Source organism: Hakea prostrata, chromosome 11 (assembly GCF_041222555.1).
Source record: "Hakea prostrata isolate BN-2017 chromosome 11, UWA_Hpros_2, whole genome shotgun sequence".
NCBI lineage: Eukaryota > Viridiplantae > Streptophyta > Magnoliopsida > Proteales > Proteaceae > Hakea > Hakea prostrata.
The window spans coordinates 21,839,400-21,900,086 of NC_142610.1; the positions used below are offsets into that span (position 1 = coordinate 21,839,400).

Consider the following 60,687-nt stretch of genomic DNA (forward strand, 5'->3'; position numbering starts at 1 on the left):
CAAGATTTGTTTTGGTTTTTTGGTCTGTGTGAATATTAACATGCACTTGATAATGGATACACAAATGGACTACACCATCATTGTCACCTCACCATGCAAGACCAAACAAATCTTTCCTTTACTTAGGCTAGATCTACCCCTAGCTAATGCCTTTTTAAGCCATGCTTTAGGGCCTCAATTTTGAGACCTTCTTGATCAAAAAGAAGGGCTAGAATTTGGTCATGGAGCTCCACAGGTAATTTCTTTTCTTCTTTTTGTCTTTTTAGAGATTAGGGAATCAAAGAATAAAGAATGTTACCTTCTCACCTGTCCTTACGCATATGCACCTTTTGGTAATTATCTTTTCAGATATGCATGAGGGACAAAAATAATCATATACTTTTTTTTCATGAGGTCCATTTCAATATGGTCACATCTTGCATAAGCCGGGCGGAATCAAAGTCTGAATCACTTCCTATCAAGAGAGAACAATATGCTCCTTTAATACTTATTAATCACACAATAGGAAGTCTCTCTTTTATTCTTTTTTGTCTTTTTAGACATCATGGAATTAAGGAATAAAGAAGCTACCTTCTCGCTTGTGCTTATGCATTTGCACTTTTCGGTAATTATCTTTATGCAAATGCACGAGGGACAAAATGATCATAGACTTTATTTCATGGGTCCCACTTCCATATGGCCACATTATGCATAAGCCAGGTGGAATCGGAGTCCGGAACACCTCCCCGTTGGAGGAGAGAACGATATGCTCTTCTAACACTTCTTAATCATCTAATAAAAGTGGGATCCACATCTAAATACTGACAAAATATATAAAAAATGAAACTCCAGTAAGTTTCATGTTAGTCATACCTTTGTTGTGTGGTTGAGAAGAATCAGGGGAGTACATTGTTCTCCCGTAATAGGTAGGAGATCCAGACTCGTGAAGCGTGTTGGTGACATTTGGACCGGATAAACAGCCCAAATTCGAACCATTTCTGGTCGGTTGATTGCTCAGTCAGCGTAACTGGTCTAATTCAAGGGAACCGAAACCGATCCGAACTGATCCCACGTGCATCGTGCAATTTTCCCTTTTTCAAAAGAGAAGGTTATTTTGGTAATTTCATTGTACTGTTTGGACTTATGCGTGAAGTAATAAGACAACTCGTCTTTATAAACCTTACACATACGCATATTTTGTTTTTAAGATTTTATATTATTTCTATAAACTTCAATCTCGCTAGAGCATTTTTTCCTTCCTTTCTCAATTGAAATCGTTCGAATTCGGTTAAATCTTTGGTGAATTTTTGAAATTTCGTTACAATTCAATCGTATTTGATCAGCAATCTTAATGGCTACGATCGGTAACAATAATCTCAATGCTAAACTGGTAAGTAAAACGCTTTTTAGGGTTTCAATCTTGATTCATCTGTTCAAAATTCTGATTTTCCCCCTTTATTCGGTCCCAAAGTAAGCAATTCAATACGTTCTTGTTGCGATCGCAGGTTCTACTAGGAGACATGGGTGCTGGGAAGTCAAGTCTCGTGCTGCGATTCGTGAAAGGCCAATTCCTTGAATTCCAGGTGATTTTATATCCTGGCGATTTCTGATCATTTTGGATGATTTTTTATGCCGTTTTGTTTCTAGGATTTTTCTAGGGGTTTTCAATTCTTGTACTGTTTTGGTTTGTTAATTAATTTCTATTTGGTGATAGGAATCGACAATTGGAGCAGCGTTCTTCTCGCAGACGCTTGCGGTGAATGATGCGACAGTGAAGTTTGAGATTTGGGACACTGCCGGGCAAGAGAGGTATCATAGCTTGGCACCCATGTATTACAGAGGAGCTGCAGCTGCCATAATTGTCTATGATATTACTACCACGGTCTGAATCTATTTCTGTTTTCTTATTTGGTTTAGGTGTTTTAACTGGGGATCATAGATGGTAGATTGGGTTCTTGAAGGGCTATTTTTGTTAATTTTGTACCTGACTTACCCCTTTTTAAACATCAGGAATCATTCGAAAAAGCCAAAAAGTGGGTACAAGAACTTCAGAAACAAGGTCTGAATTGTTGCTTTCATTTAATTTTTGACTGTAGAATTAATTTATGCAAGGTCGATGGTATCCATTTTATTTATTTATTTATTTTTTGTGTGTGTGTGGGGGGGGGGGGGGAGGGGTTACTATCTTTAATTTGATAGCAAATATCATGCAATTCCCTGCAACCCATCATGAAAACTTAAAATTCGAGCAATACTTTTGGATTTCTGGGATCATCCGTTCAAGTTGTACTCAACTGTTTTGTTTTTGCGGTCCAGGCAATCCTAACATGGTAATGGCACTTGCTGGTAATAAAGCTGACCTGGAAGACAAAAGGAAGGTGACAACTGAGGTACGTAATCCTATAGTTACTTCTCCATTATCTTGGTATGTTTATAGTTGGATTAAGGAGTCTAGAAACACCTCTCTTTTCTTTTTAGTGGCTTAATTACTATGATTTTCTACCAAGAAAAAAGAAGTATTACGATGATGTTTGGCAATAGAGAGTTGGACCTAGAAAATGTATGTTATTACCCTGGATACAAAATTGTCATCTTTTTTTGATTATTTCCATTTTCAATGCAAATATCCAAATGCAATTCAGTAATGGAAACCAACTTTTCTTTGGAGGGGTGAGATGTATAAATACTACAGGAAATTCCAAAAGCAGTTAAATGGGAATTCCTCTCAGGAAGCCAAGCTCAAGAGAGGCCAAAGTGAGGACTTGCTACTGAAACCATTGTGGGTTGGTTTTGGAAGGCATAATTGTAAATGGAAAGTAAATGCTTCCACAAAGGTGTTTTCCCCCAGTATTAGGGTTTGTGAGGTTTTCGTTCCCCTACTAGATTGGACAACAAAGGATAGGGTACCTTCAGAAATTGGGTTTGATGCATTTGTTTTTAAAGATTATCCTTTATTTAATAGTGAAATAAGACACCTCTGATATGTAAATTAATCTTTTACTTGAGTAAACCTTTAGTTCAACAACCATTGAATGTCTGACTAATTATATTTAACATTTACTTCTTGTTTTCATGAAACTGTGTGTACAAGTCTATAACTTGGAAATTATCCCTTAATTGTCTGTAAATTATTACAGGTTATTAAATTATAAGAATATTAAACACGGGAGTACTGGCTGTAATTTGAAATTCAATTAGTGTCCTGATAATCTGTTTAGTTATATTAAATCTGGAAAAGAGTACTTTTTTGCAGGTTGTATCACACATTTATTCATTATAGATGGCTAACATTTTAAAATGTAAATGATATATCATCGTAATATTCATTATGATGATGGAGTTCGACTACTGATTTAACTTTCTGTAGTATAGTCGTTAGCCATGTTAATATTTTCTTGTCACTTGTACTTATTGCTCTCTAATGCTTGCTGTTACAGGAGGCTCGCATATATGCTGAGGAAAATGGTCTTTTCTTCATGGAGACATCTGCTAAAACTGCTATCCATGTCAATGACATATTCTATGAGATAGGTATGCTTTGTGTTGTCTTTTTTAATAAATAAATGTATTATGATCTTATAATGTTTATTTTTCATATTTACTGGCCTCTGTGAATATTTTTTAAGTGTTACCGTCGGCGTAGCACTGTATTTGCAGTCCTCTGATGGCTTAGTGCAGCTAGTTTGTTTGTCATAATCAACTTTTGCTGATAATACCTTCCATTTATATACTTCTTATTGTCACAAGTATTGATTGGAGGGCCCCATCCAATTTGAATGTAAATGCACAAGTTATGTAGTTTTTTGAGCAATTCAGAGGATATTTATGTAATAACATGAGCAGTAATGGCAACTGTGGCATTGAGGGTTTGAGACAGTAGTTGTTCTGATGTGTCATGCACGTTTGTCAGTCCAGCCTTCACAGTATACATTGTTTCTGGGTATATTTCAGATTTTTATCCAACCCGGCTTTCTTGATTTATGATACTTTAGTTACTGTGTAGATGGTTCAGACCTGCCCAGGTCATTTTGATAGGTTTATTTTTCTTCTGCTTCTGATTGAATGTTGGACGGTGATAGTTCCTGTGTCTCTTTTGACTCACTTGCTTCTCTCATCCCCAGATGGGTGGTTTATCTGTAGTGTTGAAGTTTATGTTTTCAGTCTATTATGACCGTTTATGACATGGCCTCTTGTATTGATGTGTGCAGCAAAGAGATTGCCTCGAGCTCAGCCAGCCCAGAATCCAGCCGGCATGGTTCTTGTTGACAGACCAACAGAGAGATCCCGTTCTGCAGCCTGCTGCTCTTAGGTGTTTAGGTGATTGTCTTTTCTCTCTTATTTGTAATTCTCCCTCCATATACTTTTGTCTTGCTTTAATTATCATCTTGTGATTCAGCCATAAAAATTGGATCATCTTAGTCAATTCCCATCAAACCCCCCCCCCAAAAAAAAAAAATGGAGAAAGAAAGAAAGAAAAAAAGAGGGGGGAAGGAAAAAAAACTCTTAAATTGGATCATCTGTTCGATGTTCCTGGGCCATGAGAAATGTCTCCGGACTTGACATCACCATGCGCTTCCGTATGATTAATTTGATTGTTCATGTTGTGATATCTTTAGTTATGCTGAAATTTACATTGCTAATGTATACTGCTGTAGTCTTCTTGCTTACTTCTCTCCTGTCTTAGAACTGATATTATGGTTTTCATTTCTCAGAAATTTGTGATCTGACAGGTACTGAGTTACGGTAACTTGATAAACTGTTTGAGGGTTGTGATGATAGGCCAGAGATCATTCGATTGGGAGACATTCGCCGACGCTTGATTGAAATATTTGAAGGATCTCGACCCTTGTGACCTGACTGGAGTGACACCTTCTTTGTTCTTGGCATTGTAATGCATGTTATTCTGAAACACCTGTAAATGAGTGTTGGTGTGTTTGTGCACTGAACTTCCTACAAGCAGAAAAGAAGTGGGTTGGTTCAATTGCTTATTCCTTTTGCTCTTTGTTATATCAATTGTGAGATGGTGATTAAGCATTTCTTCTCGCCGTCTGAATGGAGTTTAACGTGAGTATGCACTAGGTGTACAGACTGTAATTGACAGAAACATCGATTATACATTAAGGGCTTGTTCGTATCTAATCTTTTGTAGAAAGATTAGCAATCACGATCGAAATGACAAATATATTGATTCAAAAGCCACAGCAAACCTCTTAGAACAATGAAATGTATATATGATTTGATCGGCTGGGAACTTTGGAGTGTGAGCACTTAGGCAAAGAGGCTGGATGGACATAAGGGAAATTGTTACCAGTTGATCACTCAACTGAGTGTGGATCATCTCCCTTGACGGAAGGCAATCTGCATTCCGGCTGACGTTACAACCACAAATTTGTGGGGTTCACAAGTAAAAAATAATAAAATATTAAAAAAAAAAATTAATCACTTTAATCTTGTGGGCCCTTTATAATTTGTGGTCAACAGCTGGGGGAGATGATTTGGACTCGTTGATCATTTCTCGTTGATATTGAAATTATGTGCGAGGGTCTTAACACGCCTCTTCTTAAAGGATTCCAAGAATTACTGAGTTACAAGGTTTTTAATAATGTTAGTGTTTACAAATATTTTAATTTAAAACTATTCTGAACTATATAAGAATTTGAGTATGCATAGAATTCATCTTGAGTTTGAAGTTTGAACTCCTTCCCCAATACAAATATTTTATGTGATGCAAGGTTTAAAGTATCCCACGACATCATATGATTCTAGCCGATACGTATCCATATTTGACTAAACTGATATGTCTCTCCATTGAATTACACTAAAATAAATTAGTTAGAGTGATGCAATACTCGATACAGGACGATACGTCTCTTAAAATCACCTGACGGATATGATATTCGATACTGATATTTTAAACCTTGATGTGATGAGAATCCATTAGGGTTAGGTTTTGTTAGTTGATCTTTTTACGGTACCACAAATGAGGCAAATGCAAATTACAGTTTTCTCCCCCATAAAACAGGATTTGTTCAAATCTTGAAGTGCTCCCTTGTTGGTAACTCTATATTTTTCCCCCCATCTTGTGCGACTTGGATTCTTTATTTATAAACTGAATTGCATCTGAGGAATACAATTTGGGTACAATTACAACTCTTCTGTGCTGATCTGATAAGGTTTCTTTCTTTAATCTTAGCGTTAATGACTAAAATGGTCATTTTATATCTCCCGGTTTGAACCAGCAGTTGCACGATCCGACCAGGTTCGCTACTTAGTAAAGTTCGACCAGGCGGTACATGGTAGGACCGACCATAAGTGACAAACACATCCGCCTAGCAGGATGAGGAAACCTCACGAGGGTAGAGTCCTACAGTCCAACAACTGGAGAAGAAAGTCAGTTAGGTAAAAGAACTCTTTTAATGAGTTACTTTCCTAGAACAACTCATATTAGAGTCACATTCCGAATACAACTCATATTAGAATCATATTCCAAATATAACTCCATTATCATACACTATATAAACACCTCAAGTAAAGACTATGAGGTAAGTATTCATATTGTGTGTGACCAATTATTTGAATTCTCTATTGAGTAATTGAGATCATATCATTAGTACTGACTTGCTTGTCGGAGACGTACCTCGACCACACAATCGACCACACAAAGTCGAGCTCGTATTATGTAGGTTCGTGACAGGGAAGGACGAGCGAGATTCCGTATCAACACTTAGGAACCACTCTAGCATCTTCGCACCCCATTCTGTTTGCCTAAACAAAGATTGAAAGTTAAAGTGATCGATTAGTTATATATAAATTCTTCGCATCAATCTTTCTCCAGAAAAAGGAGGAATGACAGTAGCAGAAAACTGGTCAAATCTTCCAAGGGAATTGGTAGAGAATGTTGCAAAGTTCCTCACTTCCTATGGCGATTATATTCGAGCACGAGCAGTTTGTCTTTCATGGCAATCTCCTCTACCCAAGACACCCAAACACTTACCTACTACCCAGTTCCCGCTTTTAATGCTCCCAGGTGGAACAGATACGCACAAGGACTTGTTCAGTCTTGCAGAGAACAAGTCATATCGCTTTGAATTTCCCTCTGTTCATTATAATTCCATTCGTGGATCCAGCCATGGTTGGCTAGTAATAAAAAATGGGAATTCTTCTCTTGGTCTCTTAAATCCTTTCACCAAAGCCCACATAGATCTTCCATCCTTGGGTTTGCCTGCTGCTGTATTTGACAATGAATACAAATTTGTGCTGTCATCAAGTCCTTCTTCTTCTGATTTCATGGCAATAGCTTCATGTAGATTCTTTGAAAGACTATGGTTTTATAGATGCGGATACAAGAGATGGACTGACGTGGATGTATCACCTAGTCTGCGTTCAGTCCAGGATCTTATATTCCATAAGAATCAAATTGTTGCTGTGCGAACAGATGGAGAAGTTCTCATAATGGAAATCAATATTCGTGACGATAAAAACTCAAGTAGTGAGATTAAGGTGAAGCAGATACTAATAGCACCATTTGCAATTCCTGATTATTTTAATTTGTGGCTGGTAGAGTCTGGAGATGAGCTTTTGGTTGTAGGTAGGTTTATAAACTACAGGAGAGAATGTCATAGAGCAACTCAGTTTGCTGTTTACAGGCTAGATTGGAACAAGAGCAGCACCACGGATATTGAAGCCAAGTGGTTTCAAGTGAAGAGCTTGGATAACAGGATGATTTTTCTGGGTATGAGTTCTTCTTCATATTTCTGCAGCAGTGATTTCCATAGATGCCGAGGGAACTCTTTATATTTTTTTGATGATCTCGCAAACAGTTACTCAAAAGGCATTCTTGCTCTGTTCGACTTGGAAGATAAACAGTTCAAACAGATCAAGTCATTTCCATATAATCTTCAAACACTGAAGTACTTGCCTGCAATTTGGATTACACCCAGTCTTATATAATTTCATCTCACTTGTCCCTGTTTGATATATCTGGTTATTGTTCTTGGCCTATGTGAATTTGTGCTTTATTTTATTTTTCTTCTTTCTTGTTTTTTTGGCCAAAATAGCTTGATCGATCTATGCGAGATGGTTTATTGTTAGGTCCGTCTTTGAGGCTTTAAATTCACAAATCAATTCGGATTATTTAGACTTGTTATTGCTTTATAGGGTTGCAACTCATTTTTATTTTATTTTTTTCCAAATAAACAGGGTAAGAGAAGAACAGGAGGTTTTTTTTTTCCTTTTTTTTTTAATAAGAAAAGTAGATGATTTAGCACTTTAGGTTTTGGGTTAATTTTCCCTAATTACTATGGATAGTAATGTAATTTGATATAAAGTATAAATAAGTAGATAAAACTCACGTTATTTTTGAATTTTTGAATAAATCAAATATGTCATGTAAATCATTTAACTAAAGGAGCTTAACGGCATGAGGTACTAAGTAATTACATGCAAAGTCTATCATTGGATTAGTGATTTTAAAAAGCACAAGGTATAAAGTAATAACAATTATGCCAGATCATGTTATACATAAACTTGAGTGTTTTAGATTAATATTACTTGTAATTTCTATTGTCCACGGTTAACAGACTTCCCAGGATTCTTTTAAGTAATTCAAATTTTGAAAGTGAAATTCTGGAAATGCCCTTAAGTGAAGTATCATGACAAAATTAGTCTCTCATACCTAACGCTTAAGTCATCTTCTTTTTACGTCTCGTCAAAAACTGTCCACCATCTCAGGAAACCACCACCTCTGCTCCTCTTTGTTGGTGACCACCGCCCACCATCGTCCCCTTTTATCTAAATCCTAATAACCACCACCCATCAATGGATTGGAAGAAAGAAGTTGAAAAGAACCCACTAAGAATTATGGCCGGGCCAATTAATTTTATCTTTTTGCTTGGGTAGAACTGAAGTAGAATTACATTGAAAATACTTTCCGAAAATTTTCTTCTATTAAGGAAAAAAATGGAGACAACGACTCGAAGACTAGAGGTAATGGGATTCATTATTTGGTGTTACTTCTCTGTCCTTTCAAAGAGAACAGTGGTTTCATTGAATTCTGCTTGTGATGAACAACTATTACATCTTTGACAAATTAGAGTTTGAATTTTTATCCTATTCAAACATCTTGCAATGAGAGAGTTCATTAGGGTTAGCATTTTGTTAGTTTGGCTTTTTGAATATCAAAAAGGAGCCAAATGCAAAATGTTTTTAATTTTCTGAATTAAAAGTAATTGAGTCAAACCTGAGGTATCTAAATAATATCCTCCTCTCCCATGCTCCTGTTGGTGACTATATATTTGAATCGACTTCTTAATCTTTCTAAAATTTTGGGATTTGGATTCCTGGCCTGAGGTATGAATCCTATCACCACGGGGCGGACTCAGGATAAAATATTTGGGGGGGGGCGAAGAACGGAAATCAGATAACCTTCCTATTAGGGAAGCACTAATGTTTTTTTTTCACACATATTATGTGGGTCCTTATAAGATTCATTTGAGGTCCCACTTCTAAATTATTTTATTATATTAAAGAATAGACCCACATATATTTTGTGGGACCCACACATATTAAAAAAAAGAATAAATTATTGATAATGATATTTTTTTCCGACAAAATATAGGTAAAATTAAAGCAACAATATAGAAAAATATATACACATAACTTCAACCCTAAAAAGTTAGATGCAAGCCAATATTTTCTTTGGTAGAAGATGCAAACCAAATTTTTTTTAAGATAAGAGATGCAAACCAATGGCAATTAGTTACCTACTAACTAAAGATATTTTATTCACAATTCCAAATCAAATAACAAAAATTTCAAAAGAAATAAAGAAACATAGAATATAAAATCAAATAAAAAGAATAAAAAAAATGAAAAAATGAGAAACGATAAATAAATTGAGAAAGAGAAAGAGTACCTAATTGTGGAGTAGATTTTTTTTTCCAAATTTTCTTAACCCACGTTTGTAGAAAGCAATGAGAATAAATAGAAAGAAAGAAAAGGAAGAAAATAAATAAAAAGAAAAGAGAGAGAGAGGATATAGTTGAGAATAAATAGAAATTGAAGAGTTACTTTTTAATTATGAATGACATTTTGATTTTTGAATACCTAATAAGATGTTTTTTCAAAAATTTCCTTTAATTAGGTTTATAGAAACAGAAAAAATTAAATAGAAAGAAAAGATAAGAGAAAATAGTGGGGAAAATAAATAGGGATTGAAGAATTAGTTTTTAATTAGAAATGACATATGTGCCAATTATTTTACCTTTAAAAATTATTTTCAATATTGAGGGGGGGCCAAATAGCGATATTTCACATATAGGAAAAGCAAACATTTGGATAACAAGTAATTTAAAGGGATAATTACTTACTATTGCCTCCATATTATAACTTAATTATTAAAAGAACTCTATTCTTTATAAAATTACAAAATTACCTCCTCACTTCTAACAGTGTTAAATTATCATTACGATGGACGTAGCATCCCCAAATAAGAACAAAAGATAAGTTAAACGAAAGGAAATGTAACACCCGAAAAGTTTTGTTCTTTGAACTTCCATCATCTCTTCTCGTTTGCTGAATCTAAAAAACTAACAATTACAAACAATAATACCACTTCTAGGCTTTTATGCACATTAACAGTAAGGATTTTATGCACATTAAATTTTACACTTATTCAAGAGCAACCAACTGTCAGTAACAGGTAGAGAGATTAGTAAATGGATTTGAATGGTTTATATGGATTTTTATTTGTTGCAACGGACTAACAAGATCGCACTACATGTACAAAAACTAATTGGACGGTTTTTAATTAAAAATGTGGGGTTGTGTTGTAAATACGACTTCTTTTTTTTTTTTTACACTAAAAAGATTAAATATTTTACAAATTTGCAAACAGAAACTCCTAGCTTTACACGATCCTAAACCCCTGATTTGCAAACCCTAGTTACAGAAATCTAGATCATTTGCTTCCAACTAAAGATATTCCCAAGTTGACTTGAAAATATTACCAAAAAAAAATACTTAGACTTGAAGATGGAACCATAGTTACAACTCGGGGATTCCATCTGAACAAGAACTCGCAGGATTAAACTTGTAAAAATCTTCCATGGTTGTAGTGATAATTACGAAAGATCCTTTGAAATCAATCCTCCATTTCTGCTAACTAGAGCTAGATCCAACTGAAATATTGTATAATTTTTCATGAATTCCAAGAATAAGTTCCAATTTATGGCCTTTTCAAACCAAGGTTTTATCATGGAGGTTTTTTTTTTTTTTTTCCCTTTTTAAAAAAAAAAAAAAAAAAAAAAAAAAAAAAAAAAAACCAAGACACAAAAGACACAAAACCCACTTCAACTGTTCAACATGAGAGTATCAAAATAAAAAACCAAAATCATAGATTTATAGCATGATTTTTCCGAATTAAGAATGATAAAGACGACACCCATGTTCTGAACCCTAATAGTTTTTTTTTTCCAGTGGCCTAGTAGCTATGGCTTATTATTGGTGCAAGAATTCATTTCTCCTTGCGATTTAATTAGGTGCGAAAGACGAAACCATTTTAACAATGGTAATCTCCAACTAGGGTTTGCAAATTAGGGGTTTAGGATCTGGTATAGCTGGGGTTTCTTTTTGTAGATTCGTAAAATACTAAATCCTTTAGTGTAAAAAAAGACTGTTGTATCTACAACACAACCCTGACCTCTTAGTTAGAGAATGTCCGATTCGTTTCTCTACACGTGGTGCATTCTTGACAGTTCACTGCAAGTTGCAGGCCGCTGTTGAAAAACAAAAATCCGGTTCATATGTCTTTAGATCCGACACAACCCCTACAATTGAACAAGGAGAGCAACAAGCAGCAATGGAGACAACAATATAAGCAACGTTTAAGTGTTGCAAGCAAATACTTTGAGAACTCCACTTGGGTTCATGTCAATTAAGAGAAAGGACTTATTTTCTTTTTTCCAAATAAACAGGTTAAGAGAAGAAGAGGAGGGTCTTTTTTATTTTTATTTTTAATAAGAGAAATAGATGATTTAGCACTTTAGAATTTTCCCTAATTACTATGGATAGTAATGTAATTTAATATAAAGTATAAATAAGTATATAAAACTTATGTTATTTTTGAGTTTTTGAATAAATCAAATATGCCATGTCATCACTTAACTAAAGTAGCTTAACGGCAGGAGTCACTAGTAATTACATGCAAAGTCTATCATTGAATTAGTGATTTTAAAAAGTACAAAATTATCCCCAATTTAAAAATGAAAATTTTGACTTATGCTAATGTGCTCCCAGCTTGGACTAGAATCCCATATAGGATTTATTGAACTAGAATTTAAGGATTCTTTTGGTTGTAAATTAGAATTACACCAAGTTATGTTATATATAAACTTCATTTTTTTTACCAGTGGCCCACTTAAGTGAGAGTGAAACTCTAAGCACCTCCCTTAAGGATTAAATATTACTAGTAACTTCTACCAAAATTTTTTTATTGGTGGCCTATTGCAAAATTATTGATTGTCCACAGTAAACAGACTTTCCAAGATTCTTTTAGGGCCTATTTGGTTAAGAGAATCCAGAGATTTCAAATCTCTGGATTCACAAATGGGAGATTTTTACCTGTTTGGTTGTGTGAATCCCTAGATTCATGAAATCTAGAGATTCACATTTTTACACTAAAAATGTGAATCTGTAGATTTATGGGTATGGGGTGAAATCCAGAGATTTCACCCATACTATCAAAGCGTTAAAGATTTGAACCATAATTCAATAAATATTTTTTTAGGATAAATCTATAAATTTCATTTCAAAAATTCAAACTAACCAAACAGTTAATTTTACGAACCATGACTCTAGAGATTTGAAGTCTGTAGATTTGAAATCTCTAAATTTTTGAAATCTACAGACTCAAGTAACCAAACAGGCCCTTAGGGCATGTTTGGTTACATGAATCTAGAGATTTCAAATATTTGGATTCATGAATCTGAGAATTATACATGTTTGGTTGCAAAAATCTCTAGATTCATGAAATCTAGAGATTCACATTTTTACACTACAAACGTGAATATGTATATTTATGGGTAAGGAGTGAAATCCAGAGATTTCAAAAAAGCTATACATTTGCACATTCACAAAAATCATGTCGATCAAATAGTTTTTTAGGATGAATCCACAGATTTCATTCCACAACCAAACATTTAATTTTATAAATTATGATTCCATAGATTTGAAATCTCCAAACTCATGTAACCAAACAGACCCTTAAGTAAATCAAAATTTCAAAGTGAAATGATGGAAATGCCCTTAAGTGAATTATTATGACAAAATTATCCTCTCATATCCAACACTTTAAGTCATCTTCTTTTTACGTCTGGCCGAAAACTGTCCACCATTGCAGGAAACCACCACCCCTATTCCTCTTGTTGGTGACCACCGCCCCCACCTTCCCCCCACCCCCTACCGGAAATCTGCCCAATACCATCGTCCCCTTTTGCCTAAATCCTAATAACCACCACCCATCATTGGATTGGAAGAAAAAAGCTGAAAAGAACCCACTAAGAATTATGGCCTGACCTATTAATTTTATCTTTTTGCATTGGTAGAACTGAATTAGACTTAAATTGAAGATACTTTCCGGAAATTTTCTGTTATTAAAGAGAAAAAAATGGAGATGACGACTAGAAGACTAGAGGTAATGGGTGTTGATGCAATATTCGGTCCTCTTGGTTGAATGCTCGAATCTGCAAAAACGTGCTCGACCGGTGTGGTCGAGCTTTGTCACCGACGAACAAGTTAGTTCAAATTAACAAAGGAAGCCAGCTCAATCTCTCAATGTATTCAATAACTTAAGAGTGCATACCTAATAATGATGAATATGTGAGTATTTATAGATCTTAGGAGATGTTACCTTAACTATGCAGTAATGGAGTTCGAATAAAACTCTATCATTGTTGCTAGCTTTCTGGGGAGAGGAGTCTTGTCCACCAAGACAATATTACTCGGATTGCAGTTGTGGAGTCCGATCTAGATTCTAAGAGTAACCCGACTTGATCGGAATCATTATCTTTAAGGAGGTTGGATATGATTCAAATTGTATACCTTGCTTAGTACCTTCATTTTATTCGTGGTCCGACCAAGGTTTGATTGGTCTGGTTCTTCTTTGGTCGACCCATACAAGTCTATTATAAAATATCCATAACAATGGGATTCATTATTTGGTATTATTTCTCTGTCCTTTCAAAGAGAACAGTGGTTTCATTGAATTCAGGTTGTGATGAACAACTATTACATGTGACAAATTAGAGTTTGAATTTTTATCCTATTCAAACATCATGCAATGAGAGAGCTCATTTTTTCCCCCCCCCCCCCCCCCCCCCCCCCCCCCCCCCCCCCCCCCCCCCCCCCCCCCCCCCCCCCCCCCCCCCCCCCCCCCCCCCCCCCCCCCCCCCCCCCCCCCCCCCCCCCCCCCCCCCCCCCCCCCCCCCCCCCCCCCCCCCCCCCCCCCCCCCCCCCCCCCCCCCCCCCCCCCCTTAGGGTTAGCATTTTGTTTGTTTGGCCTTTTTGGATATCAAAAAGGAGCCAAATGCAAAATGTTTTTAATTTTCTGAATTAAAAGTAATTGAGTCAAACCTGAGGTATCTAAATAATATCCTCCTCTCCCATGCTCCTTTTGGTGACTATATATTTGAATCGACTTCTTAATCTTTCTACAATTTTGGGATTTAGATTCTCGGCCTGAGGTATGAATCCGATCACCACCCAATAAGCATACTTATATACGTTTTGAAAGAGTTTTTGAGTGCATGGAACCATGGAAGTCTATGTGCCGTTTGGGTTCTATATTTATAATCTTAATTAATAATTTGAGTACAACTCTTCTGTTTTGATCTGATCAGATAAGGTTTTTCTCTTATCTTTGGAACCATACTCTTGGCGTAAATTAAAAATCAAAAGTTGAAGTGATTGATTAGTTTCATATAAATTCTTCGCATCACAAACAAAATCAATTTTCTCTCCAGCAAAAGAGGAATGGCAGTAGCAGAAAACTGGTCAAATCTTCCAGAGGAATTGGTAGAGAAGATTGCAGAGTTCGTCACTTCCTATGGTGATTATATTCGTGCACGAGCAGTTTGTCTTTCATGGCAATCTGCTCTTCCCAAGACACCCAAACACTTACCTACCCAGTTCCCGCTTTTACTGCTCCCAGGTGGAACAAATACACACAAGGACTTGTTCAGTCTTGCTGAGAACAAGTCATATCGCCTTGAATTTCCTTCTGAGGTTCATTATAAGTCCATTTGTGGATCCTACCATGGTTGGCTAGTAATAAAAAATGGGAATTCTTCTCTTGGTCTCTTCAATCCCTTCTCCAAAACCCACATAGATCTTCCATCCTTGGGTTTGCCTCCTACTGTGTTTGACAATGAATACAGATTTGTGCTGTCATCGAGTCCTTCTTCTTCTGATTTCATGGCAATAGCCTCATGTAAATTCTTGAGAGGATTATGGTTTTATAGATGTGGAGACGAGAGATGGACTGACATGGTTTTATCACCTGCCGGGATCCTTCGTTCATTTGAGGATCTTATATTCCATAAGAATCAAATTGTTGCTGCTAGAAGAGGTGAAATTTACATAATGGAAATCAATATTCTTGATGATAAAAATTCAAGTGCTGAGATTAAGGTGAAACAGACAATAATAGCACCATATATAATCCCTCCTGTTGAATTTATTACATTCATGACACCTCCTACTGATTTGTATCTGGTAGAGTCTGAAGACGAGGTTTTGATTATTCGTCAGTTTAACTACTACATGGATAACTATGATAGAATAGCAGTTTTGTTTGATGTTTGCAAGCTAGATTGGAACAAGAGCAGCACAGGGGTTATTGAAGCCAAGTGGTCTGATGAAGTGAAGAGCTTAGATAACAAGATGTTTTTTCTGGGTATGGGTCCTTGTTCATATTTCTCCAGCAGTGGTTTGAATGGATGTAGAGGGAACTCTTTATATTTCCGAAATAGAACTGGAGGCAATGTTGCTATGTTCGACTTGAAAGATAGAAGAACTAAGCCACTTCCATGCTATCCTGAAGGACCTCTTGTGTTTCTACCATCACCTACTGCAATTTGGCTTACACCCAGTCCGGTTTAATCTTATCACATTTGCTCTGCTGATATAAATGGATTTTGTTCCTTCTAGTAAAACTTGTTTCTTATCCATGGTATATCACAGTATATTACATGCTTTTGCACCAAATATTGTTAATTCTATGTGATTTCAGAGATCATCTGATTAGGGTTTTTAAATCCACATCTGGTAGTGATGTGAGAATGCGTATATTGGTTTTGTCAAAACTCAAATAAAATTGAAATTGTTCTCCATGTTTTGGAATATAGAGAGGAGTTTCATTTATAATTGTATAATATTATAGGGTTTTGGTGTTACATGCAATCTCTTTCTCAGCCTGTGAAAGTCTTGGTGTTCTTCTAGCAGCTATAAACTAGGAGTTCGAAACAATTCGAACTCATAAAAGCTCACATAAATCTACTCAGCATTATGACTTATGGATGGCATTTTTACATCTTTAAAGTGAGACAGAAATCCTTGGTTTATTTGATCGAGTACTGATTCATATTCACCTTCAAATTCTTTACTGAAATAGTTACCATTTTGATGAATTTAATGAAAACAAAACAGAAAAATTCCAACCTTAATATGGTCTCCGTTGATTTCAGCCCAAGACCATCAAGGCAACCAAGTAATAACTAGAGGTTCAGCTCACTCTACATCCATGGAAGTCACTGGGGGCAGAAACCACTCTGCATTTATAATCCCTGGGCTGTTCTTGCTCCAATGTAGCTTATTAGCAGCAAACCCAGTTGCTATATAGTGGTTCATCGGATCTCCACAACCTCTCCAACTAAAAAACATCAAAAATTCATCTTCAGATTCTTCCATATATAAGTTGTGATCAAGAGGGATTGAATATGGTGGTCTTAATATTCATATATATGCAGATTATTGTAGATTGTGTTGACTTCTGAACCTTCCTCCATCCTATGGGGACCAACCGGCCTATATTAAATATATGGTGATTGGCTCCCACGTTCTCCTTTAGGAGTTCTTTCATTGAAGTTCTTCATCTGTGGTCTCAGACTGTACCAATCTCGCTCTCTCCCTCTCTCCCTCTCCTGCAAGAGTAATGGCAAAAGCCCAAAATTGGTCAAAGCTTCCACAGGATTTACTAGCCAAGATTGCAAGGTGCCTCACTTTCTATAGCGATTACATTCGAGTTCGAGCAGTTTGCCTTTCATGGCAATCTGCTCTACCAAAGACACCCAATCATTTACCTCCCCAGTTCCCATTTTTATTACTTCTATCTGAAACAGATGCACGCCTTGACCTATTCAGCCTCGCAGAGAACAAGTCATATTGCCTTGAAATTCCCTATGAGATCAAAAGCAAGTTCATACGTGGATCATGCCATGGTTGGCTAGTTACAGCAGATGGGAATTCTTCTCTTGCCCTCTACAATCCTTTCACCAAATCCCACATAGATCTTCCATCCTTATCTGAATTTGGTCCTGCACCACTGTTGACTCTACATAAGGTTGTGTTGTCATCAAGTCCCTGTTCTTCTGATTTCATGGCAACAGCCATCTTTACATATTGTTCAAGTTTATTATTTTACAGATGTGGAGACAAGAGATGGACTATAGTGAATGAACCACCCGCAGAAGCCAAATATTTGTTCAGAGATGCTTTATTTTATAAGAATCAAATTGTTGCTCTTAGAACAGATGGAGAAGTTGTCATAATGGATATCATTGGTAGTCGTGAAACCTCTACTCCTGAAGTTATAATTAAGCAGATATTAAGACCACCAGATTCAATCTTTGTTGATCATAAGTTGTATCTAGTTGAGTCTGAAGATGAGTTTTTGGTTGTTTGTCAGTGGCGGGGCGATGACAACTGCAGTGAAAATCATATAACGACTGGGTTTTCTACTAATAAGCTAGATTGGAGCAGGAACAGCACAGGGGTCATCAATGCTGAATGGTCAGAAGTGAAGAGCTTAGGCGACAAGATGTATTTTCTGGGTATGGGTCCTTCTTCATATTTCTCCAGCAGCGATTTCCTTGAATGTAGAGGGAACTGTTTGTATTTTACGGATGATCTCGCAAATAATCACTCAGAATGTGGTGGAGGCAATGTTGCTCTGTTCGACTTGGGAGATAAACAGATCAAGCCATTTCCATACAATCCTCAAGGCCTGAATTGCTTGTTTGTGCCTGCAATTTGGATTATTCCCAGTCCAATATAATCTCATCTCAGTTGCCCTCTTGATATTTCTAGTTGTTGTTCTTGGTAGTCAACGTGTTATCAGGTAGCACTCAGAGGCTCTCTGTTTGGGTACTGATTGAATCTTCTGTTTATGTTTAAGAGTTTTCTCCCTTCCCTTTTTTTTAATTCAAAATATTGTTTTTGGTATTTTGTTTTTGGGTAATTTTCATCTGGACCCCTGAGGTTTGGTTTATGTCATTTTTAGTCAGAAAAAACTGAATCTTTGCATCTACCTCCCCTGTACTATAGAAAAAATCAATTTAAAGACAAATTATCATTTTTATGACAAATTTGCCCTTATTCTATTTTTTTAATTAAATTTTTTTTTTTTTTTTTTACATTTGAAGGGGTTAAAATTTATTAATTTACAAAATCAGACCCTCCTTCATTACCTTACCCGATTCCCAAATCCCTGATTCTACAAATTCTAAATCCTCATTATCCAAATCGAAATGAAAATTAATGGGTGAAACATGATCTCCAACTTATTTCTCAAAATTAATGGGTGAAATTTTGGATAACTAGTGAGTTTAAGGGATGAAGATCTCACCAGCAGAGCCATGACCAACATCAGCCTGTTCGACTTCTTTCAAAAGAACAGAAAAAGATCCATGAATCCTACAGCGTGGTTGCATATTACTGTTACTTGTACTGAAACAAAATCAACAAACCTCTTCGAATTTGACATCTTCCATCTCAAGTGCCTGTAAATCCAACAAGAGGAAGAGGAAAAGGCAGAGAACAAAGATTAGATTAGTCACACAAAAAGAAGTAGAAAACGAACGCGGGGTTTGGGCCTTTGGGGAGGTGTTGAAACAAACCATGGAGAAGAACAATTGAAAAAGAGTTGTCTTAGAAACAGGGGATTTTGAAGAATAAAGAAGAGAAGGATGAGCAGGGAGTTGATAGTCTTAAAGGGAGAAAAAGAATAGATGATAAGGAAATAAAATATATGAAAGCAGGAAATTCGTTTAGACTTGATCTAATATAAGCTGAATTTTCTCTTGATACAAACTTTTTTTAGTGGATTTGAACTACGGAGCTTTTCTGAAATTCTTTGGATTGCAGACTTGCTTACGGTCTTGGCATCGACTGTAGAGCTCCGTGATCCACTGCAGGGTTTTAGTGTTTCGGAATAATAAGGTTTTACAAGATGGAGAAGATAGGAATAGAGGTGCTGAGTCTAGGGTTCTTGGGGAGAATGAAGAGTGGTGGTGACATTGAGGAAGCAACATTATAGAAAAAACGCTAAAATAAAAAACAAGTTTTCGTAGAACTGCTCAGTAACTCTCCAGTTACTCCACATTGTCTTACTTCCAAATCCTAGTTGATTACGTTTTTCACCCGTTAATTTTCATTTTCTAATCTTCAACTAGGATTTGGATAATGAGGATTTAGAATTAGTAGAATTAGGAATTTGGGAATCGGTTAATGAAGGAGGGTCTGGTTTTGTAAATTAATAAATTTTAAACCCTTCAAATGTAAGAAAAGAAAGAAAAAGAAAAAAGAATAAGGGTAAATTTGTCATAAAAGTGATAATTTGTCCTTAAATTGACTTTTTCCATAGTACAGGGGAGGCGGATGCAAAGTCTCAGTTTTTTTGAACTAAAAATGATGTAGACCAAACCTCAGGGGTCCAGATGACTAAATTGACTTTAAATTTCTCTTTTTGGATTGAGTAAAGCTTTGGCTTATGTGAAGTTTTTGTCTTATAAAGTTAAAATTAAGGATTAGGCTTGGCTGAGTGAGCCTGACAAGGCTAGACTGAGATTTTTATTTGTTGTAGTGGAGCAGATTTTTTTTAATTTTTTTTTACATTCAAAGGTTTGCTATTTTCAAAATTTACAAACAAAACCCCTATTTCCTTTTTCCTGCATCGATGACTCTACCATGGCAAAGTTGCGATCAAGAAGTTGAGGCAAATTTCCCTACTTCATCCAAGGCACTCAAATTCTCAGTTGAGCTCAATCTGCCTACAACAAATCCACTTGCATAACCCTCGCCAAGGAAGCCATCCATAAGGCTGATAAAGCTTCTATGCCCATCTCAACTCCCCATCTCAAGCTCTCTAAATTGGAAATAAAGACTGATACAACTAAGATTCATTTGTTTCTTTCATAAACTTTTCAATCTTTGATCTATCGAGTCCTCCTAAATAGGGTTTTTCCTTTTGATTGGGTAGTGGATGAACTAGGTTAGATCCCAATAGCCTTCTCGTATGCCTCCTTGGCTTCTCCCATTGTGCGGCTCAAAAGTAATATTCCATTGGAAAAAAACGGCTCTTCCTCCTATGTTTTTCTTCATGGGAGCTTGCTGGAGCAATCGGATTGCTGAGAATCCAAATCTAAGTGGCGAAGTCAAGTAGATTGTGTCAGGAGCACATTAGGGACTTAACTGTGTAAATTTCAAAAATTTATCTTTATTAAACCTTTAAGATGTTAAGATAAATTATATAATTCCCACAGTTTTTCTTACAATCATCGAATTTGTTTTGAAGACGTGCCCAAATCCCGGCCGTCGGCAGCAGGCAACAGCTGCTGCAGCCGCAAATAAAAATTCGCTAGACTGAGTTAGCTTGACATGAGAAGATACCCCATGGTGACCTTAGGCTCTGTTTATGTTTTAGGGTATTATTATTTGATATTGATCTCCTTGATTCTATGATTGGGCATTAACCATATTTTGCATGGCTAGGTCTAAAATTTTGGAACCCAGATCATGTTTTATACAGTGACCTTAACATCAATCCAAGAGCCACAGGCATGAGAGAGTATGATAACAAAACACAAAGACAACTCAGTTCAGTTTATTCTCAAGCACATAAAAACACTACAAAGGAAGACTCAGCAATCTATTGTGCAGAAGATGCTGGTGATATCATTCAGCACAAGCTTTGGTGCAGAAACATTTACGTCTAACTCCCTTGCATACACCACCATGAAAGCCTTCTGTTTTGCAAACATGAGCACAGTTCTTCTCATGGATGCATGTCCCTTTGTAGTGATGACTCTGTGACTCGCAAAGCCTTGCTTCTGCCACCTTCGTCCCCATCTCTATTATCATCAAGTAAAACAAACCATCATTAGTTATAACACTGAAATCAACAAAACATTAGAGAATGCTACTTCTAGTGATATAACTATCAGTTTTTCTGATGAACTTAAAGAGGATAAGAGACTAAGTAAGAACCAGTAGCCATGAAAAGCAAAGTGAGCACGAGAATAGCTGAAAGAAGCCTCATGTTACGCTCCATTGATAGCTTCTGATAGACAATAGAGGAAGACAGCAATCTCAGTGCTTAAATAGCCGTTTTTTCTCAAAATTTTGTCAGAGTAAAACATGCTTTCACGTGTTTTCTCATTGAAATCTGGGTAATGTGTGTAAAGGTACATCCAGCCTGCGCCAGTTCGGATTTCCTTAGGTAGAATATATGTATTTTTTTCCTTGTAAACTAGGTTGTAAAGTAGAATCAGGTTGTAAAGTAGAATTACACCAGTTCGTGTTGTCTGAGTATGATTCATGCTTCACTTTGTGTTGCTGATGGACACGAGGGTTCCACTCTGCGGACCTCGATGCCTCTTTACAGTTGGGTTTGGGTCCATGAATTTTTATGGCTTAGGGTTTCTGAGGGCATATGTTGTAGTTGTTATTTTTTAGAAGAATATAATGAAAAACTCAATGCAGGACGTAGCCTCACATTGAGGTGAACCAAGGTAAAAATCCATGTCTTCTTCTTTATTTTCTATTCGATTGTGTATGATTGATCGCTCTAATCCTATCACATGTCATATATAAATTATGAATTTCAATGATTTCCCAGATAAGATCATTCCTGGATGAGTTTCAATTACATTTTACACTCCTCGTGTTTGGAAACAGATTAGACTGGAACTTTTATGTTTTGAATTATTAACAACTATACTCTTAGTGTTAGAATAATATGCTTAGGTGATGAGTTGGTATGTCTTGTATTTTCGAACTTCTCAATATCTAAAAAAAAAAATCGAAAGTCTTTTATCTTTTATGAAAATTTTTTTAAGGAGTGTCCTAAAAGGTTTCCCAAAGAAAAATTAATTCACCCTCAAACAGTGCCTAACTTATACTAATATTAATCAATTAAAATACTAAATAGTAAAGTTTTTTTTTTTTTTCCGCTAAAAGGGTCATTTGTATTAAAAAGCGAAAAGAAAAATAACAAACATACTATCAAAGTATATCCCTCAAACCCACAACATCAGTTGCCCTCAAATACACCCAACCTCACTGGATCCAACTCACATAATCATAAATAATGAATCAAAATTTGAAACGAAAGCGATCAACAGCCTCTAAATCAAGTTCTCTCCTTATCAATACTATCCAGGGTATATTAACACCAGCTTGCTCTAACCTTCTTATTTTTCCTTGGACGACCAGACTTACGACGAAGAGAGCCACCCTCCACTTGATCAGGAAGAGAGCTTGAAGAAAGAATTACTTCCAAAAGCTGCTCCTCATCCATACTGGAGTGAACGACCAAAGAAGAGCCTTCCAAACCATCCAAATTTTGTTGGGCCCCCACAATCCCACTTGATGCTCAACCGAATTTGATGGACCAACAGATCATTAATTCCATCCGAATTTTGTTGGGTCCCACATGATGCTCAACCAACTGATCAAGATCTCCATTCAAATTTTGCTGGGCCCCACTTGTTCCAGTAGAACAGTCAACGCTACTTGAAGGAGTTGTACCCAAATTTGAATACGAATTCGTATCCAAATTCGAATTCAATTCCAAAAATTGTTTGGGCAATTGATCATTATCTTCAACTGAATTTTGTTGGACCCCACATGGTCCCACTTGATGCTCAACCAACTGATCATTAACTCTATTCAAATTTTGCTGGGCCCCACTTGTTCCAACAAAGCAGTCCACTCTACTTGAAAGACTTGTAACCAACTTCGAATTCAATTCCTTGTTCAAAATCTTTTGAATTTGAAAATGATCCGTTCCAAGAGAGAGAGAAAGATCAGGGGAGGAACTCGACTCAACTACCACCTCAAAAGGAACCACTCTCTTTGAATTCAAATTAGAAATTGAATCAACCGAATCTTCATTGGATGAATCTGCTGAATCCTCCAAACCTGCCTCCTCTAAAGCCACACGGATGGGTTGTTGAAGTGAACTGGGACTGTGCATTCGCACACCTACAATAGGAATTTCTATTGGAACGCTTGAAGGCTGCACCTGCAACTCATCCACCTTAGAAGAGAACTTACAATGAAGACCCAAATGGCCTTCCCGATTACACAAAGAACACCGCTGAATACCATCCTCAAAAATCACCTTCTGAAGAAAACTAAAAACTCGAATAGTCTTTGGTTCAAGACGCTCAATCTGAACCTCATTAGCACGAACAACATCAACCTCCAATTCGATCAAGACTCTAGCATAGTAACCAACAAATCCTTGACAAGTATGTCTATCAAGAGAAACAGGGCGACCCACAGACTTTGCAATCGAAAAAAACACTTTCTCATGCCAATACTCAAGAGGTAAATCAGGAAAACGAACCCAGAATGGATATTAAAATCCGGCGACCCACAGACTTTGCAATCGAAAAAAACACTTTCTCATGCCAATACTCAAGAGGTAAATCAGGAAAACGAACCCAGAATGGATATTAAAATCCGGCTGCCATCGCTAAATAGTAAAGTTGAATGATGATAGTAATAATAAAGGGTATTTGTAATTGATTTATTTTTAAGGATAGTAGATGTAATTGATTAAAGGAGTCTATATGTAATTTGTAGGGGTGTAAAAGAATCGGATAATATCTCATCGGTTTTCGGACGGATTCAGTCGGATTCGGATGATAATCGGATAATTCTTTTCTTAAGTAGATTCTTCTAAATGGACATATATATAGATTGAATATAAGTCTTTGACTACCTGGTGACATCTTAATTTACCATTTTATTTGTGAGGCTAGCTTTGAAATTTAAGAATTTAATAACTTTTGAGATAATTTTGTTGGACGGATAATAATCGATATACCATATCTGGATAATTCGGATACTGCTAAACGGATGTGGATTTCGGTTATCCATTTACACCCCTAGTAATTTGTCTTAATTTTTTAAAAACTTATAGTAAGATTCACTAAAGGTAAATATGTATTTCCATGTTTAAAACTTATAGTATTAAGCATAGAGGGACATTTGTAATAAAACAAACTCTTGGGGGTGCAAACATAAATATATACAAACATAACGGATATAAATATAATTTGCTCTAAAAATATAAAAAACGAAAATCAAAGGAAACCAATAGCACAAACATTTGAAATCAAATGAGATTCTCAATCCTCAAAAGTAAAAGATAATCTACTCTGGACCCGCTATCACAAAATATTTAAGAGAAATTTCTCCTTTAAATGGTAATACCGGCTCATCAATGTATGATGACGGGAAATAAAGAAAAAATTATCCTTCAACTTCGTGAATAGACAAACGAAACCAAACGAAAGCAAATTCTATGAGACAAGAGTCAAGATCTGGGGGTTTTTTTTTAAATTTTCGAGACATGTGATGTTGATGTGGACATGATGCTACAAGTTGCTATAGAAAAATTATATGTATCTACCCAAAAAAAAGAAAAATTATATGTATAAATAAAACAAGAGAGTCTACCCAAAAAAAAGAAAAATTATATGTATAAATAAAACAAAGAGATTAGACAAACAAAACTGTAAACACTGATAAAGTTATCCTCTCCTTAATGTAACATAACAAGAAATTAGGGTAGATTTATCCTCTACCTTTACTCTTGAGAGAGAAGTCAAGATCTGAGGTTCTTAAAATTTTAGAGACATGTCATGTCGATGTGGATATGATACAAAATGTATGCTACAGAAAAATCACATACCTTGAAACTATTATATTTAGGGATGGAATTGTTGTTAACTAATTGCTTTGTTCATGCAATCAATGAATGACTTGTGAAAATCTATGAGGCATTCTGTATAGAGAATTTGGCTGTCATTTCTTTATTTTAAGACATCTGAAAACCTTATAGGTCTCATTACCTCGAAAAGTGGAAATATAATTCTCCTTTTCTCTTGCCATGTAAAAGTAAACCCTAAAACATAGGCCTATTATATATTGCATGTTAAGGTCAAAGCTTTATTTTATATTTTATAAGAGGTGGTGGTCTTACCAATTGAGCATTCCGGCAATGATTATAATGGCAGATATTATAGAATTTTTATTTATGGCAGCCGCTTCTATCTGCTGCCAATGACTAGGATTTGAGATCGTCTTCAAAAACAAATCTAACAATTGTAAAGAGGAATATATAGTAAATATAATTTAAAAGTTACAAAATTAAGTCTCTAACTCTACCCAATTCAATTCCCAATTTTCCCAAATCCTATGTGCTCTTCCGACTCAACCTACCAAACTTTGCTACTCACAACTTGAAACCCCTAGCTCTCGAATTACAGGGTCACAAGTCCTCTGCTCTTAGATCGCTTGATATTGCTCTTTTTCCACCTGTTGTCAAGAGTCTCTCCGATAACAAACATGAAGATGCCCTCTTCAAGCACTGCAATTCACATTGAATTGCAGGCACAAGATTGACTTGGGTTATTGGATTTGGTCAAGGCAATGAAGCTCCTTCCTCTACTTTCTTGATTTGTTGTGCCTTTTGCAGTTCTTGGAATTTCTCTACAAACTCTTAAAGGTCTCTATGATTCTTGAAATTTCTTTAAAATTTTGAGGTTTTTCTGCACTTCTCAAAAAATTAAATTATGCAAATCGTGATTGTCTCTGTTTCACTCACCCAAGGTTCGACATGTTGACTCAGCCATGTCTTCCAGACATTTAGCCGTCGCTAGAGTTTGCTTCGAAGTTGGTATTTCAATATGAAATGTTGCGGTCCTGATATTAGGCCAGTCACATTGGGAGTGTTAATCTGACCTAAAACATCTCTCACCTAAAGTTTACAATTGCTTGGGACGTGGGGTTAAACATGTGGAATGGAAAGAAGATTTTGCAAGGTGGACATCCAAATGGTAAAGAGATGTACTAAAGGGAAGGAAAAGTTCTAGGGGCAGAGTCGTTGCCGAGCGTACGGGGCAAAGCGAACAGAAAAGGGAAAAACAAAGAAAGGTTTTATTTTGCAAATTTTAAAAATAGCAAACCTTTGAATAAAAAATATATATATTTCATATCTTTGCATTTTTCCTTCCAATCGTCGGATTTTTTATACACGTGGCAAAAATGCATTGACCATGTCTTCCAACATTTCTGCAGAAGTTTCTTTGAATTGGTTTTCAATATAAATGTTGCTCCGATATTATCTTGTCTATGAATCTCCCACTCTTACTAGTTCAATTGCTTGGGATGTGGGGTTAAACATGTGGAATGGAAAGAGATTTTGGGTGGAGGTATGAGCCGGGAAGGAAAAGTTCTAGGGGAGAGTCGTTAGCGTAGCGCGAGAAAGGAAACAAGGGTTTTATTTTGCAAATTTTAAAAATAACAAACCTTTGAATAAAAAATATATATATTTCATACCTTTGCATTTTTCCTTCCAATCGTTGTTTTTTTTATACACGTGGCAAAAATTTGACCGTCGGCTACAAGCTAAAGCATATAAAAGTCAGATATTATGATACTAAAAACTGTGCAGCCACCGGATGTGCTCCATATGGAATCTTTCCATGGCAACCTGAAAACGCATATAGCTGGGCCCACAAAAACAACAAGATAGCCTTGTGAATTGCGATACGGCACCGACTCCATCGAATATTCTCGATGATCTGATTGGGTAGCAATGGGGGGAGTTGGTGAGAAGACAAATGAAATGAACACATACATGTGATCTGGTTCCCCGATGCAACATCGATTCGAATGTAGAATCGTGCCGCAAAAGCAACGGTCGGCAAAACTATAATCCTAAATTACTTTAAAAAATTAATTAACATTAATTAATTGCTAAACATCAACAGATTCCTCGTAAAGAGTTTCGTCGTTTTGAATCTCCACCATTGGATTGTCATGGGACTTGCAAAAGTTGCGACAGGACAAACAATCACCACCCGTTTTCTGAATCCTTCTTATCTCTCTCTGAAAAAAAATTCAAAACAAAATCGGGTTCTGTAATTCTGTTTCTGAGTGGGACTCTCGTGATTTCTCCTTGCCCTGTATATATATAATCCACCATGGTTGCTCTCCTTCGTGCATCACTTCTTATCTCTTCTCTTCTCTCTCTCTCTCTCTCTACTAACACATAGAGGTTAATGGAGCTTAAGAAGATTCGTCTGTGTTCAGTCTTGCTCTTCCTCGTGCTGCTTCTCGTAGCCACTGGTTCTCATCTTGCCCTCTCTAGTTTCAATCAGACCAAAAAATGTTTAGCTTAGTATCCATGACCATCTATCTGGTTATGATCATATGGTGATTATTTCCATTCTGTTAAAGCTGATTCCACTTTCTATGGAATGAAAAGCACAGGAAATAGCCTACCACCATTTTTCATCATTAATCAGAATGTGGAGATTTTTGCATTTTTCATTTTTGTTAGAATCAAGATTTAGTGGAGATCTTTTCCACCCAGTTTACTCATCAAACCATCCTTTCATATTCACGTAAAGTAGTGAGATTTGCCTAGAAGGATGGTCTGATGGACAAGTTGGGTCGAGAGAATCTTATGTTAGAAGAAAAAGTTCTGCAAAAATTGTCACTCTCTCTCTCACCTCGGTCAGGGGAGAGGATGTATGTGCTCCTCTAATGTTTCTTCATCACACAATAAGAGAATGTCTCATATGCGTCCCATTAAGGATTTTACTTCTGATTTATTGAAAATGATCTTCATCATCCTTATTGTATGGTGAAAAAGCGTCAGGGAGCACATACCTCTTTCCTGACAGAGAGGCGATGAGACTTCTCCCTCATGCATGTTTGATCTTTGTTAGTGTGGTGTTTCTTCCATTAAAATTGTTGCTGGTTTTACATGCGTGCAGCTCTTAATGGTTTGTTCAATTTGACAGAAAACATGGGGGGACCTAAGGTGGCTGAGGCAAGAACCTGTGAATCTCGAAGTCATAAATACAAAGGATCATGCTTTCACCATAGCAACTGTGGTCATGTATGCAGGCTTGAGGGTTTTCAAGGAGGAGCTTGCAAAGGTTTTCGCCGTCGATGCTTCTGTCTTAAAAGTTGTTAAGCCATGATGAAATGGCTGGTGGCCTGAAAATGTCTTTGAGTTAATCACTAATAGTGAAGACTATTAGTTGTGCTTTCTTGCTAATTGTTCTCTCATTGTCTTCTTCTCTCCCTGTGGTGTCTCCAGTTGTTGAAGTACTCAACGTTGTTTCTTCAGTTCTAGGTTAGAATAATGAGTTCACCTTTTGTAGTGTCTCGTTCTTTTAAGTTTTACAAATGCTGTTTCTTCTGTTCGTTGTAGGGTTGTCCTAGAGTTTAGGGGTTCTTCATGTAAGTGAATGCATCTGAAGCATCCAAATAAAATCTATTAAAGACGGTCCCACATGGTTGATTTCATCTCAATGCCTCGCATCTATTCCACATGTGTGAAAATTCACCAAACCTTTATGCCCTACGTCTATGCGGGAAAAAAATTGCATTTATGTTGACGCCATATATCCTGAGTTTACATTGCTTTCATTTTAGTGTAGACACGATAAAACAATAATCTGTCAATGTAGATTACTCAATTGGTATCTTAAGACCAACATCTATTAGCGAAGAAGTCGTGAATTCAACTCTTACTGGCATATCTAATATTCTTCTCTCTTATGTATGTAAAATGCCCTTCTACTAAATAACACAAACAATTTCTTTTAAAATAGTTTGCAAAAAAAAAAAATCTTCAAATTAAATTTAATTATAACACTTTAAATATTGATATATGTGTTCCCACATTTGAGTTTTCCATTAATTACAATCATATCATAACTTTAGCTATTACAATCTAATTACATGATTTTTTGTATTAATTAAATTCTAATGTCATATGATTCTTGAATTATATTACTTAATATGTGAGTGAAGGACATTAATTAGAATCTTAGAAAGCTACAAAGCCATTTGGAGTATGATGGAATATTTATATTTATATATATATTTATCATCACTGATGAAAAGTTGTCGAGAAAAACATCAAAAATACGAAAACTAATAATCTCTTACCTAGATCATTAATTTGAAAGTTTTTTTAATTGTGAATCTTGAATAAACAAATTAATGAGAGCTTAAATACATTGGGTTATTTAATTATTTTACGTTTGTATAACAAATCTGATTTGTGCATAAGCACCTGTTCTTCTTAGAATCCTAGTGTTCAAAGCCTCCATTGACAAGAACACTTGCATGTTAGTGAGTGATAATGAGCCTACAGGTATAACTATATATATGTAACTCAAAGCTACCATTTATCAACCAAGATTAATGCAATTTTATTTGGCTTATTTATTTATTTATTTATTTTTTGGTAGATTTATTTATTTATTTATTTTTTTTGGTAGATCTCATGTCGGCTGAGTCCCCTGTGGGCCCCACTCTGACGGGGTGTTGATCCGTACTCGGTATTTATTTTGGCTACGTGTTCCAATTTACTGCCATTGAGATTTAAGTACTAAAGTGTATTGAGAATGACAAGTGCTTAAGAAAAGACCACTCATTGGCTCTCTTTTTATGCAAAGATTGCAAGTGGTCCAAAAAGAAAAAAAAAAAAAAAAAAAAAAAATGGTCCAAAGGGAATATGGACGATTTCTTTTCAGATGCTCTGCAGACAATTTTTGACTGTGCATCACTTTTATGGACATGTTATCTTATCTTGGATAAAAGTGATGCACAGTAAAAAAGAAAAATCTTATCTTTCCCAAATGTTCAAGCTTTGTCATGTAATATCACATCATATATCAAGCTTTTTCACCTCCCCATTTTGTATAAAAAGAGTGGCACTGGTAGTAGTCATTCAGTGTTGGAGAGTGAAGAGTGATCAAGTGTTTGGTTAGGTAGCATATGCAAAATATGGGTTCCATGAAGATGGCTTGTGTTCTCTTCTTCGTTTTCCTCTTCATAGCTGCAGGTTTGCAAATCTGAAACTTCTCTTATAACCATTGATATCTTTCTATCCAGTTAAAACTCACAATCAATACTCTCTCTTTTTTGCAGGAGAAATGGAGTTGGCAGAGGCAAGGACATGCGAGTCAGCAAGCACCAAGTTCAATGGAGTATGTGTAAGGAGCAGTAACTGTGCATCTGTTTGCCAAGGCGAGGGGTTCCCAGATGGCAAATGCCAGGGGGTTCGCCGCCGGTGCATGTGCCACAGGCCTTGTTGAGGGGCTTACACTGACTGATTAAAGCTCAATCTTAACCAGCCGTCTCTAGCATCTAGTTCTCTGCTTTGAGAGCTATTTTGTTTATGTTATGTGCCTCGTAGCAGCAGCAGCTGCTGCTGCTGCTGCTGTTGTTGTTGTTGTTAAGAGTTCAAGAGGGTGTCTCTATGTTGTGTGTTTCTCTGTACGTAGGGGAGGGTCTTTGTTAAAAGCTATGAATTGAAATATAGAGATCTGAGAAAGGTGGTGGTGGTGGTGGTGGTGTTAAAGTTTATTTGCTGTACTTGGGAAATAAAAGAGACGGTGGTTCTTTTTACCTATCAATCGCACTGGTGCTCTTCATCTGGAATACTTTAAATCATTTGGCATTATAAGTTTCTACTATGCTTCAATGTTCATGGACATGTAATAGAAAGGTTCCCTCATTTTTTCCCCCATTTTTTGAGGAACATCTTAAAGAAAAAGACAGATCTAAGTTTGAACTGTAGGGATATTTGATAAGCAATCTGGTTGAATAATCAGTCTATGATGAGACAAATTGCTGACATTGTCTATAAACTGATTACGATATGATAAGGACCTTACATCCTTGAGATTTGGAGAGGAACATTAGCTTCAACGACCTCATCTCCTGATGAGACTAACTGTTGTAGTTCCATATTACCAAGCTGCTTCCATAGATACCTCCTGCACTCTTCAGCAGCCATCACTCCAGCTGTGTAAGCCCCATGAACGGAACCAGCATGATCCAAACTCACAGCCTCACCACCAAAGAAAAGGCTACCAACAGGAGCTTGTAGCTTCTCATACACATCTACTGGCTTCCCAACCAAGTCATAAGAGTAAGAACCCAGAGAGTTTGGATCGGTTCCCCAGCGTGAAACAAGATACTGAACCTGCAAAGAAACCAAAAACCCTAAGTGAGGCATACAACATTTTGTTCTCAACACAACTGCTTCTAAGCTGAGTAATGTATTCATTTGATTCTCTAGCCAACTAAATTGCTAATGAACAGAATTCAGAGAGATTTAACATTTGATTCTCTATCCAACTAAAATTTGAATGAACTTAAATAAGCGATTCACAAGCATGGTATGTTAAATCAATTGGATACAACTAGATTTGAATTTAAATATCAGGACATTTTCCATCCTCTCCAGCATATCTCCTTCCCTCAGGTACATGTAACCGCTAACCTTGATTTCCCAGCGTATGTGTGCCTATACCTTAATTACTCCATAGCCCCTTTGAAACCATATATCTGCTTCTCACTTTAGAAGTTTACCAAAGCTCACTCGCTTTTGTCGTTCTATCCCAAGTCATAGTAGGTTCACTCTTCTTAAGTAAATTCACAGAAGACAATGTAAATATTTTAGAAGCACACCATTAGACTTGGAAGGTGCTATCATATATTATAATCCCAAAACATATGGTTAAGCTGTGCATTTCAATCTGAAAAGTGAAAATAGTAATGGATGCACAAACAAGGGAGACAAAGGAAAACATGGATTGCATTATTATAGACCAAACATCACGGACAATTAGAAAATAAGTAGTCATCCAACACATCAGAAAAAGACCTCTGGGTGGATGATTAAAACATACATACAATTCAATGGCTCCTCCAGAAAAACCAACTCATTGATTGACCTAAATAGTTCAGTTTCTAGGTCACATAGAATTTTCTCCTTTTTCTTCTTGAATGAATTAGATCTGCATATAGATGTTATTAAAGATAATCCAGGATAATAGAAGTTTCTCCTTGTATCACCATACCCCAATCACAATTTTCCTCTCAATTTTGGAGGACAGATTTTCCAATTTAGGCCAATAAAAGGTTCACCCAGTAAATAAATCTAGTATACTCCTCATTAACTATGCTGCATGTGGCATTAATCATGAAAAGAAAAATGAAGATAATTTCAATGACAGTATAGAACTACTGAACCAAGGGTCTTACTGGATCCTTCGCGTCAGGAAGCATTTTCTTGAGTTGCATCATCACAAGTTTAGCGGCAGCTTCATCAGATAACTTCTCTATGTCGTAAGCAAACCTTCCAGCAGCCATATAGACAAGTACAGGGTGGCCTGTTGCCTTATGAAGATTCAGAAAATAGCCGCAGGCATAAGATGTTTGTGCAACAATGCCTAATAATTCAACATTTGGCCAAAAGACAGTGTCAAAACATAAGGCGATCTTGTTCTCATTTCCAAAACCTATATCAGATATCGCATCAAGTTTCCACTGAGGTAATTTGGGCTCAAACTCAATTAGATTGGCTTTCAGAACTCCCAGAGGGACTGTTATGATAGCAGCATCTGCAACAAAGCATCTTCCATCTTCAACAGTAAGGATCACTTTGTTGAACCGATTAGCAATCCTTGTAACCCTGATTATTAGGATAGGCAGAAAACAATAAATAATGTCAGTCCCCTCCTTCCATTAAAAGCAAAAATTACAGAAACTTGTACTCAAATACTGAGTATTTGACATGTAGAAGCATGATGTTTTTGCAAGATCATGTCTTGCATAGAAAATAAATAAAAGAAAAGCAAAAAGAAGATGAATCTTCTATTCACTGTTATCAAACGAAACTTATTAACTTGAAAAACATGAATCCTCTCTCCTCTCCAACTACCCTCCCTTACCCTATTCTTCAGGTTGAATGAATTAGTTAGGACATCACTATATCAAAATAGTCAGGGGAAAAAGAAGGTATCTGAAGAATCTTGCTGGTAAATTATACACATCACCTGTGATTCAAGCGTATATCAATATTTTCTGCTAGAGCCTTAATCACTGGGTAATAACCCTGCTTCATCAGACCGTGACCCCCAGAAAGGACATGCTCCTGCAGCACCCATTTCAGTACTGTAAAACCACATAAATTTACCAAGGAAACTAAAAATGATTCCTGATTTAACTTAAAATTCATTGTTTCATTCAAACAAAGTTCAACACTTGGAAATGGGATGCATAGTATCACAGATGGTCATTGGAGGAGAAAATATGCCAAATTATCCCAAATTTTGAGAATAGAATGGCTTGAAGTTTGGATATGTCCTTAGGTTGAATTATCTGATCATTAAACTTATACATGAACCCATGTAAACCTAAAAGATCCTTTTTTCAACTACATATGGTTGATCATAGAAATTGCATTTCACCACTTATCTTTATCTAAAGCCATGTTTGTCTCGTGGACATTAATAAGTGAATCCTTAACAATAATTATGCTTATAATTGACAAGTTTGGGGATCATTAATAATGGAATCCTTAATAATAACTACATATGGTTGATCATAGCTATCACTTTTGTACTAAATTTGGGGAGCAACAAGTTGCCGAACCTGCACAGCTATCATGCATTAAGAAATCTCCTTTTTCATAATGAATAAATCAACAGGTTATAAGTAAACAAGAACAGAGCCAAAGAGTAAGGCTCTGTCACCATATCCATCCCTCAAAAGGAGCCACAAAATTACTTAAGGTAATAACTGAGAATCTGTCAAATGCTTCCATTACCTGATCCCAAGCCTTTAGTGAAATCATATCTGCATCTGCTGCGAACCAAGCTTCAAGTCTGCATATGTACCACTGCAGAACTTCATGAGCAAGTCCTTCTTGCCTAGAGGAATCAAATAGAGTAGCTAAGTCAAATTGATAGATCTCATGCACGAAGAAAAACATGAATGACATGGTAGGAAATCATTATCTCAAACTTCACAGTCATTAATTTTCTCAGACCTCAATTCTGGATGCCTGTCCATTACGATTGAAATGGCTTGAAGAACAGAAATGTCCTCAGTGTGTTCATCCCTTACTTTCTCCGTCTGGATTATTAAAACAATTTAAGACTAGTCAACTAATGAGATATATAAAACAAGGCATCCTAACATACAAGGCTTCCACCATTGTGAGGTCTTGGGAGGGTCATAATGTATGAAGCATTATCCCAGCCTTGGAAAGATGTTGTTTCCAGACTCAAACCTGTGACAACTTGGTCACAATGGAGCAAACTCCATTACACCAAGGTCCACCTCTCTCATCAAATGATTCATATAAACAAGAGTTACGTCATTTGAAGCATAGGGAAGTATACCTCCTTGAGAATTGTTTTGAATATCTCTCCAACTTCGATAACTAGTTGTTGAGGAACTTGACGGCCTTCCATATCAAAAAGCACATAACTGAAATACCAAAGATGGAGACGTTTAAGATTTGATAGGTGAAATGTAATACAAGAACAACTGTGGAAAGGGGGGGGGGGAAGGAAAAATATTGTCCCCTTGCTTTTCTACATATGACCCACCCTCGCACTGAAAATACATTTAGGCCATTAATTGAAGTAGCTGGTCTTGGGAAGAAAGCAAAAGATCATTACACAGACCCTCCAACAAGCTATGTGTCATTCATTTGTTTTTTTCCCTGTGTGGGACTCATAATATTGTTATATATAAGCCAGTGCTGTTACCCTCTTGCTCACTTGTTTATATTTTAGATGAAGTTACTTATTCATTTATCCAATTCTATCCTTGAAAAAGCGTAAAGAAACCCCCTCCCTCCTCCCCCCCCCCCCAAAAAAAAAAAAGAAGCTTAATAATAGAAATTGCCAATTATGTAAAAGTCTTAACTTAACAAGACTTACCTTTCCAAATCATGGTCGTATAACACAGAGTTGTCACCACTTGTACGATATAAAGTAAGTCCGAGAGAACGTATCAGTGGAGCCAAAGAATTTTCATTACAGACACCATGTAACCTGAATGTAAGATCAGCCCCACATAAATACAAAGATCCCCATACTCCTGTCATCTACTCTTATTCAACCATAAAGCCTAAATGAATATGCACATGAAAGAGGAGAGAAAAGTGATAGACACAGAATCAACAAAATCTAGTAGTGCTATATGAACTTGCCATGATGCCCCCATGTCAACAGGACAACCAAATGAGTAGTCAGTGTGAATACGCCCTCCAAGTCTGTCCCGTGACTCTAACAAAAGCACCTAAAAAAGACAAGAACAGTAATTCAATTACCAAGAAGTGGAAGTTGATCACATCGAGCAGCTTGTGGAATGTTTAAAAGTATTCACCTTGAAAGATGCATCATTAAGTGCACGGGCAGCAGCTATACCAGAAATTCCCCCACCTATGACTATCACTGAAGGCAATGAAGGTGGTTGTCTTTCAATGTGTGAAAACAAGGTTCCTAAATATGAAGTAAGGATTATCAGTGTTCAGCACTTGAGCTACATGAGGAATTCACAGATCAGCATGTTTTCGTGGTCAAATTGTGAATCAACAGAGAAGCTTTCTGAAGGCATACAGAGAAAACACTGTCCCCACTTTCACATGTTTATATACATAACATCTTGGCAACTTTCTTATGCAATTATATGTTTCATCAAGGTAACAGTTTTAAGTATGGATCAAATAAAAAGACCTTCTCTTTTCCCAGTGACAGTATCAAGTAAAAATTTTTTTCTATAAGTCAATAGAAAATATATATTTATCTCCAAGAATTCAGAAATACGACTTAAAAACAAAAACAAATATAATGTAGACAGTTTAGCTGCCAACTTGTTCCCTCAAGATATTTTCTTTTTCCTTTTTTGTGGAGATGAGAATCCCCAGTGAAGTTTAATACAAACAACCATCCTAGATAGACATTTTCAAACGTGTTTTAGGAAATGAAGTAGACAATGTAGTAATACATCAGTGACGTTATTCAGTGTACTTGACTGTAAAAGCCATCATGTAGGTCCTTTTGCTATTGAGCCAGAAATGAAAATGTAATCCCCATGCTGTAATTTAACTATTTTAAAAATATAATTCAATACATTTTTCATCATAACACATAATTTAATTAGATGGGTATCGTAACCAATCTAGCTTCACTATTTTGCAATCTAGAGCCCTGTATTCCATTAAGTCATGTTTCAAAGTCTTCCCTACTTATATCAGCAGAGTCATTTGAATTTGACCTCCACGATGGAACTGTCACTTTCATGGGTGTAGAATGTGACTTATATCGCACTATACAGAACAAACTAGCTATGAACAGTGACAGAATTTAAGCAAAATAGAAATTTCACATATTTATAATCCCATTCTGTCCAATTCTCCCTGCCTTTATAGTGAATGACAAGAAACAGTAAAGTTGAGACTTCAACATCGTTCTTACTCAAACACCCACTAAAATTTGTTACGCATTACCACGGAAAGCTAGGAATTCAAAATTCACCACGCTCTATCATGACAGTAGTATTCCCATCATAACCCACCAGAGGTTAACATTTCACCAATTCGAGTTAACAAAACCTAAATTCTCTCTGGAAAAACAAAGGCACATCAAGAAAACGCCGAAACCAACACATCATAACAAACGAACGAAATTTGAGATCAAGAGCCCAATTTCGCCTCCTAAACAGAGCAGATTAATTTAAAACCAACAGATATCGCAATAAAGAATAAAAATATAGATAAAAGAACAAAATTTAACTTACCATCCATCAAATTATTAGAAGAGAAGTCCTTGGGATCCATTGGCAGCAAAAAGAAAGAAACAGCAGAAATCCAAATAGCGTTTAGGATTGTATAGGAATTACAGAATTAGAAATTAACTGGAAGGAATGGTAAAGTATAAAAATTAAGAGTCCAGCAATGAAATGGCTCGAATTCGACGAACAACGTAGCTTGTCAAACCAGCTCATCCCTTCATACAGCCAAATGCAGATTTTTCTGTAATAGATCTATGAAGAGAGAATCAAAACGAGGAGACGAGAAAGAGATGAAAAGAGAAGAACGAGGAGTTTTTCTTGGCTTTGGGTTGCAGAGATGGTGAAGGTTTCTTCTCCCACTCGTCTTTCTAAAATAAACGAGTCCCCGTGGTTACCCACACGACGCTGCGCCTTCACCGAACGTCCTCTGTTTCTTTCAGTTTTATCGGTAAGACGAAATTGCCCCTTTCCGTTCGGGTATTCTGGTTGTTTCAACTTTGACCCGACTGGAAGTAAACCCATAATGGAGTTCGGGTCACCTCCCAGTGGGGGCGCGACGCTTCTTCACCATACTATTAGTATGGAGCCTTTGTCTGAATACTCATAACATAATCAGAAATAAAGTGCATGTGAAACACACTGGGGGCCACTTCTAAATCATTTTTATCGGTACTCTAACATAGGTCCCACACTCAATGTCATGAAAAAACGTCAGAGGAGTATATGAGATGGGAAGGTGATCCGTATTCCGGACTTCCCATGACAAGTCATCTCCGATGAATTATGTATATAAGAAGTGAGAATTTTAGTGGATCTCACACCCTTCCACCTACCAACTCATATTATGTTGTTGAAAACCGTTAGGTGCACTATCTTCTCCGGGAAAAGTGGTTCCAAATTCGTCAGGGGTCACACATTTAAATTAGTATTCAGACATGGACCACACACTTATTGCATAGTGAAAAAACGTCAAGGAGTACTACATACTCTTGAGACAAGGGAGTGGACTCCCCGTGATGAGTCCACCAGATTCAAATCATAAGCCCCAACTGCCCGTGCCCCATGCTCCCATATCATAGTCACAATTCTTACCGCGCCAGGCCAATTAGTGTGAGATCTACACTCATGTGTCCTTGGAAACATGAAGGCCTGGGTAGGTTGGGAATAAAGGATCTAGATTCTACGTCCACCCCATGGATTTTTCAATTTATTTACACATGGATCCAACTAGCCTCCAACTACCCGCCCCGAAAAAAGGGTAGGATGGGAATTCTAGAAGTTGCTTTTGAATCAGCCAGCCTTCTCTTACCGTATATCAAATAATGATCATCATTATTTAATAAGCATTAGATCGGAAAAGAAAAATGATTAGTCATTTAATAGTTTGTTGAAATGACTAAGCATGCCCTCAAAGGATCCTTCATGATCGTGACTTGTGTGGGCACCACTGTAATTTCATGGATGAAGAAGATAAGTGATAAGTGTTTCCAGCTCGACGACAACATGCATGACAATCTTGCCAATTGCTGGGAATCATCAAAAGACAGAGCTACCCTTGTCTTTATAGACTATTACAGGGTAACGTATTGAACGAAGGAAACAATTTAGGACATTATGCAGGCTAAATTTGTCCATTAACAAGTGTGGTTCAAAGTCCAAACACGTTACCCTGGAATATTCTGGAAACACCAATCAATTGTTAGATTCCAAACTGGCAACCTTGCGTTTGCATGGTAATGCAAGGGTGCCACTTGGTGGTTGCCGAATAGGAATATGGAATACCCAGGTGGTGGGCCCACTTTCGATGAAATCCATCAATTAGGATCAAATTGCTTCAGTGTTGTGGCAGCACTATGCAACTTACAGTACAAATCGAAACTTGTGGTCGAGACAAAATCCCGACCACTCATGTTGCAAAAATAATTTTTTTGAAAAAGTTTAATTGCAAACGAGTGGTCATAATTTCGTCTCAATTACAAGTTTTAATCTGAACTATAAGTTGCATGATACCATGCATTTATTGTGCAGCATCTGAGTAAAGCTACAACTAGAAACATCTAATTTTCACCACAAAAGAAGCAAACAGAATAATAAATAAAAAAAAATTAGTGCATGAAAATTGATATAGTATCAGATTTAGTATCGAATATTCTATCATACTATCATACTATCTTTTTTTTTTTTTGGTAGAAAACTTGATTATGCAAGAGACAGGGAAACTGGATGAGGAACAGGCTCCTTCAACCAGATAGTAGAGTTAGGCCAATCTAACGCCGTCTCAAGCGTCAGGGCTTCCTGGGCCAAGGAATGAGCTACAGAGTTAGCATTCCTTGGAACAAAAGAGAAGATACATGAGATTGGAGCACAAGCAAGCCGACGTATATCTTCAACTACAGTCACCAAGTTAATAGGTACTGGAAGATGTGGCTGTAGAAGTAGTCTTACCACATTAAGGCAATCAGATTCTATATGTACGTGCTGCCAGCCTTCACCAATTGCAGTCCATAAACTATGCTTGATACCTAGAGCCTCTCCAACTTCAGCTTCTCCAAATACCATAGGCATGGATCTTGCCAATAATGGATCCCCTCTCCAATTTCTTACCACAAAACCAATCCCGCTGGCTGATTTATCTGATTTCAACGCAGCATCAGAGTTTATTTTTAGTACTCCCCTTTCCGGAGGATTCCATGAGCACCCAACTTGAGTCCTCTGAATCTGCTCGTTAACCACATTGGGCTGAGTTGCTGTTGTGGCAACGAAGTTACTTTGTGCATTGAGGAAGTCTACTGCTGCCCTTGAGGCTAATTGGATTACATCAGTAGGAAGCCAGCATCCATTGTTGAACACATTCATATTTCTGGCTCTCCAGAGATACCAGAGAATAAATCCTATTTGAGCTTCCAGCTGCTTATAGGTGCTTTTGTCCGCCATTTGATAGTGCTCCCATTCTGCAATCCATCTATCAGTCGTGTAATCCAAACTTTCATCAAATCGCAAGCCTAGATTCGAGCCCAGCCACACCGCTCGTGCATAAGTGCAATGAAAAAGTATATGTTCCGTAGTTTCCAAATCTCCACATCTAGCACACTTATCGTCCAATTCCATTCCCCTATGTATGCAATTTGTTCCGGATGCCAAAGCTTGGTTACATGCACGCCATAGTAGAGCTCGCACCTTTGGTAACGCATTAAGACTCCAAACCTTTTTCCAGACTGCTTTATCCACCAATTCCCACTTTTTCCGATTTGAGGTTGAAGCTTTCCTTTGCTTAATTTCCTGCTTCTCATTGATCAGCATGTGGTATGCTGATTTGACTGTAAAAATACCTTTCTTATCTGCTGCCCAAATGAGTTGATCCTCTACTGGGAACATTGGTAATGGATCTAATGGCGGGCGGGACATGAATCAGAGATTTCAACTCGGATTCATGAAATTATACCCGTTGGAAAACAGATCTGAAACCGATCACGTAGGTAAAAGGTGAATCGTCGAGGTTTCGCAACAAGCACACAAAAATCATGTCGATCAAATAAATTTTTATGATGAATTCGGATTCCAAACCACAACCAAACACTTAATTTTATAAATTATAACTCCATAGATTTGAAGTCTATAGATTTGAAATCTCTAGATATTTGAAATCTCCAGACTCATGTAACCAAACAGGCCCTAAGGCAATCTCAGCTGGAAACAGTGCATTTAAAATGCTTCTATTCCACATACCATCCCCATCAATTAAATCTTTAACATATACTACATCCTCTGATGGCAAAATAGAGGCTGGAATGCGCCAGTCCTCTAGCCCAGGAACCCATCTATCTTTCCAAAGATGAATGCTATCTCCCCTTCCAACCTTCCACGCAAGGCCTTTCTTGATGACATCTCTGCCCAATAAAACACTTCGCCATCCCCATGAATGCTATCATACTATCATCATAAAAGTACGAACTCATGGAAGATGGCTACATTTTTTCTCCTAAAATACCCCTAAACTTTTACTAAAATGATATAATTAATTATGTTTAAGATTGTAATTTAACACTCATAAATATAATTAATATAATATTTATTATTAATTGAATTTTCAAAGGTTTTTCTTGGAATCCCAAACGGTTGAAACTCTTAGTTGGCCCATTAAAAGAAAAAATAAAAAAAAATCCATCAAAATCAATGATATTCATTTAATTAAAATTATTATATATAAAAAATATAATAATATTTATTAATTGATATTTACTAAATGGATCTTCAAAGGTTTTGCTTGAGAATCCCAAAAGTTTGAAGCCTCCTAGGTTGCCCATTAAAAGAAAAAGAAAAGAAAAAAATCTATTAAAATCATTGATATTCATTTAACTAAAATGGTTATATATAGAAGGACCAAAACATATAAGTTTTAGACTTGAATTCAACTCAAAGAAAAAAACATAAAAATTTTAAATTCTACAAAACAATAATATTCTTGAATCATATGCACGTGTATCATTACTAGTGTTAATAAAGATAAGAAATTAATTTACTATGTAGAACATTAACAAAAGTTTGGTCTTTTAAAAAAGTCAAACCATTTATAGAGACTTTGCGTCTAGACACATGAACGGAATAATTCTCTTTTTTTCTTACAATCGATGCTTTTGTGTGTGTTCTCATTAGCTGATGCAAGGATCATGCTTCCTCATCTTTTCAAGTGCATGTATAGTTTTATTGATTTTCTTATTTTAAAAGTTATTTTTTAGGAGGGTATAAAAATATTTTTTAAGTCCAACATTTTTTTTAGTATAGATTTTCAATGATAATTTGAAAGTAACATTACTAGCAATTCATCATTGCCAAAATTTATCATTGTCTTTCATCTATTTCAAATATGCAAATCATTATTAGGGCATTTTTTTTTCCTTACTGTTGGTGCAAAAATTTTCCTTGTTTACGAAGATTCGCTAGCCTGTACAAATGAATTCGACTGTATTGGTCAAGATCCGTCTCCTACGAGCAAGTTAACAATAGATCAATATGGAGAAATAAATAAGTGAGTTCTCTTTTAGTTCATGAATGATTTTCCTTACCTTTCTCTCGCCCTTGGATCCGTTTATATAAATTGTAAGATGGTTTACCTGTCCTTTAGTGATTGAGTCCTACTCGGACTCTTGCTGATGAATTCGGTCTGGACTCTCTCATCCGAAGAATCTGTTGATCTTATCTATTCAGTATTCTATGCGGATAGAGCTCTGATCGTTCTTGATGACTAATCTCCACAGTTATCCACTATGGTCGAACCGTTCATCAATTATACCTATGTAACTTATCTGGTTCATCAGATTAAATGTTGGTCGAACCGAAACATGGCTGGTCTTATTTGGATAATTCGATCATTAACACTTACAAAAAGAAAAGGTCCTTCTTGGTGGAAAAACGATAGATATTGTATGCAACCCAAAAAGAAAATGCACACCAATTGATTTCTTTGTGTAGGTTTGGAAATTCGAAGGTTTTAAGTGTAAAGTCAGTTGTAGTTTAGGAAAACATTGACCATATATTAATTAGAAAAATTAACCATTGATCCACCAAAATCCTATATTTAGCTGCGAATGCAAAATTAAATTTAGTGACCATTTAGATTCCTAATGAGAAGTTTGGTCCTCGTCAACTAACACATTAAGACTTCTATATGACTTTTTTATTTTTTTGGGTCATCCCCATATGATCTTATTCAATGCACATATCTTATGTGCACAACATGGTGCGTGCTTCCTTAATATATTATACAATGATGCATAAAGGGCTCATTAGTCATATTACATTTTTTTGTTTGCTTCACTATGAAAAGGGAAACTTGGGCTACAAGTTGATTTCTGCCCTTTGATTTTGACCTTGGTTGATCTTCTCTTATAGTATCTAATAATTTGGTTTGGAATTTAAAAGGGTCTTGGGATGGAAAGGTATTAAATCCTTTCTCAGTTGGAGCTTCAATGAAAATTTGATTGTGGTTTACATATCTTTTATACAAATAAAGAATCGAAAATGGCAACTAAAGGGCTTGTAAGGAAATAGGAACCCCTATTTGATTTGAAAGGTTACTGTAACTCAAATCCAGGAATTGAGAAAATGACTTTTATTGATCGATTTTCTCAAATGTCTTAACATTGCAAAATGCAAATTCTCAGGATTGCTTCTCATGTTTTGAAAAGATTATCAAAATTGAAAGATTTTTCTTTTAAATCAATAGAATATGATGAATATTTTGAGTTATTACTCGTTATAATCAAGTATCATGCAATTATGGTCATCTTTTGGGGGTTAGAGCATGGTTTGTGTGATTACACTCTCATAAAAGGAAAATAAAGGAGAAAAAGATCATGCAAATGTTGTATTGAATACCATTATCATGGATATTTTGGTATAAAATGGTTGAGATATTTAGTATGATATCGGTACAATATGGTTCATGTGTATAGAGTGTTACTGCTTTCAAGAAGAGGCACAAAAGATCTAGCGATTGTTTTGAAAGCTACCAGTGGAAGCTGGAAAGCTAACAACAATCCAACATTTGACTTTTTCTAACAAAGACCTTAGATACTTGTTTGTAAATACCGCCCTGACGACCTAACAGTCTTCGTCTGCATACTTTTGTCTTATCTCTTATTGTGTGGATAAAAGAATATAAAGTCACATTGTAGAGGAGATTGAAAGTCTCCTTGGTGGAGGTGTTTGCATTTGTTTCATTCATGCTGAGCGGAATGCTAATAAAGCTACCGATTGGATGTTTAAGTTTGCACTTAGCCCTGGGTATTCCATGATGTTTATTCAAGATGTTCCTCTCGGTTTGGAGGTCTTCCAAATGAATTGTGATGTTGGTCTTTGTTAGTTTTCCTGTAGGTCATTGACCCCGTTTGTGTGCAAAAAGGGGAAAAAAATGTTGGAACATGAGATATAAATGAATAGAATAGCCAAAAAAGACCATTTGAGCAATTTACAAACCTGCAACAATTATGGTTGAAATGAAAATGATTCAATTTCTCTAAACAAGAGAGAGAACAGTTTGAAGGGAATGATTTGAAATTTCTTTTAAGAGTGATCAGGATAAGCCTTAATTTTTTATTTTTTTTTTGGATTTGTTATGATTTCACTCTGATGAATCAAGTTTTTTTTTTTTTTTTTTTTTTGGCTTGAAATCTCGAATTATTTAATTATATTTGTAAAATGGTAAAATCTCAAATGTTGCCATTACTATTTACTATTCCTCTTCTCAATGCGGTATTTCATCTTATTTATTTCTATCACTTGTTACTTTACATCTGCCTAGCACGAAAGTTTTTCATACGCCTGTTTATCTTTATTTATCACATGTTGCTTTAGATCCAACGAACTATTTTTCGGCAAATTCGTTGGTTTCGCCCCCTGGCGAAACGAAACCAGGGGCGAAATGATATATTACAGATATTGCCGAGAAATCGGCGATATCTGCCGAATATCGCGATATATCGGAAAATTTTAAAAAAAAAATTTGTTATTTTATGTTATTTCTTGAACTTTTTAGGCGATTTCTCTCGCGATTCTATCCGAATGATTCAAGGCTCAAAATTTAGTATGCTAAATGTAATTAGGAGGAGAAACTACATAGAATAATTTATAAATAGGAAGACATTTTATAGCAAAATCTTCAAGATTAATGAGCAATCTTGCCAACTATATTCAAGTGATCTAGTCCTCAAAAGTCAACATGCCAAATGTGGTTAGGAAAGAGTATATACATGAAATAATTTATGGAAACAACTTAAATTATGAAGGAATTTTGTAATAGAATCGTCGGTTAATCATTCCAACTATGTCCGAATGATTTAGGCCTTAGAAGGTAACACGTTAAATGTGGCTAGGTAGGAGATTTAAATGGAAATATTTATAGAAAATCATTTAAATTTACCACATATTTGCATCAAATTTGGGTTCAAAATGACCAATAAATACTCCTAAAACTCGAGGGCAAAAATTACCGAAAGTCAACATGCCAAATGTGATTAGGGAAGAGTGTATACATGAAATAATTTATGGAAACAATTTAAATTATTAATGAATCTTGTAATAAAATCTTTAGAGTGAATGGATAATCATTCCAATTATGTCTGAATGATGTAGGCCTCAGAAGGTAACATATTAAATGTGGCTAGGTAGGAGAATTTAAATAGAATAATTTTTAGGAAATAATTCAAATTTACCACATATTTGCATTTGATTAGGATATGCATCAAATTTACCAAAATTATCAAATAAAAATACCCAAAAATTGAAGGCGAAATTTTCTATATGGGGGGCGATATTTCGCGGTTCCGGCGAACCGGGAGAAACTTCGTTCCTTGTTTAAATCTACCCAGAAAAAGAACTTATTCAGCATGACTACCCTGCAATTATTAGGATGTTAATGTCAAATATGAGTTAGAATGTAACATGATGTAGATTGGAATTTGATTTTCTTTCGGATATTTCCTAATTATAATATATAAGTGTTACTGTGTGAGATTTTGAATTTGAATGGAAACGATGAAGAAATAAGAGAAGTTAATTCATCTAGGATTTGTGCATTTTAATCTAGCATGCATGAAACTTAATTTCAGATATTGGAAAAATGTTAGGTACGCTAGCTGATTGTCTTAGTGCTTTTCTCCATGCATTCTAAAATAGGTTGACAGATCTCTTGAGATGGTCCTGGAATGTGTCTGATCACTTCCATCGTATCCTCTAGTTAATTCCTTAAGCTCTCTCTAGTACTGTTGATACGGAATCTCGCTCGTCCTTCCCTATCACGAACCTGCAAGATACGAGCTCGACCTTGGGGGGTCGAGGTACGTCTCCGACGAACAAGTCAGTACCAATAATATGATCTCAACTACTCAATAGAGAATTCAAGTAATTGATCACAAGAAGTATGAATACCTGCCCTCTAGTGTTTACCAGAGGTCTTTATATAGTGTATGGTGATAGAGTTATATTCGAAATAACCCTGCTTTGAGTTATTGTAGGAGAGTAACTCTTTAGAAGAGTCCTTTTACTTAACTAACTCTCTTCTCCAGTTGTTGGGTGGTAGGAGTCTACCTTCATGAGGCCATCTCATACTGCTATTCGGATGGATTTATTAGTGAGGTCGGTCCTACCATGAACCTCCTGGTCGGTCCCTTTTAGGTTGCGAACCTGGTCGGATCGTGCAACCGCCGGTTCAGACCGAAGATATAGAATGATCATTTTAGTCATTAACAAGTACATACTGTGAATGGCACTGGCAACTTATTTATGTTTTGCATATGTTTCTGTTAATTGTGGAGTGTGTATTTCATGTAGTCATGCATATATAAAATTGGAGATTATATTATTCTCTGAATTTCATTTTAAGTCCTCTTATGTTTCTGTTTAATTTGCTATTTTTAGTGGGGTGGCCATTGCTGGTCTATTTGTTTCTGTTTAATTTGCTGTTTAATATTCTGTTGCTCTGTGAAGTTTTTTAATTGTATATATATTCTGTTGCCATTTGATGACCATTATCATTTGAAATGGTTCTTCTTTGCTTTTGGGGATTCTACTCTTAAATAAAGTTCTCTGGTGATTTCATTCTACTTGACATAAGAACTCCAATATTGATAGAAAAGTAAAACCAATTGAAGAAATACCTTTCTTCACTCTCTCTCTCTCTTGGATCAGTGTCATCAAATTGATCTGCTCCAAAAAATAATGATTCTGAATATTTCATTTCATTTAAAAGAAAACAAACTGACTCACCAACTTAACAATAAGAAAACTATTGAAATCGAAATTTAAAAAGCTCTAAATAGTGGTTTTGCATTGTTGGTGCTGCTTGATGGCTTGCATTGTTACTGCTGGCTGTTTATGTGGACTCACCAACTTAACAAACAGAAAACTATTGAAATCGAAATTTAAAAAGCTCCAAAGAGTGGTTCTGCATTGTTGGTGCTGCTTGGTGGTTTGCATTTTTTTTTTTTTTTTTTTATTTTATCAGAAAAAGAGAGCATTTCATTACTGATTAATTAAAAAACATAGTTCCTCAGTTTGTACGAGGCACATTTCATTTATACTGTTCCTCAGCTTGGTGGTTTGCATTGTTACTACTGGCTGTTTCTGCTGCTGTCCCCAACCTCACCCCTCGGCTGTAATAATAAATTAAAAAATTTTAACATCAAATTAACAGAATAAAAATACACGGAACTAGAAAAAAAGGGGATTACCAGCAACAAACAAACGAATTTCAACATCAGATTCACAGAATAAAAATACAAAGAGGTAGAAAAAAAAAGGAGATTACCAGTAACAAACGCCTCAAACTCTTGCTTGTAGACTGCGGCGTGAGTATTCATGAAATGTCCTTCAATAACATTTACGTCCACATTGCTCTCTGGACATTCAGTGCATCTGTAAACCCTTACGTCCACATTGCTCTCTGGACTGTAAATCACGTACCGACCTCGTCGTTCTTGTTCAAATCTGAACTTCCTGTACATCCTCTGCACCTGAAGACTAACTACACGTACCAACTCGGCACTATACATGCCAAATACTTCGGCCATTTCATTTTGATGATAATTACGGAGATGAACTCTTAGGGCATCCCCATTGGGCTGGTAGGGCCTACAGATTGGGCAGGAGAACAAACCGTTTGCTCCTCCTGCTCTCACGGCAAACTCTAAAAATGCATCCATTGGAATTCGGAGAGAGAGAGAGAGGTGAGGCGAGAGTAGGAGGGGAGAGAGGTGAGGCGAGAGTAAGAGGGGAGAGGTAAGGGCAGGGTTGTTTATAAGGACGAGGGGTTTGGATTTTTGTTGGCATTGGATTATGGTATGTGTATTTAAAAGAATTCGACGGTGCGAACAAATTTAGCGTTTAAGAATCTTTTAAATTTACAAACAGACGTCCTTGCTTGAGAGTGAATTTACAAGTAAGGCCAGAATTGTAAATTTCAAAATTTAGGAAAAACGAAAAGACGATTCTAATAGAGTTAAACCCAAACCCTCTCTCCCCCTCTCTGTTAGCCAGTCCAGTTTCTTCGAAGCTGAACCCATCCTCTTTGAAGAGAGAAAAATCCTCTTTAAAGAGAGACTTTGTGTATGGTGTTACGGGTGTAAAAAAAAAATTTTGGGTCAAATTACGGGTGTAAATAGCCCAATAACAGCTGTATCCATTAATTCATCATCTAATCTATCACTTTGAAAAAGAAAGAAAAAAATCTAAAATCTATCCATTAATTGTAGTAACCTGTAACCCATTAATGGCTTGATGAGAGTAACCCATAATGGCTTTGATGAGACGGTTTTGGGGTCATAAGCAAGTTTCAGAAGCTTGAAGAATTAACAGATCCTCATGTCATCTTATTTACAAACCTCGAGGAAGAAGATAAGAGTAACAATGTAACATCCGTTTCTTTCGGTCTCGTCTCGTGTGGTGTGGTAAACAAATCTGTTTGATGCTCTGCTGCTACTGATATTAATCTAATACAATTTATTTGATTGTTGATTGATACGATGCCGGCCATGCAGCAATCATAAACGCTATTGTTTTTATTAGTTTATTTTTAAAAAGTAAAATATTAATGAAGACAACATAATAGCGTGGGAGAACAAATGAATTTTAACTACTAGTAAATAAGATAAAATGATTTTAAATGAGACGAGACAAAGACAAAGACCTAGCAAGACTAGGTGAGAGAAAATTAATTTTAAATGAGACAGCCAAGAGATCGAAGGAAAGAGAAGATAAATTTTAAATGAAAATAGACAAGACATGGTGACAGAAAGAATGAGCATGACTGAAAACAAAGAAGATGAGAGAGATGAATTTTTAATATTTGTAAAACACAAAGTTTTAATGCAATCTACAGTGTATCTGCAAGGAGCACCATCTTCATCTTAAACAGAAAGCTTTAATAATGGCCCAATAATGGCCCTCCTTCACTTTTTATTGAAAGCAACAACGACGCGTTACTTGGGTAGTTGGCCCAGCATTTAGTGTTAGTGTTGGCTGTGTTGCCCATTTAATATTTATCATTTAAAAGCAACAATATGTCAGCTGGGGTTGAAAGTGAATTCAGTTCTTGCAAATTTAATATTTATAGTTTGAAAGCTACAAGCCTACAACGTGTCACTTGGGTAGTCGGAGTCCAGAATTTACTTCATTTAATATTTGTCGTTCCAATTTTCCAAAGCAACAATGACACATTTGGTAGTTGAGTTGAAGTCCGGTTTGACTTCAATGTTACACGTTAAATAAATAAAACCATCCACTTTTCACCAACTTATGAAAAGGACGATCAAAAATAAAAAATAATAGATTCTAACATTTATTGCGAAGCATTCAAGTTTCATCTAATGGGTGCCTGGCATACACCTGAGTGCCCATTAAATGTTATCTCTTGAATTTCATTGTTTTCGAAGTTGGCCTTGGAGACAAACTACCCCATTAAATCCATTTCTTTTTCTCTCTCTGAAGTGATCTGAACTCTGAAGAAATGGATTTAATGGTAAGTCACTCTTGAGTCTTCAGTCAAGGTAGGGATCTCTTTATTCTACAAATACTGGCATGGTACAAGTAATAAGTGAGTGAAGATTTGCTGTCAATAAATCAAAACACCAGGGTTAAGTACGGAAAAATAGTGCCCCCAAGTGCAAGTGGGTGGTGCTGTGCTGCTGGTCGAGTGCTCATTAAAAAGTCGCAGAGAGACAATATAATATGAGACAGAGATGTCCGTATGCTTTGAAGTTCGAACAACCAAAACAAATTAATTAATACCTTCTAACTCCCCGAGTCCGAATCAATCCTCGCTTGCATTCAATGCATTCAAAGCGGCGAGTCCGATGTTGATGAGAACGTCGACGGGAACGGTGTGGGTTTTTCGTCGACGAACTTTATTGTCGCCAGCGAAGTTGACTGTTAAGGAAGAAGTTGATAAAGGAGAATTGAATAAGAATCGAATGGGGCCTGCCGTTTAATTAATAAAGGTCCCATGCAGTAATTAATTGTGATTCAGCTTGAACAGAGAAGGCTTTAATAATGGCTCTTGAGTCAATTAAGGTAGGGATCTCTTCAGAGTTGAGAAGATTTTCAACAATGGCTCTTTTGAGTCAATTAATGAAGGTATGGATGTCTTTGTCCTGCAAGTGGTATTGCTTGGCATTTCGTTTTTTGAAATCTTAGTTTGATATCTGCACTGTTTAAATCTTCTTTTGGTTTTAGTTTTACGTGTGGTATAGTATATTTAACACTTCAACCATTAATTGGTGTAGTTGGTCGGCAATTTATTGCCGAACCAACATTTTCAATGACTTTTGGTGCTAGGGATGTCAGGACGACCTGACCTAGCACTTAGTCGCCATACGGTCGCTACCATATAAATTTTCACACGCGTCACGCATTTAATCCCTCCCTCATCTGTTTTTTTGGTGAAGAACCCTCCCTCATCTATATATATATATATATATAAAAAGAATCCCTCACAACTCACACGCCTAACGTTCAACCAATCGGCCCTCATCTCTCTCGCCTCCTTTTTGCGTCAAGTCTTTCGCCTCAACCTCACCCCTTTCTCACAATGGATCAAGGATTTTGGGATTTTACTTTGCGGTCCTCAATAGCTATGTTAGCCTGGGGATTTTTATTTGCGGCAGCAGCTGCCTGCTGCTGCCGATGGCTGGGATTAAGACACATAAGCAAAAGGAAATCAGACGGTTATGCAAATTTTGATTTTTACATTTAAAAGTTTAAAAAGTTTCAAATTCACAAAATCACATCCCTGCACCAAATTCCCATTCACGGAACTGAGCTTTCTTGGAATCTCTGGTTTCTAAAAACCCTAATCTGCAAGCTCTTCTTCTTCTTCCTGCAAGCTCCTCTTCTTCCTGCAAGCCTTGACATCACACTCTTCTGCAAGCTCTTCTTCTTCCTGCGATTTCTATTCCAATGGCCGCCCGCTACTACTCGACCTCTCGTGACGGTGCAGCCGTTAGACGGCGACATGGTGACCGACGGTGGAAATTCCGTTCCTCTTCCGGACGTTATGAAGGCCTCCATTCGTCTGCCCAAAGAATAAAACCGTTCGAAATCTTAAATCTAGATCTCATCTAACAGTCGATTCTTCTCCTCTGAAATCTATAAATGGAGCGCCTGCGCCAACATAGGTTTGAAGAAATTGAGTGCTAAAAGCCCTTGCAAGACAAGTTTCCCTCCTCCTCCCTCTTTGTCCTCTTCTCCATTTTCGATCTTGGTTTCCTTTTCAAGTTATAGCAATGGCAGCTTCAAATTCGAGAACCAGATCCGGTGGTCCATTGCTGTCGTATGAACACCAGAAATCGATCTCTCCGGCGTGCGGGTCATCAAACATCAGCAGAGTCATGGGAGACGGGTCGCACCGCGTCTCGTATCCCTCGTTTCCCTGGCGGTGGTACTCACCGCGCCGGCCAAGGTGAAATTTAATCCCAGCAGAGTCATGGGGGACTTGGTTTGTAAATTAAAAATATTTAATCCTTAAAATGTAAACACATAAACATTCTTTATTTAATCTCAACCGTCCACTTAAATTTCGCAGACGTGGCAAAATCACCGCCGTCGGCGGCAGCAGGCAGCTGCTGCCGCAAATAAAAATCCGTTAGCCTGGCACTTTGCTTTAATGCCATTAACGCCATCTGAAGGCAGAGATGGCTTTAATGGGCAGATGGTTTTAATGTCATTTACAGTGCCATCTGCTCTGGTCAAAAAAGAGATCTATGAAGACTCGAATTAGATAGCAGCAGGAGACGTTATGTGTATTAAATGGTCATGGGTAGATGGATAATACAGTTATTATACAAGAAATGGGGTTCAGACTTTAGAGAAAATTTTAATTACTATTTTTTTTTTTTTTATAGTTACATTCTCTACAATTCTCACTCCATGCAATTCCCTGTAATTCGTATCTACAATTGTGATACATAGCAGTCAATAATCCAATGTTTAGAATTAAAACCCAATTAGGGCAGGGTTGTTTATAAAGACGAGGGGTTTGGATTCTCTCTGAAGTCTGAACCCCATTTCTTGTATCATAACTGCACTACCCATCTACCCATGACCACTTAATACACACAACGTCTCCTGCTGCTGTCTTATTCGAATCTTCATAGATCTCTTTTTTGACCAGGGCAGATGGCACTGCAAATGGCATTAAAACCATCTTTGCCTTCAGATGGCGTTAATGGCATTAAAGCAAAGTGTCAGGCTTTAGTCGTCTTCTGTCTTATGCAATACGGTTTTAGTGGCAGGTTGTGATATGGTCACCCAGTCTGCAAAGTGTAAAAGTGTAGTGGGGAACTGAAGACGACAAAAGTATGTGGTGGCATTGTGGTCTAGACAGCTAGTTTCTTTCTTTATGTACGTGTTTCTGTGTTTCTTCTGTGTTTGTGCGCATAAGACTTCAGCAATGGTGGGGGGGGGGGAAGAGTGAGAGTGAGAGGCATGCTGCAGCTTCTCATGGGCTTCAACCATTTAAAGCCATCAACTCCATTAAACCATCCAACACCTTCCCAACGAATCCAGATCATCACCCCCGACGGCTTACCACCATAAAAAACAGGGGGGCCAGGGTGGTGATGGGAAGGTTTTTTTTTATATATTTTTAGTGGTGAGGCCCACCTTTTTTGTGGTGGAAAACCCGTCGGGGAGCACATAGTGTTCTGTGCTCCCCGTCGGGGGTGATGATCCGGATTCGTTGGGAAGGTGTTGGATGGTTTAATGGAGTTGATGGCTTTAAATGGTTGAAGCCCACGAGATGCTGCAGCATGCCTCTCACTCTCACTCTAATCCCAGTGCATTATTTGATAATGGACTTTAACCATGTTAAGGCATTGGAGAAAATCAACAATAACATAAGTCCAAGCTTATTGGAGATTAGCTTTGCTATAGCTATTTATATAGGCAAAGAAATCTTATCTAGATCACACTTACAAGACTGCAAAATGTAGTGAGGTTTAAAGATTCTGATTGATCGTCCGCACTGCCCAAGTGAATGGCTATTCTACAGTTAGCACCCAATCACTCAATAATGAACACATCTTACTCAGTTTGAACCATAGAATCCATTCTTCAGTTTGACACATCTTCGGATAGGATCTTTTGCAGAAATATTTTTACTCATTTTGAACCATAGAACTCATTCATCTAATCCGTTCTTGGTTTTAGTACCTGAGACCTCTTATTTTATTTTATTTTTATTTTATATATGATACTACCAAAGCCTATTCGGAGGGCAAAATCAGGATTCAATAGTGAAGGAGTGGAGGGATAATGATTTTTGTACCCTTTGTCTTTATTTTTAAAAATTTTCTCCGTAAGAGGGACGAGGGACAAGTATTTATATTTCAAATATGAAAATGGTCTCCCCTAGCCTTGGGGCAGGGATTTTTATTTGCAGGGGTAACTGCTACTTGCTGCCATCGGCCAAGATCATGCCACGTGTAAACCTATGGATCTATGGTTATAAATCAAAATGCAGGAATACAAGTATAAATACAAAAATAAAAAAATTAAGTTACAATCAAGACCTTTTACTTTTTAAAATTTTCATTTTTAATTCAACGAAATAAAGGTAAGAGGTAACAGGGTATGGTGGTTGGAGCTTTAAGCAGCTCCAAGAAGCGATCTTTGTGATACACAAGAACACAGAAAGGAATTGTATATCCCATTGTTTGAACTCCAAATGTATATTTGCCTATTGATGATTTCATTTGTTTACCTTATTCTCATTGTTGTTTAAGTTCGAAAAAATCTTTGTGAGACTTAATAGAGTTTTGCATAAGAAATGTGTATGTGCCCGCCTCTCATTGAAGAAACTAGGATCAGTTGATACAATCGATTTGGTCTCCATTTTAATCATTGCCCATCATTTGGTTCTCCAGGGAGCTGGTTCTTTAGGCTTAACAATTCAAATGGTGCTATCTAATTTTGAAGATTGGAAAAACCTGATTCACTCTAACAGAGGATGCTTGCCTTAAATGCCTTCCCCTTGATACATATTGTGAATACCATTAGATGGAAGTAGTTGAAGTTAGAGTCTAGAGTAGACAAACAAATTGGAGTGTGGATCAAATAATGCTTTTAAGAGATTCTCTTTTAAGGTGTCTCAAAGAAAAATATAAACATGAATTTGTAATTTTGTAGACTTATGATAATTACGATATGGTAATAAAAGACACAAAATATATAGCCGATGCACCACATTGATCTTAGACCAATGGCTATATTGCTAAGTAAATATTTATATTCTCATTTGCTGCCACATTCTGCAGCCATGGACAAAGTCATATTCAGATTGGCCCTTGTTGAATTTTGGATTTTTCGATGATTTATGCCATTGAACTCTAATTACGATAAGTACCAAAGATGCTTATCCTTTCTTCCGGTGACCTAAAACAGACAGGACAAAACAGATAGAAAATGAAAATCTGCGAAGGGGAAGATAGGTAATTAACAAGAAATTTTTCTAAAAAAATTAGAATAAATAATTTCAAACAACTATATGAAAAATTAAGAAGAAAAAAATTGTCACAAACAACGACACAAGAGTATTACAGATGGTTCCCAAATGTCTTGAGATGAAAAAAACAACAATCGTAATTCTTTTTCTTTCTATAAAAAATCCAAATTAACAGGAAACAAAAAAAATATTGGTACTTTACGCTGAATATATAAATATTTTTTGGTAAAACTTTAAGTTGAGTATTTTGAATAATAAGTTGTTATAAGTATATATCATGCAAACAATGCATATAAAATTTTCACTAAAAATAGATGAAACAAAAACCTGCATTATTAGATACCCATTTGCTCATAACAAATCAATGATATCTTCTAATAATATTTAACTCGAAGTTTTTTTTTCATTTTGTCAATTTAAGTTGGAACAAACTCTTATTCGTCCACTTTTCTCTTTTTTTTGAGTAAGATTTTTTTATTTTTTATTTTAAAAAAATTATTATTTTATTCATTCATGGGAAAATGGTGGAAATATAATTTATTTTATTCAACAAAATCTCACTTAATTCTTTAAATTTACAAAACAACTCCCTATTACGGTAGGGGTGTAAATGGATAACCGAAAACCGCTTCCGAATTCGCATCCGCATCCGAAAGGTATCCGAACCACGAATAATAGGATGCGGAATGGTATACCCCTCTTACCGAATATTATCCGCCGATAAAATTATCCGGTTAAGTTAATTATTTAGATTTATTATTCTTATTTTTATAATTTTTACCTATGATATGTGACTATTTTTCTAATTTTTCTACTAAAATAGCTAACAAAGTTGTTAAATTCTTAAATTTCAAATCTAGCCCTCACAAATAAAAAGGTAAATATGTAAATAGATAGTCAAAAACTTGTATTCAATCTATATTCATGTCCGTTTAAAAGAATCTACTTAAGAAAATAACTATCCGATTATCATCCGAATCCGATAGAATCCGTTCGAAAACCGATAGGATATTATCCGAATCCGTCCGAATATAATAAGATGCGGATATGGATATACCACTATCCGATCCGAATCCGGTCCGTTTACACCCCTAGATATGGGCCTTATGGAGCAAAACAGAACGGTTCATCAATTCACCGGAAGAAGATAACTGCGAACACCTTCCCATCATCTGCTAAAAGAAGAATAGCCATCCATCAAAAGATTTGTAGAGGAAAACCAGATCTCAAGAAGAAATTAAAACGTCGAATTCCAATAGGAAACCAGATCTGCAGAAGAAACTAAATTGCAAAGTTCCAATTAGAGTCTCAGATGCAAAATCCAAAACCTTAAAACCAAAATCGATTTAGTTTCTCAGCGGCTTATTCTTCTGGGTTTTTTGCCTAACGATTAAACGGTTTGTGAAATCTGGTTTCTTCTAGGCTTGTAAGTAACGGTTTTCAGATAGGAAAAGAATGTGTTCTTCACAGAAATCGAAAAGGAGAATTCCGAAAAAAACAAAAATGGCAGTAGAGAAATTCAAAGTTATATTCGTTGCTTTCCAGTGAAAGTGAAATCTGTCTTTGGGTAGTTATTATTGGGTAAACAAAAGAAGACCAACAATAATACAACAGATTTGTTTCTGATTTCTGAGTTTTCTAGCTCAAGGATTTTGGTGTTTCAAAACAATGCAGAGTGATGAGCGCAGATTTCTTCTTTCTTCTGTGAAACCCCACTTCAGAAAGAATTCCAACAGTATAAATTCTGGTGTGTTTGAAATGTATTTTGCAGTAACTTGCTACTGTTCATTTAAAAAAAAAATTTAACTCAAAAGATGTTTATAAAATTTTGTAAATCACAAGAAATTATATGCTAGGTATCAAAAAAACAAAGATTATAAGTAAAAGAACAAATGCATATATGAACTATCAAGAGAATAAAATCATTCACATATCATTTTGTTTTTAAGTACCCATAAATTTATGCACAAATTACTCTTTCTTACAGCTATGATGAGAAAATTCATAGGATGAGCAGCACAACCAATATCACCTTTTGATTAAGGTACAAATTGTTTTTAACTGTTCTGACTTTTTTAGTAGTCATGCGTTGTCTGCAAAATAGAAAAAATATATATGTTTTTAGTGAACCGAAAAATTAAATTACTTTTGAATATGTGTAACATTCATGAAATTTTCAAATAATATGCTGCATAAAAGATATGGCCAGTGAAGGTCAAACAATTAAAAGAGATTATTCTCATTCTCTTTATTAAGTAAAATTTCTATAATCCTAGTTAAGTTGATCCAATCCATTAAAGCTCAATGTTCTAAGCCTTGCAAACTAAAATGATTACACTTTTAAAATATTACCTTCCTCAATGCATTCAGAGTTATTGGAATCATATATTTTGGAACATAATTATTTCTGGTCAGATCTATAGTTCGATCATTTTTCAGCCATCTTTGATCCATCATTTTCATCTAATTCAAATAAAAAATAATATTTATTAATTTGATTCTTGATTTATTGAGCAGCTTTCGACACTTTTGAATTGAAAAAATAAAAAAAATTTTAAACACCTTTGAGTGTTTGGAATTGGGTAATTTGAATAAACTGTGTGCAATTATATCCTAAGCAATCAATTATACAATTAGCACTATTGTTCAAGTAAAACTGTTCATTACTTTTTACCCAAAAAAATTGTTTATTAAAAGATTACTATAAATGGATATTTACCAAATAAATTCATTTTGTTGGTTTTCTCAAATGTTTTAATATTTCAAAATATAAAGTCTGATAATCATAATTTTTTCACATTAGTTTGATAGGTTCATCTCTCATTAAAAATGAATGACTGCCAATGATGGGAGCGCTTAAAGGCTCGGGCACCCGTTCGGCGGCATTAATTAATTTTATATATATATATATATATATAATCTCCCTTGAGGATGTAATCGTGGTGCGCATAAGCTGGCCCAGATGAACCTCATCACGGAAAAAAAAAAAGAATGACAATTTTTAAACTGACACATTGACGAGGAAACCAAACTTTTGAGTTGGGAACAAAAGAAATTCTATAAAAAATATTATGAAAAATAAACAAATTAATATCAAAGAAGGAAATAAAAAGAAATAACATTCATTTTTTCTTCATGAAAAATCCTATGCATTATTCACATGATATTTAGTTATAACAATTAATAACCGAATGTTTTTGGGTTGTTTTTTACTCTTTGTTTTATTCTTAGATTTTATTATTAGGTGAAAAAGAATTATAATAATATAATTTCATAATATTGAGATATTAGAGGAAACCAATAGTATGGTATGCACAAGTATAGAACAGATAAGTTTTGCCACGATGGTTTACATAAACAAAGAAATCAACTTTAGTTGTTCAAATTGATTATACATCTACAAAATCTTGCGGGCTTCAAGGGGTGATTATTTTTCTATGGTATAGCACTAGAGGTTTTGATGTTTGTTTGTATCAATGTGGGTGTTTGGTTGGATGTTCGATTCGATGAGAAAATGGAAAGAAAACAGTAGAGTAATGACCAAATGAGAAAAAGTCGGGTAAAGAAAATAAGTGAAAGAGACATAAGGGACTTTGTTAAATTGTGCCATCCAATAAAACTAGGTTTTCTTTTTCTTTATTTTTCTTTTGAAATCAACTTGATCATTTCTTTGTAATTTCTGTAAAAAATGTTTCGGTAGAGTCATCCAGATATTGTTTGAGAATATAAATTAGATAAGAATGCTTTTTCATTACCATCTGGAAGATCATGGTAAACTTTATTTAAAAAAGAAAAAGTAAAAAAAATTTTTTAAAATTTTCTACAACCATCTTCTATTTCCATGAGAAACATGATACATTCAAAAAACAAAAACCTTACAAATTCCGCCACTCTAGTTCATATTTGACTCCTCTCCACATAACTAGAGAATCTCCCAAATTACATGATTCTATTACACGTAATATTCTAATGCAACGGAAGGAATTATCACCTTTGAAATAAGAGGGGTATAAATTTCATTATCCAATTAAGAGGGGGGCTTAGTATCATTTGCAAACCAAGAAATGAGGAAGACTTCTGGACAGACAGATGGTTTGGGGGGGCAATTTTTCTTAGCAGCCTTATTTTAACTGAAATACTATTTTAATGCCTTGACCTCAAACTATAACTCTAACCATTGACAACTAGATCACCAACTAAGAAGATATTTAACAAAAAACAAAAGATGCCCCAATTTTTTGAAAATTTCCTTTAGCCCACTTTTCATGTATGAAATATCAACATTTGACCCTTCTAATTTTTTAAAATTTCCTCTATTAGCTTTCCAATTTTTAAAAATCCTTCTCTAGCCCAACCCCCTCGGTAGCTCCGCTCCCATACATGAGTGAGTGGTGGGGGATCGGGGGTTGTTTATCCTTACAGAATGTCATTGCTGATGGAAAAAATGCAATGATAAAAACATTCACAATAGCAGAGATAGAAGAAACACAAGTGCAATGTGAAAGACCACACAACGATTTTCTAAGCAAAAGGTTGTTCTTACTTGTGATCCTAATGGGATTTCAACAAGATATTATTTTTATACGGATATATAAACTTATAGTTTTTTTTTTTTTTTTTTTTTTTTTTTTAACTGAGGTTCATCCGGGCCAAGCTTGCACGGACCACAATTTACTTCCTCAGAGTGTTTTTTTTGAACTGAGGTTCATCCGGGCCGGTTTGCGTGCACCATGATTTACTTCCTCATGGGGTGAGCTTTTATATTAATGCCACCAAGTGGGTGCAAACCCAAGACCTTCCCTAGAAAAGTTGGATCTTTAACCGCTTTAACATACCACCTTTGGCTATAAACTTATTATTAATTTGCTACTGATTAGCCAACAACGGAATGAGGTTAAGATCCAATAATTTCATATATTGACACATAAGGTTGCAGTCACATGTATAAATGACACATAAGTCCCTAACCATCTATATAAATACTGATGTTTCTATATGATCCAATCCATTAAAAATCATTGTTCTAAGCTTAGGCTCAATTGCAAACTGAAGATGTCAAGCTAATATAAACAATTTTACTTAATATTCACACTTTAAATTCAAATCAAAATGTGAAAGGAAGGAAAAAATATATGCTTTTAAGTGTTTGGGGGAGGAAATTTGAATAGAATGTATAATTTATTATACTAGGAGTAATATGAGGAGATTTTACATATTGGAGATGGAGGTATTACATAATAGGTGAGATTATGCCTCTAACCCTTAGGGGATTTAAATTTTGATTTACTATTTGAAGTAATTGATTTTTTACTAATTAAGCCAACCTTTGACTTTTGATCATAGTTCTTTCACACGTCTTCAAAATTTAGCATTCGATGAAATGTTATAATTCTTTTTCCCGGTGGAATGAATTGCATAACCAAATATCATGCACCAATGCATTTTCATTGAATTTATTAAAAAAAAAAAATTTCATAAAAAAATGAAAACAAAATGCACATTGGTTTAATGTGTTCATCTCTCATAACAAATCAATGATCAATTAAGATGTTTTATCGAACTACACACTCCTTACACGCTTTTAGCATATATTTAAGAAGGGATTTCACTTCTAAGCATTGATAAAGTGGACTATAAAAGTTTAATAGTGGGCCCTCTCCGAAATGTATAATAAAAAAGTGTAAGATGAGGAAAGTACAATCATCTACCCGTTAAACTAGTAAAGGCTCTAGACTCATCCATGACAATTTTTAATAATAGTTTAAGAGTACTTTAGGCACATTTTACGAAATTTTATGAAATTTCTATATTATGTTACTAAGCAAATTACATTTTAGGTGTTCAATATTTAAAAAAGGTCATCTTAGGGCCCTTAAGCACAGGGAAAGCGAAGGGGAAGTATGTGGCTAGAAAATATTTAAAAGAAAAAATTCAAAGAATTCTCTTATAAGCAGTTGGATGAAAATTAATGGGTGGAGATGATCTCCAATTTTTTCACTCTTTTTATTAACCAAAATACTAATTTA

At 35.9% G+C, this 60,687-nt stretch overlaps 6 protein-coding genes across 7 annotated transcripts; 4 read left to right on the forward strand and 2 right to left on the reverse strand.

Annotated features, from left to right (window-relative positions):
• The first annotated feature begins 1,179 nt into the window (after positions 1 to 1,179).
• LOC149000872 (ras-related protein RHN1) lies at positions 1,180 to 5,264 on the forward strand. 2 transcript variants are annotated; one of them, XM_089140610.1, is made up of 8 exons: positions 1,180 to 1,369; positions 1,485 to 1,562; positions 1,694 to 1,861; positions 1,990 to 2,038; positions 2,296 to 2,369; positions 3,417 to 3,510; positions 4,188 to 4,296; positions 4,710 to 5,264. In XM_089140610.1, the coding sequence occupies exons 1-7, from the start codon at positions 1,331 to 1,333 to the stop codon at positions 4,286 to 4,288; spliced, it is 603 nt and encodes a 200-aa protein (XP_088996736.1). In that variant the 5' UTR covers positions 1,180 to 1,330; the 3' UTR covers positions 4,289 to 4,296; positions 4,710 to 5,264. The 2 variants fall into 2 exon arrangements, with proteins under 2 accessions (XP_088996736.1, XP_088996735.1); XM_089140609.1 differs by having other exon boundaries at positions 4,692 to 5,263.
• A 1,561-nt stretch (positions 5,265 to 6,825) lies between these two features.
• On the forward strand, positions 6,826 to 7,929 carry LOC149000873 (F-box protein SKIP23-like). The gene has a single exon (XM_089139226.1). The coding sequence runs from the start codon at positions 6,826 to 6,828 to the stop codon at positions 7,927 to 7,929; it is 1,104 nt and encodes a 367-aa protein (XP_088995352.1).
• Positions 7,930 to 15,006: 7,077 nt separating this feature from the next.
• Positions 15,007 to 16,134, forward strand: LOC149000874 (putative F-box protein At3g25750). The gene has a single exon (XM_089139227.1). It carries the CDS (start codon positions 15,007 to 15,009, stop codon positions 16,132 to 16,134), a length of 1,128 nt encoding a protein of 375 aa, XP_088995353.1.
• Positions 16,135 to 17,177: 1,043 nt separating this feature from the next.
• LOC149000875 (F-box protein SKIP23-like) lies at positions 17,178 to 18,444 on the forward strand. The gene has a single exon (XM_089140997.1). The coding sequence runs from the start codon at positions 17,186 to 17,188 to the stop codon at positions 18,305 to 18,307; it is 1,122 nt and encodes a 373-aa protein (XP_088997123.1). The 5' UTR covers positions 17,178 to 17,185; the 3' UTR covers positions 18,308 to 18,444.
• Positions 18,445 to 30,773: 12,329 nt separating this feature from the next.
• LOC149000876 (polyamine oxidase 5-like) lies at positions 30,774 to 37,568 on the reverse strand. The gene is made up of 10 exons (XM_089139925.1): positions 37,177 to 37,568; positions 35,764 to 35,879; positions 35,588 to 35,676; positions 35,316 to 35,429; positions 34,770 to 34,857; positions 34,415 to 34,500; positions 34,193 to 34,295; positions 33,420 to 33,517; positions 32,626 to 33,055; positions 30,774 to 31,561 (listed from the first exon to the last, which is right to left on the reverse strand). Exons 1-10 carry the CDS (start codon positions 37,214 to 37,216, stop codon positions 31,247 to 31,249), a joined length of 1,479 nt encoding a protein of 492 aa, XP_088996051.1. The 5' UTR covers positions 37,217 to 37,568; the 3' UTR covers positions 30,774 to 31,246.
• A 9,585-nt stretch (positions 37,569 to 47,153) lies between these two features.
• Positions 47,154 to 47,960, reverse strand: LOC149000877 (uncharacterized). Its single transcript, XM_089139046.1, has 2 exons — positions 47,474 to 47,960; positions 47,154 to 47,318 (listed from the first exon to the last, which is right to left on the reverse strand). The coding sequence occupies exons 1-2, from the start codon at positions 47,865 to 47,867 to the stop codon at positions 47,308 to 47,310; spliced, it is 405 nt and encodes a 134-aa protein (XP_088995172.1). The 5' UTR covers positions 47,868 to 47,960; the 3' UTR covers positions 47,154 to 47,307.
• Between the last annotated feature and the right edge of the window lie 12,727 nt (positions 47,961 to 60,687).

What these genes read in the sequence shown, in the direction of transcription:
- LOC149000872 (XM_089140610.1), top strand. Translation starts at nt 1,331, where the DNA reads ATGGCTACGATCGGTAACAATAATCTCAATGCTAAACTG. An exon ending in ACAAGAACTTCAGAAACAAG is followed by an intron (nt 2,039 to 2,295) that starts GTCTGAATTGTT and finishes TTTGCGGTCCAG; the next exon opens with GCAATCCTAACATGGTAATG. An exon ending in AAAGGAAGGTGACAACTGAG is followed by an intron (nt 2,370 to 3,416) that starts GTACGTAATCCT and finishes TTGCTGTTACAG; the next exon opens with GAGGCTCGCATATATGCTGA.
- LOC149000873 (XM_089139226.1), top strand. Translation starts at nt 6,826, where the DNA reads ATGACAGTAGCAGAAAACTGGTCAAATCTTCCAAGGGAATTGGTAGAG.
- LOC149000874 (XM_089139227.1), top strand. Translation starts at nt 15,007, where the DNA reads ATGGCAGTAGCAGAAAACTGGTCAAATCTTCCAGAGGAATTGGTAGAG.
- LOC149000875 (XM_089140997.1), top strand. Translation starts at nt 17,186, where the DNA reads ATGGCAAAAGCCCAAAATTGGTCAAAGCTTCCACAGGATTTACTAGCC.
- LOC149000876 (XM_089139925.1), bottom strand. Translation starts at nt 37,216, where the DNA reads ATGGATCCCAAGGACTTCTCTTCTAATAATTTGATGGATG. An exon ending in TTCTAATAATTTGATGGATG is followed by an intron (nt 35,880 to 37,176) that starts GTAAGTTAAATT and finishes CTTCATATTTAG; the next exon opens with GAACCTTGTTTTCACACATT. An exon ending in TCAAAACAATTCTCAAGGAG is followed by an intron (nt 34,501 to 34,769) that starts GTATACTTCCCT and finishes TTAATAATCCAG; the next exon opens with ACGGAGAAAGTAAGGGATGA.
- LOC149000877 (XM_089139046.1), bottom strand. Translation starts at nt 47,867, where the DNA reads ATGGATGCATTTTTAGAGTTTGCCGTGAGAGCAGGAGGAGCAAACGGT.